The sequence below is a fragment of the Emys orbicularis genome, chromosome 12, assembly GCF_028017835.1.
Source record: "Emys orbicularis isolate rEmyOrb1 chromosome 12, rEmyOrb1.hap1, whole genome shotgun sequence".
In the NCBI taxonomy this organism is placed as follows: Eukaryota; Metazoa; Chordata; order Testudines; family Emydidae; genus Emys; species Emys orbicularis.
In genome coordinates, this window is record NC_088694.1 from 45,669,152 (window position 1) to 45,732,981 (window position 63,830).

Sequence of the window (63,830 nt, forward strand, 5' to 3'; positions counted from 1 at the left end):
CGCCACCTTAGGAGCCTACCTCTCACATTTAGGCTCATGAGATCCTGACAACTCCACCTCCCTCCCCCACTCAGCTGCCACTGAACCTGGGAGGCTCCTAACCCCTTTAGGCAGCTACGTGTAACAACCAGCAACATTCCTAAGGCACTGAAATGTCTGCCGGTGGGCGTGTGTGGAAGCATCTTGGTCCTGATGTGGCTATGGAGCCGTAGCTCACATCTTGGCCAGGGTGGGACCCTCCAGATAGGCATTGCTGTGGCTCATTCGTCTCTGCAGCCAGTCCCTGGGCGTGTTTTGTGGGGGGCTTATGGCTGGCTGTGGGGGGAGGGTGTCCCTGCTGCCCCTACTGGCGGGGTGAGCCCTGCTCTGTCTGAGTGTGTCTGTCATTATAGCTCAGAGCCCATGAGTTGAGCGCTCCCCTAGGAAATTGGACCCCCACCCCACCCCCGCAGTTCAAATTCCCCCTTTGGCTTGATTTGGGGCAATGAGTGGTAATCTGTCTGTGGGGGAATCAGGACTCCTGGGTTCCATTCCTGGGGTGCCGTGACTTTACTCCCTCGCTCCATGCCTCAGTTTCCCCATCTGGGGACAGCAGGACTGTGATGCAGGGCCAGAAAGGGATACACAACTAGCAGTCTAATTGACCCAGATTCAACCTTTAGAGACATATTAAAGAATATGTAAGTGGTAATTAGGGCCATTCCATGTTAGATAGACTAGAGCTTTGGAATGTAAACTTGTATTGTTAAAGAATTGGAAGAAGATAGTGATGGTAGCCATCTATGTTTGCCTATATCTTCTCAGTGGTTGACAATGTAACCAAACAATTCCTATCACTGTATTCTGTTAACATTAAGATGAACTGTGAATGTAGTAATATCATTGTTTGTATTTCTGTTTGAAATGTATAGTTAACAACCTGTAAATGACTGAAGATGGTGTCATGTTCCTTTCTGCTGTTATCTGGAGCGGTGATCTGCTAGGTCACCCCAAATGCTTGACTCTGGGAGCCAGCCTTACCCTGCTCTGCTGTGAGAACCCCCACTCCTGGGTGGTTCATGCACAGCTTCTGGTATGTAAGCTGCTCCTTGGATTGTGAGACCGAATGACATTAGCCAATATCTCCAGTCCCAGACACAATCCTAGGAACCTCCATCTTGCAGTGTCCAGGTATGCCCACTGGACACTGCAAGCTTATATGAGTTCGTCAAATTAACAAAGAAATTGATATGTACCAGGCTTGTTATCCCAAGGGGAGTCTCTGTCATGCTTCAAACCAAATGCACGGCTTCAGGTAGAATAAAACAAATTTATTAACTACAAAGATAGATTTTAAGTGATTATACGTCAAAGCATAACAAGTCATATTTGGTCAAATGAAATAAAAGCAAAACGCATTCTAAGCTGATTTTAACACTTTCAGTATTTTTATAAACTTTGATGCTCCTCACCACAGGCTTCAGCCAGGCTCTCCCCTCTGATCAGCGCTTCAGTCGCTTGGTGGTGATGTCTGTAGATGGAGGTGGAAGAGAGAGAGGAAGAGCATGACAAACATCTCTCCCTGTTATCATGTCCTTTCTTCCCTCTTGGCTTTGCCCTCTCCCCTCCCCCCCCCCCCATTAGGGTCAGGTGAGCATTACCTCCTCGCAGTCCAAACTGACAAAAGGAAGGGGGGTGACTCACTCAAGAGTCAAACAGATCTCTGGTTGCTGCCTAGGCCAGTGTCCTTTGTTCCTGTGAGGCTGGGCTGGGTTTGTCCCATACATGCCCTGATGAGGTGTGAACTGCCCCTCTGATCTTGGAGAGTTTTTTGGCATCTCTAAAGCTCACCATCTCTACGATGAAACTGACCTAAGGACTCTATTCATGTCTGTATGTATAATGATTATTTAACCAATACTCTCTCTCTCTCTTTTCTTTTTTAATAAAGTTTAGTTTAGTTAATAAGAATTGGCTGTAAGTGTTTATTTGGGTAAGATATTCATTAACTTGGTGGGTACTGTGTCCGATCCTTTGGGATTGGTAGAACTTTTTATATAATGAACAAGATTTTCAGAAATCTTCATCATATTTGACTTGGCTGTCTGGGTGGGAACCCAAGGCTGGGTTGCTTTAAGGGAACTTATTTCTGGCTTCTGAGTAACCAGTGAGCTATTGCAGAAGCTGATTTGTTTCTGACTTGGTGAATCTAAGTATTAGAATAACCACCAATTTTGGGGATTGTCTGCCCCATTCTTTGCAGTTTGCCCTAATTGAGCAATCTCAGCCTGGCCCCCCTGGAACCCCGGTCACAGGGACTCAGTTCCCACCTGAGCAAACATGGGGATAGTGAGAGGAACAGCGTTGCAGCCTAGCAATGTAGTTCCAGTCCCAGCTAATGAGGCCCCCTAGATGCTGAGCTATACCTGCTTCCCACTCCCCACCTCGGCCGGCTCCCAGAGCTCCCATGGGGGCCCCAGAGGGGATATAGCAGGGGGTTGTATGAGAGAATTGGGCCATGAGGCAGGCGGGGACGGAGATGGGACCTGGCCATGGGAAGCAGTGCAGGGTGAGTGTCAGTCTGTCCTCCTGTCTCCTTCTGTCCCCACCAGCCCTCCCTCTCCAGTTCTGGCTACCCATCAGGCCCGACAGAACCCCCCTCCTACACTAAACCCCCCGCATCGGCTCTGCCAGCACTCCTCAAGCCAACCCACAGCCCCTGCTAGCCCAGCCCTGGGCTCCCCACCCCAACTCTGACAGTGCCCCTCACTCCCGACCCACAGCCCCCTGCTATCCCAACCCTGCTATGACTCCTGTCAAGGCTGCTTCCCCACTCTGAACTTTAGGGTACAAATACGGGGGCCTGCATGAAAACTTCTAAGCTTAACTACCAGCTTAGATCTGGTCCGCTGCCACCACTCCCAAAGCTAATTCCCTTCCCTGGGTAGCCTTGAGAGACTCTTCACCAATTCCCTGGTGAATACAGATCCAAACCCCTTGGATCTTAAAACAAGGAGAAATTAACCATCCCCCCTCCTCCCTTCCACCAACTCCTGGTGGATCAAGATCCAACCCCCTTAGATCTAAAAACAAGGAAAATCAATCAGGTTCTTAAAAAGAAGGCTTTTGATTAAAGAAAAAGGTAAAAATTTCCCCTGTAAAATCAGGATGGAAAATAACTTTACAGAGTAATCAAACTTAAAGAGCCCAGAGGACCCCCCTCTAGCCTTAGGTTCAAAGTTACAGCAAACAGAGGTAAACACCCTAGTAAAAGGTACATTTACAAGTTGAGAAAACAAAGGTAAACTAACACGCCTTGCCTGGCTGTTTACTTACAAGTTTGAAATATGAGAGACTTGTTCAGAAAGATTTGGAGAGCCTGGATTGATGTCTGGTCCCTCTTAGTCCCAAGAGCGAACAACCCCCAAAACAAAGAGCACAAACAAAAGCCCCCACCCCCCAAGTTTTGAAAGTATCTTGTCCCCTTATTGGTCCTTTGGTCAGGTGTCAGCCAGGTTACCTGAGCTTCTTAACCCTTTACAGGTAAAAGGATTTTGGAGTCTCTGGCCAGGAGGGATTTTATAGTACTGTACACAGGAGAGCTGTTACCCTTCCCTTTATAGTTATGACACGCCCCCCAAATCACAGATAGTGTTGGACAGCCGGTTCCACACTGGCTGTGATTTCTTCCTGGAGCTCTAGGAGAAAACAGAGTTAAAAAGACACATGCACCTTTAGACATACTACTGATTATATAAAAACTAACAATATGTTCCACATTCCAAGAACAATTTTTAACCAGTTGATTCTGGGAAACTTTCCCGGGAGAGTGCATCAGCCACTTTGTTAGAAGCCCCTGAAATGTGTTGTATTTCAAAATCAAAATCTTGGAGAGCTAAACTCCACAGAAGAAGTTTTTTGTTATTCCCCTTGGTGGTATGAAGCCACTGTAGCACAGCATGGTCTGTTTGTAGTTGGAAACGCCGTCCCCAAACATATGGGCGTAGCTTTTCCAGCGCGTACACAATGGCGTAGCATTCCTTTTCGTTGATTGACCAGTGGCTTTCCCTCTCAGACAGTTTCTTGCTGAGAAACATGACAGGATGGAATTCTTGATCCGGTCCTTCCTGCATTAAAACTGCTCCCACGCCCCGCTCGGACGCATCTGTGGTTATTAGAAATGGTTTGTCAAAGTCTGGGGCCCTTAGCACAGGGTCAGACATGAGTGTCGCCTTAAGCTGGTTAAAGGTCTTTTGACACTTATCAGTCCACTGAACTGCATTTGGCTGTTTCTTGCTGGTTAGGTCTGTCAGCGGGGCGGCGATTTGGCTGTAGTGTGGTACAAATCGCCTATAATATCCGGCCAAGCCTAAGAAGGATTAGACCTGTTTCTTTGACTTTGGAACCGGCCACTTTTGGATAGCATCCACTTTGGCCTGTAGGGGATTTATAGTTTCTTGACCCACCTGGTGCCCTGCAACTGCAGATTCTCCCAATTCCGCTACGAGACCATCTACAAGTCTTTGGAAGGTGGCAGGTGCATTTCGCAACCCGAAAGGGAGTACATTGAATTCATACACCCCTGCCTGGGTGACGAAGGCTGACCTTTCCTTAGCGGGTTCATCTAGTGGTACTTGCCAGTACCCTTTGGTTAAGTCTAAGGTAGAGATGAATTGGGCATGTCCCAATTTCTCCAATAGCTCATCTGTGCGTGGCATTGGATAGTTGTCAGGACGAGTTACAGCATTTAGCTTACGGTAGTCCACGCAAAAGCATATTTCCCCATCTGGTTTGGGAACTAGAACCATTGGAGATGCCCATGCACTGTTAGAGGGGCGGATTATACCCATCTGTAGCATGTCCTGGATCTCCCTTTGTATAGCAGTTTGGGCATGAGGTGACTCCCGGTAGGGTAGGGTTCTAATTGGGTGAGCATTACCTGTGTCAATGGAGTGTTATGCCCGTTCGGTCCGTCCTGGAGTGGCTGAGAAAATTGGTGCAAAGCTTGTGCACAGCTCCTTGATCTGCTGTCGCTGCAGACGTCCAAGGGTCGCGGAGAGGTTCACCTCTTCCACGCCACCATCCCTTTTTCCTTCATAGTAGACACCTTCAGGCCACTCCGCGTCATCTGTTTCCTGGGCTGTAAACTGGCAAACGTTTAATTCTCTGGAATAAAAGGGCTTAAGAGAATTAACATGGTATACCTTAGGCTTTATGTTGGAGGTGGGGGAGGTTATGAGATAGTTAACAGCTCCTAGGCGCTCCTGGACCGTGAATGGTCCTTCCCAGGATGCTTCCATTTTATGGGCCTGGAGCGCCTTTAAGACCATGACTCGGGCTCCTACCTTGAAGGACCGTTCTCTGGAATGTTTATCATACCAGGCCTTTTGCTCTTCCTGAGCATTCTTTAGGTTTTCTTCAGCAAGGGCTAAAGAGTGTCGGAGGGTGCTTTCTAGGTTGCTTACAAAGTCTAGAATGTTAGTTCCTGGAGAAGGCGTAAACCCCTCCCATTGCTGCTTCACCAACTGTAATGGCCCCTTAACCTCGCGGCCATAGACAAGTTCAAATGGTGAAAACCCTAAACTGGGATGTGGTACAGCCCTGTAGGCAAAAAGCAACTGCTGCAATACTAGGTCCCAATCATTGGAGTGTTCATTTATGAATTTACGTATCATGGCCCCCAAAGTTCCATTAAACCTCTCCACCAGACCATTGGTTTGATGGTGGTAAGGAGTGGCAACCAAGTGATTCACCCCATGAGCTTCCCACAGGTTTTTCATGGTCCCTGCTAGGAAATTAGTTCCTGAATCTGTAAGGATGTGGGAGGGCCAACCTACCCTGGCAAAAATGTCTGCTAATGCCTGGCACACACTTTTAGCCCGGGTGTTGCTTAAGGGTACTGCTTCCGGCCATCGGGTAGCAAAATCCATGAAAGTCAGTATGTACTGCTTTCCTCTGGGTGTCTTCTTTGGGAAAGGACCCAGAATATCCACAGCTACTCGCTGAAATGGAACCTCAATTATGGGTAGTGGCTGGAGAGGGGTTTTAACCTGGTCTTGGGGCTTTCCCACTCGTTGGCACACCTCACAAGACCGGACATAATTAGCAACGTCCTTGCCCATTCCCTCCCAGTGCAAGGACTACCCCAACCGGTCTTTGGTTCTGTTCACCCCAGAATGGCCACTGGGATGATCATGGGCTAAGCTCAAGAGCTTTACCCGATACTTAGTGGGAACTACCAACTGTCTTTGAGGATGCCAGTCTTCCTGGTGCCCACCAGAAAGAGTCTCCTTGTATAAAAGTCCTTGTTCTACAACAAACCGGGATCGGTTAGAAGAGCTGAGAGGCGGTGGGGTGCTCCGTGCCGCCGCCCAAGCTTTCTGAAGGCTGTCATCTGCTTCCTGCTCGGCCTGGAACTGTTCCCTTGATGCTGGAGACATCAGTTCCTTCTTGGACTGTGGACTGGGGCTTGGTCCCTCTGGAAGCGATGCAGGTGCTGGGGCTGTTTCCATTGACTGTGACCCGCTGTCCGCTGGTGCATTATGTGGTATTTCAGGCTCTGGCTGAGCCTCTTGGGTAGGGTTATCTGCTGCTTCCACCAGTTCAGGCTCGCTGGTGCCCTCTGGCGTTGGAGTGGTAGACGGGTTTGCAAGCGCTGGACTCAGTGCTGGTAATGGTTCTGGTGCTGGTTGCGTTGCCAGTTCCGGTTCTGGGACTGGCTTTGGCTGGGTCTCTGGGATTGGATCCACTATGGCTGTTGCATTCGTTGGCAGGGGATCCGGTTCCACCACCTTTGTTTGGGTCTCTGGTAACACAGACGGGGCCCTGGTGGATGGCTCAGGAACAGGGATGGGGGTGAAAGCTTGCTTAGCCTGGCTGCGGGTGACTATTCCCACCCTATTGGCTAGCTTCACATGGTTGGCAAAGTCTTCCCCGAGCAGCATGGGGATGGGATAATTGTCATAGATTGCAAAAGTCCACATTCCTGACCAGCCCTTGTACTGAACATGCAACTTGGCTGTAGGCAAGGTTACAGACTGTGACATGAAGGGTTGAATTGTCACTGGAACCTCCGGGTTGATGAGTTTGGGGTCCACTAGGGATTGGTGGATAGTTGACACTTGTGCCCCAGTGTCCCTCCAAGCGATAACCTTCTTTCCGCCCACTCTCAAGGTTTCCCTTCGCTCCGAGGGTATGAGAGAGGCATCTGGGTCTGGGGATCTTTGGTGTGATTGTGGTGTAATGAACTGTAATCGGTTGGGGTTCTTGGGGCAGTGAGCCTTTATATGTCCCAGATCATTACATTTAAAACATCGCCCTGCTAAGGTATCACCGGGGCGATGTTGGTTGGTGGAGACTGGTGTGGTGGGGTGAGAAGGCGTCTGGGGTTTCCCTTGGGATGTGGGTGGGGCCTTGGGTTGTCCCCGGTGGTAAGGTTTTGTTTCGGCTTGCCCCTTCTGATATTCGCTCCAACTGCTACTAGTTTTTTTCTTTTCTGCCACCTCCACCCATTTGGCTCCAATCTCACCCGCCTCGGTTACAGTTTTGGGCTTCCTATCTAGGATGTACCTTTCTATTTCCTCAGGAACACCCTCTAAAAACTGCTCCATTTTTACTAGGGAAACCAGATCTTCCAAAGATTTAACATTTGCTCCTGATACCCAGGAATCCCAATTTTTGTCAATGTGGTAGGCATGTCGGGTAAATGACACGTCTGGTTTCCACCTTAGGGCTCTGAACCGCCAACGGGCATGCTCGGGTGTTAGCCCCATTCTGAGTCTGGCCTTGTTTTTAAAAAGTTCATAACTGTTCATGTGTTCCTTAGGCATTTCAGCCGCCACCTCTGCTAAGGGTCCACTGAGCTGCGGCCTCAGCTCTACCATGTACTGGTCTGTAGTGATGCTGTATCCAAGGCAGGCCCTTTCAAAATTTTCTAAGAAGGCCTCAGTATCATCGCCTGCCTTGTAGGTGGGGAATTTTCTGGGATGGGAAGTGGTACCTGGAGAGGGTTGCTAGGATTGGCTGGTATATCTGGCCTAGCCCTTGCTAATTCCAGTTCATGCTTCCTCTCTTTTTCCCTCTCCTCCATCTCTTTTTCTTTCAGCTCCATAGCTCTCTTGTTGGCCTCCTCTTTGGCTTTCTCGTCTCTTTCATGGGCCTCCTCTTTGGCTTTCTTTTCAGCTTCTTGCTCGAGTTTTTTTAATTGAAGCAGTCTCTGATGTTTTTTTTTCATTTTCTTCTGCTTCTAGTCTGGCCAGTTCTAGTTTGTTAGCTACTTCTTTGGTAGTCATTTTCCTGTTTTCTTGTGCTGGGCCACACCCCTCTGCAGTTGACTGAAACTGGGATGCACTCAGCTCAGGCTGCTGCTGAGGTAACAGAGACTTTCTAACTAGCTATCCCCGAGAGGTAGAAAGAAAAAAAAACAATTCAGTTTGTAAATTCCTTTTACCAGCTGTTTGCTCACTGACTGAACCCTTCTCTTAACAAAGACCCTTGTTAAAAAAAACTTAACACCTCTGCCTTCAGGCAAGGAGAGATAGGATATGCATCTACCTTCAGCTCTGCTTTCCGAGCAGCTAGAAAGGAGAAAAAAAAATCTTACTGGCTTTTGGTTTAAAATGATCCCACCACTCTGCCACCATGTCAATGCTGCTTCCCCACTCTGAACTTTAGGGTACAAATGTGGGGGCCTGCATGAAAACTTCTAAGCTTAACTACCAGCTTAGATCTGGTCCGCTGCCACCACTCCCAAAGCTAATTCCCTTCCCTGGGTTGCCTTGAGAGACTCTTCACCAATTCCCTGGTGAATACAGATCCAACCCCCTTGGATCTAAAAACAAGGAAAATCAATCAGGTTCTTAAAAAGAAGGCTTTTAATTAAAAAAAGGTAAAATTTTTCTCTGTAAAATCAGGATGGAAAATAACTTTACAGGGTAATCAAACTTAAAGAGCCCAGAGGACCCCCCTCTAGCCTTAGGTTCAAAGTTACAGCAAACAGAGGTAAACACCCTAGTAAAAGGTACATTTACAAGTTGAGAAAACAAAGGTAAACTAACACGCCTTGCCTGGCTGTTTACTTATGTCACTGAAATATCGGGTCCACCTAGCTGAGAGCCAATAACAGCCAGACAGGGATAAGGAGGAGTTGCTTTATTCTGCAGAAGAAAGGAGAGCTTTGCACATTGGTACAAAAACTCTTTCTTACACACATTTTACAGATCCTTTATACACATTCAGACAAAGGTCCTTGCCGTGTTAACACTTGATTGGTGGTTGTCAGACCCGTGCTTTTGCTATCTGGTCAGTGAAAACCAGCTTGGGACCAGCTCCAACTACCTTAAGGCCTTGAAGGGAAAACAGTTGAAAAGTTCAGGCTACTGTGTTCTTAAGGTGTCTGCTTCCCCCTAATGGCCGCTGGCTGACATAACAACTGCTCTATTAAGGGGGGGTCACTAGTAACTTTCACACTTACAAGTCTGAAATATGAGAGACTTGTTCAGAAAGATTTGGAGAGCCTGGATTGATGTCTGGTCCCTCTTAGTCCCAAGAGCGAACAACCCCCAAAACAAAGAGCACAAACAAAAGCCTCCCCGCCCCCCAAGATTTGAAAGTATCTTGTCCCCTTATTGGTCCTTTGGGTCAGGTGTCAGCCAGGTTACCTGAGCTTCTTAACCCTTTACAGGTAAAAGGATTTTGGAGTCTCTGGCCAGGAGGGATTTTATAGTACTGTACACAGGAGAGCTGTTACCCTTCCCTTTATAGTTATGACAACTCCAAACAGTTCTGATGGTGCCCCTCTATCCTGACCCTCAGCCCCTGCTACCACAGTCCTGGGCTCCCCATCACCACCGCAGCTCTCCTGGTGCCCCTCAATCCCAACCCGAATCCCCCCTTGCTATCCCAGTTGCTAAAAGACATGTATGCCAGGTTTCACAGTGTAAGGAACGACAGATATTGGGGTGTTTCTAGTGTCACTGTTCCCATTGCACAGCCACCGTCTGTTTGTATCAATTCAGCCAATGCAGGAAATGAATAACTGGGGAATGAATGAGCCAATAGAGGGATAAATATGTGAGGGCATTTATTAATATATGGCTAAAGCAGAAGCTAGCAAGGCTGGCTCATTGAGGGGTTAAACTAACAAAGAAGGGACGGAATAAATAAATGACTGAAGAAAGAAAGAAAGAAAGAAAGAAAGAAAGAAAGAAAGAAAGAAAGAAAGAAAGAAAGATGTTATTAAACACACGAACAGGGGGAGGTATACATTAAAGGGAGAGAAGGATTTAATTAATAAATGAAAGAATGAATCTGTGATTAAAAGAATGAATGCATGGAAGTATCCATGAACTCATGGAAGAAATGAATGAACGCCCAGCTGTCAACATTGTCGTCAGGTGTTGGCTGCATGTTTGGTCTCTCTGTGTGCTGGGCTGGCTGTGGCCAAGTCGCCCGTACAGCAGTATCCAGTCGAACTGCCCAATAACCACAGACCGGTTTAGTAGTGAAGGTTCCCGGCCAGGTTTGTTGTTAGCAAAGCACAGTCCTAACATCCTGCAGACTCTACAGGATCACTAACATAATAAAGGTTTTGTTTGTTTTACATGTCTCTTGTTTTCTGTAACCAAAATTTAATATACAGATTAACTTAGTTTGTTTACAGTGTAATGGGGGCCAAGTATTTTATAACACAAACTATATTTTTGCAATTGTTGTATAGACATTCATTTTCACTTGAGGTGCATTACTAATATTTTATACTTAATATAGTGCTTAACTGCTAAAATAGATGCTCAAAATCTTTTAGGTGTATTGCTGTCCACTGCTGAGCACTCTGTTTTAGCAAGAGTTAGCAACTGAATTTTTACCCAAGCTTTTTAGAGTTCATTTGCTTGTGATACCAATTCCACTTTTGTTAACTGTTTGGAAACACAAACTTCAGCAACTGCTGCTTCCCTTTAACATAACATAAAAGAGAATAAAAATTGAACAAAAATAAATTTTAAATGCTAGTCTATGTGAACACTTTGAGGGTATTATATTTTCATGACACTTTGTTGTCTTTGGGAGACAATGGTGGAAACCTGTTGTAATCATAAATTGTTGTTTTTAAATATTTTTGCCATGACATTCTCATATATATATTTTACACTTAACAAGGTGCAAACAAGTTTACAAAACCAAATCAAGAAATTGATGCTTTGTTCATATTACCTTTACCTCAATATTGAGGTTTCCCCTTACATTTTCTTCTTTGAATAAAAAAACCCCTGTGATTAATAAAAGAACATTTTTTTTTGTTTGCAATAGCATTATTTGTTGAGGCAGAAATATATGTATATATATTTATAATTGAGGCCTTTTTGATTTTTTTTTTAAATGGTATTCATAATATTATGATGGTTATACCCCAATCATAATATTAACATAATGTGGTACCACTTATATTTTTAAAAAAATTATAAAATTGATTCTTATTGCAACAAAATAAAAATAATAAAAAGTAGTCATGTGACACACAATACACAACATAGGACAAACTTACAACTAAAAACAAATGGCACAATAATTCTAGTTATAACTATACAAGATAAAGCCTTAAACCCTTAGTTATTAAAGCAATGTAGTTTTTAAAAAAAACAGCCAAGTAAAAAAAAAGTGTTAAACATTTAAATAACCAAGTGATTACCTTTTTATTTAAACCTTTTAATAAACATTTATAAAAATTCATATTAAGTTATTTGCCAAATGTGTTGTATTGATTTAGTAACTTAAGGCTTTTCCATTACTTTATATTAACTTTCTTTTAAAACCCTGCTATATGCAAATAAGGAAAGCCCATATTTAAAGTGTCACTCAGTGGTTGGGATTAGAAGAAGAGCCTGCATTTCTGTTGTTAGGCAACCCTATCTTCAAGAAAGTTAGGAGTAATTCCAGCTGTTGCATTCCTGAAGGGTTAAAATAATTAATTTACTGGATTTAGTTAAAGTTTTACCTTGTTTTCTCTTTGTTTGATTGCTTTTTGTTCTAGTTTCAATTACCTTATATTTTGGAGATTTCTGTAAAAACTATAACTTTTAAAACAAAGAGAGAGCTGAAGTGAGTAGAGGCAGGGAAGGAGCAGGGAAGAGCAACCTAGGAAGGTAGGGAGACCTGACCCAAGAGAGATTAACTCTATCAAGGTATCTTAAGGCAGTGGTTCTCAAACTTGGGCCACCGCTTGTTCGGGGAAAGCCCCTGGTGGGCCAGGCCAGTTTGTTTACCTGCTGCATCCACAGGTTCGGCCAATTGCGGCTCCCACTGGCCACGGGTCGCCGCTCCAGGCCAATGGGGGCTGCAGGAAGGGCGGCAAGCATGCCCCTTGGCTGCACTGCTTCCCGCAGCCCCCATTGGCTTGGAGTGGCAAACCGCAGCCAGTGGGAGCCGCGATGGGCCAAACCTGCAGATGCTGCTGGTAAACAAACCGGCCGGGCCGGCCAGGGGCTTTCCCTGAACAAGCAGTGGCCCAAGTTTGAGAACCACTGTCTTAAGGTATAGGCAGCAGCAGCAAGTTAGGAAACTGAGAAAGGATATCAAGGAAAACTTAACCAGTGTGCAAAAATGTTTGAGAAAGAAGGTTATAGTTTTAGTTCTGAATGAGTAGTGTGGCTGTGTGGGTTAAAGCAGTTGGGAACCCCCATCCCTGGTTTGTATCCTGGCTCTGGGAGGAGACTGGGGGTTGTTACTTGCTCTTGTGAAACCTGAATTTGTTCCCCCATGTCTGTTGCTTTTGTGTGCATGCCAAATGGATTGCAAGAATGCCCCTTTTTGCTGCAGTTAACTGTTTTGGGCAACTCCATGGGATAATGCCTCAATTCTAGGCGTTGACCCGCTCAATTTAGTTTTTCACTTTAATATTCTTTTTTATTTGCTCCCTGACGATAGTCACAGCTCGTCTCCTAACGTGCTCTGTGAATTGTTCCATATTTCCCTTCATCTGATTTACCAATCCAGTGACAGTATTGTTTGCTACTTCTCCCTCCTGGGCAGTCACTTCTCCCGTTCTGACAGGCACCAGTCTAAGTCTTGGTTTAGGTTTTGCCGGAACCTGGCGTTTGTTGTATGGTGGTGGTTGCACTGCCGTGGCCCCCATTACATTTTTAAATTTTGCTAAGGCCACCTTTTTTCCATGTCTGTCCCCATTCTTCAGGCACACTGTAACTACCTCAAGCCTGCTGTTCACCACCAATACGTATAACAGAGGACGGCACATCTCTTTTTGCAGATTCTTTCCAGCTGTTTCCAATGGTTTATTCTCTTGCTGTGCCTGCTGTAAGGTATAATGTCTCTGGACTGTGTGCCGCCTTGCTGGGAGAGCGGGAGTGTTCCAGGGCTCTATAACTTCCCCTGCTTCTTTTAACTCTTCCTGTTTCTGTTACTTACCCTGCCAATGTTGTGGCATGTTCTCTTAACCATTTAACAGCCGTGGCCATAGTTTGCAATATTCTACATTTCTTACTCTTATTTCTCAAGTCTCCAGTCTCTGCCCTAGCCTTACATGGTCCATTCCATGTTTTTCCCCCACTATCTTTTATAAATTCATATGGACATCTTTTGCTGGCAACCCAGCATGTCCAGACCTTATCAAATGCTGTGGGGATTTCCAGGGAGGGGCTAAGGGGTTTCCCTAGCACGTAGCTTTCTGCCGTGTTAGATCATGATTCTTAGAAAGGGCAGCTCGCTTACTTACCAGATCAGCAGTTGAGGTCACCAGTGTTGTCAGATGATGGCTGCACGTGTGTTCTCGCTGCGTGCTGCACTGGCTCTGGCCAGATCACCCGTCCAGCAAGCTCTGAACAAACTGCCCAATAAGCACAGACCCATTTATTAGCAAAGACACCCAGCCTGCTTTATCATTCATGAAACACAGTTCTAGTACCCCATAGACTCTACAGAACCACTAGCACATGTATGCCCATCACAATGGACCAGCTCAGTCAGTGGTGGGACTTTCCACTGCCCCCTAGGCCAGCCAGAGACACTCCCTCTGAGACTCCATTTTATACATCAATATAAACAAGTTATGTATTACCCCTCGGATGTAGTCAGTTACCACCCTCTGACTTGGTCCGTTACCCCCATCTGATGCGGTTAGTTACCCCCATTTGATGTGGTTACTTACCACCCTCTACCTTGTACATGTTGGTTCAATTAAAACATCTCTAGTCATCACACTGTCATCCTGACCTTATCTTTAGCAGGGGTCAGTGTGTTCTTGTTATCTTGGGGGGGTGGGGTGTTTGTACCGTATTGGGTGTCAGGATGTTCTGGTACCACACTTCTGGAATGTATTTGCATGAGTGTCTTGTGTCTAGCACTTCTTAGGAATATGTGTATTTTTGCAGTCCCAGCTCTGTTCTTGCCACAGACAGAGCCGGCCGTATGCTCACAGCCTGACTTTTGCTAACTTTGCTTTATATTAGCAAGGCTTGACCACCACTTTAGTTCAGGCTTCAAGCCTCACACCAGATCTCTGATGCAAGGGCTTATGTCTCAGGTACCCTTTCTACTACAGCCGTGACTGAAGCCAGATGTGATGGCCATCAGGGATAAATGAGAAAATAATATAAATAAATGGACAGGTAAATAAATGAAGGAATGTAGAGAGAAATAAGGGAAGGAAAAAATAAGCAAATGCACATGTACATGAATTTATAAACACATATATAATGTGACAGACCCAGATCAGTGGGGAACAGGAGTCTGGTAGAGGGCAAATATACTGGTCACTGGATGAGTAGTTTTCTGTTCCCTGAGTGACCAGAGCAGGGGCTACCCCATACCTCTCATAGATGAGCTAGTGGACCGTCTGGGTAATGCCCGGTACTTGACTACCCTAGACTTGACAAAGGGGTACTGGCAGATTCCCCTGGCAGAAGACGCAAAGGAAAAGACTGTGTTCTCTACACCAGAGGGTCTTTTTCAATATACTGTCCTCCCTTTTGGACTACATGGGGCCCCAGCTACCTTCCAGCGCCTCATGGACAAGCTATTATGCCCGCATAACAGTTATGCTGCTGCCTACTTGGACGATGTGGTCATTCATACCCCAGACTGGGAAACCCACCTGGAGAAGGTGGAGGCAGTCCTCGATACCTTCAGGTGAGCTGGCCTTACAGCAAACCCTGCCAAATGCGCTGTAGGGTTTACAGAGGCCAAATATCTTGGCTACATTGTGGGAAAAGGTCTGGTAAAACCCCAAGTGAACAAGTTAGAGGCCATCCAAAATTGGCCCCGACCTAGTCGCAAGAAACAAGTCCGGGCATTCCTAGGTGTGGTGGGGTATTACTGATGATTTATCCCCCACTTTGCCACAAGGGCAAGCCCCCTGACAGACCTAGTGAAAGCCCGTGGACCTGATCTGGTGAGATGGTCTGACGCAGCAGAGGAAGCATTCACAGAACTACGGACTGCCCTCTGCAGTAACCCCGTACTGATAGCCCCTGATTTCACCAAGGAGTTTATCCTGCAGACGGATGCATCGGAAGTAGGGTTGGGGGCCGTTCTATCACAGATGGTCAGGGAGGAGGAACACCCAATTCTATACCTCAGTCGGAAACTCCTTCCAAGGGAACAAAGATATGCAGTGGTGGAGAGAGAATGCCTCGCTGTAAAATGGGCCATGGAAACATTGCGCTACTACCTGCTCGGGCGCAGATTTGTCCTCGTGACTGACCATGCCCCTCTTCAATGGATGCAGCGGAACATGGAGAAGAACACAAGGGTGACCAGATGGTTCTTATCCCTCCAACCTTTCCAGTTCCGTGTGCAACACAGAGCAGGGAGCCGTCATGGCAATGCCGATGGCTTGTCATGTGTGCACTGTCTGGCGTCCCAAGCTGCCCAACCCCTTGGCGTTGAGCAGGGGGAAGGATATGTGACAGACCCAGACCAGTGGGGTACAGGAGTCTGGTAGAGGGCAAATATACTGGTCACTGGATGAATAGTTTTCTGTTCCCTGAGTGACCAGAGAAGGGGCTGCCCTAGAGTAATCAGGAACCTGCTAGAACCAGTTAAGGCAGGCAGGCTAATTAGGACACCTGGAGCCAATTAACAAGAAGCTGCTAGAATCAATTAAGGCAGGCTAATCAAGGCACCTGGGTTTTAAAAGGAGCTCACTTCAGTTTGTGGGGGGAGTGTGAGGAGCTGGGAGCAAGATGCGCAAGGAGCTGAGAGTGAGAGGGTGTGCTGCTGGAGGACTGAGGAGCACAAGCGTTATCAGACACCAGGAGGAAGGTCCTGTGGTGAGAATAAGGAAGGTGTTTGGAGGAGGCCATGGGGAAGTAGCCCAGGGAGTTGTAGCTGTCATGCAGCTGTTACAGGAGGCACTATAGACAGCTGCAATCCACAGGGCCCTGGGCTGGAACCCGGAGTAGAGGGCGGGCCCGGGTTCCCCCCAAACCTCCCAATTGACCTGGACTGTGGGTTCTCCCAGAGGGGAAGGTCTCTGGGCTGTTCCCCAACCCACATGGTGAATCTCTGAGGCAAGAAAATCCGCCAATAAGCGCAGGAGCCACCAAGATAGAGGAGGAACTTTGTCACAATAATAAAATGTATAAATAATTGGGGAGGCCCTAGGGTGACCAGACAGTAAATGTGAAAAGTCAGGATGGGGGTGGGGGGTAATAGGAGCCTATATAAGAAAAAGACCCCAACATTGGGACTGCCCCTATAAAATCGAGACATCTGGTCACCCTAGGAGGCCCTGATCTCAGTCTGGAACTGGCAGCACCTGGCACAATGGGGCCCTAATCTCAGTCAGGGTCTGTGCAGCACCCAGCATATTTGAAGATCTGACCTCAGTAAACCCTGGACGTTAGCTTAATTCATACATTCATAGATTCTTAGATTCATACATTTAAAGGCCAGAAACAACTGCTAGACCATCCAGTCGGACCTCCTTTATAATCCAGACCAGCAGATTTCACTCAGCTGCCCCCGTATTGAACACCATTACTTGTGTCTGACTAAAGCATCTTCCAAAAGGATCTGGATCTGAAGACACCGAAAGATGGACAATCCACCTCTTCCCCTTGGGAGTTCATTCTAATGATGAACCAAACTCACTGTTAGAAATTGGTGCCTTATTTCTATATTGAGTTTGTCTGGAGTTAGCATCCATCATTAGTTCTTGTTCTGCCTTTCTCTGCTAGACTACAGAGCCCTTTAGTGTCTGGTATTTTCTCCCTGGGAATGTCCTTTTATACCATTAGCAAGTCACCACTCAATGTGTTTTCTGAGACACTAAAAAGCTAGAGCTCTTTAAATCTCTCACTGACAGCTTTTTCTCCAGCCCTCGGATTATTTTTGCAGTTCTTTTTGCCCCCAGCAAAACAGCATTCTTTTGAAAATGTGCACCCCAGAGCTGGGCGTAGGATTCCAGTATCGCTCTCACCAGTGCCAGGTACAGTGTCGGGTTCCTGCTCACCACAGCCCTGTTTGTACATCATAGTGAGTTGCTTGTATGCTCTGAGCCATCAATCCTTCTCTGACTCTAATTGCCAGGAGATAGTCCCCCGTTCTGTAGGCATGTGTAACTTTGCATTTTGCTGTACTCAAACACATTTTGTTCGAATGGGGCCTGATTCACCAACCAATCCGGCTCACTCCGTGTGACTGCCCCAGCACTATTTACCACTCTGCCAATCGTGGTGTCAACTGCCTTCAATCACCAGTGATTTTATATTCACTTCCCTATTGCTGGTAAAGAGGTTGAATAGCCGCAGACCTAGATCCGATCCCGGCAGAACACTAGAAACACCTCACTGGATGAGGAATTACCAATGACGACTACTGGTTACAATCTCTCCATTAGCCATCAATGCATTTAACGTGGGCTATATTGATTCTGCTAGTGCTAGCTTTTGCCAGAATGTTTTGTGGTACTCAGTCAAACGCCCGCCCCCAATACAAATAATAAATTATAATGATGTTGTGGGTCAATGTCAATCTTAAATCAAGTGGGGCTATTTTTCCTCAAATTCAAACCAGCATGAATCCAGGGGACTCCCACGGCCTGTGTTATATATAGGCTCAGCAAAAGTCCATTTTTATTATCTAGATGGTCAATATCAAAGTTTATTTTAAGCACCTTTTTGGATTTTTAGCAATATACATTTTCACACAGGAAATTAGGGGGGAATCAAACAATGGGGACAATAATTATTTCATGATAGGAGATGCTGAGATTCAAAACATTCAAGCTGTATAACCACTTAAATAAAAACGGTCAACATCACATGTCAAAATATACAAAGTAAATGTCCTTAAGACAAACACTAATAAGTTCTTAAGCAGCATTTTTCTTACTTTGCCTTTGTAAATTTGGATAATTATGCATGGAAATAGTCTGTCATCCGATTGTGTGTGTGCTTGGTGAAATCGACCTCAACCAACATTGCTGGCTTGCACCGACATCTACATGCTGGAGTTCTTCATGTTCTTCAACAGCGGCCTGTCCATCATGATGTGCTTCCTCCTCTTGCTCATCTCCTATGGGGCCCTGCTGGTCCGGCTGCATGTGGGCGACCCCTCAAAGGGGACGAGCAAGGCAACCTCCACCTGTGTCATCCATGTCATCATCGTCTTCATCATGTTCAGCCCAGCCATCTACATCTACTGCCAGCCCTTCCGCAGCTTCCCCCTGGACAAGGTGGTGTACGTGTTCCACACCGTGGTCTTCCCGCTCATGAACCCTATCATCTACACGCTCAGGAACAAGGAGATCATCAGTGCCATGAAGAGGCTGCTGGGCAGACACAGGCTCTGCCAAAGGAAATAGAAGGAAGTAAAAATAAAAAAGTGCAGGATTTGGAATTATTTCAGATAATTTATCTGACTTGTGTTTGACTAGATTATCACTATGGTCCCCTCTGCCCTCTGAACTGGTGAATTTATACATGTTTATCAATTTGAGAGGCCAGAATCTGCATTCAATTACACCAGAGTAATGCTGGAGTAATGTGGTAGGATCAATGGAGTTACAATGGAGCACATATGAAGTATCTATAGAGTAATTGTGGAATAATTAAGCAGTATCTGCGGAGTAACTCTGTGATATCTACAGAGCAATTTTGAGGTAACGCTTTAATGTCTATGTGCTAATACAGTGATACCTATAAACTAAATTTCCATGTCAAAGGAGTAACTTTTTAGTAACAGTGTGGTATATGTAAACTAATATTGTAGTAATTCTGTTGTACAAATGGAGTAACTCTACTGTGTCTGTGGAGAACCTCAGTAGTAAGCCCATAGTATCTATGGAGTAACTATAGAGTAACTCTGAATGAGCTATGGAGTAATTCTGCAGTAAATGTTGAATAAGTCTACAATATTTGTCGGATAACTGTAGTATCTACAGAGTAATTCTGGAGTATCTATATAGAAATACAGTAATATTTAAGGATTTATTCTTTCATATCCATGGAGTAAACCTGCAATATTCATGGAGTAACATTGTAATGACTCTGTCACGTCTATGTAGATAATACTGATTTGCTATACAGTTCTTAAACAGACTTTATAAATTCACTACATAGATTCTACACAGGCATTACACAGGTTTTTTCCTAAGGTACTACTTATTTACTATAGGATTGTTCCACCGATATAAAAGAATTACTCCATGTGTCCTATAAGGTTAGTATATATTTATTCCATAGACATTACACGGTTACTACTGACTTGCTCCATACATAATATAGAGTTATCTACACAGTAATTTTGTTGTAACTCTGTAGTATCTATAGAGTAATAACAATATAATAATTTTGTCATAACTGGGGAGTAGCTCTGCAGTATTTATAAGGGAACTGTGTACTGATTGTTTATTATATGGGAGATGCTCTAGATTATTTCTGGAGTATCTTCTGAGTAATTACAGAGTTTACATCAGTTGTGAAGGTTGGTACATGAGAATTTCATCAAAAGTGTAGTGTGGGCTGAGAGAGGTGAGCAAAGAACTGTCAATATGGAACTATTTATAAGCAAATAAAACTTATCCCTTCAAATGTAACCTTTCCTCTGCCTCATGTGCCAATTTCTAGCAAGGTTTCAAAGCCCCAGAGAGCAAAGTTGCTTCTTTTTATTCTTTTCCTTCTCAAGTATCCCTGCTTAAAACATAGGACACTCCATCCCACAACTGGCATTAAGAGAACATGAAGGCTGCACAATTAAAGACTCACAATTCAGGAAAATGTTGCACTAACAGTCTTAACTCTGCCCCCATGAGTCAGATTTTCAAAGCCACCTAGGAATGTGGCTGCCCAGTTCCCAGTAATTTTAATGAGATCGGGCCATCCAGCTCCTTTACATGTCTTTCACTTTACCATTCACAGATATGATATATCACTGGTTTTCAACCTGTGGTCCACGGACCCCCGGAGGTCAGCAGCCCATGTCTCAGATTTCCAAAGGGGTCTGCACCACCATAATTTTCTACAAATGAAAAAAGGTTGCAAACCACTGTGATAGATACAGGATCAGATACTCAGCTGGAGTAAACTGCCCAAGTTCCATTAAAATCATTCTTTCTTTTAGAATACCAGCTAAAGAAGCAACTAAAGATCAGCACCACCATTGTGCCAGGCGCTGCATAGCCTCTGACTGAGATCAGGGCCCCCATCATGCCAGGTGCTGCCCGTACCAAACCAATATTATGTTGGGTTTTGTGCTGGGCACTTTGCATGCATGGAGGTCGACTGGCATCAGCTTGACCGGTGGCTACTTGAACTGGATGAATGGCTGATTTTTCAGTTCACAGGCAGTCTGGAAAAAGCTGGAGGGGAAAGAATTGGGTCAACCCAAATCGAGTTGAAAAATTTCAGAAAAAAGGAAGTTAATTGGAAAAGTTGGGGTGCGAAAAAACCCACCTGCGGGGGGAGGGTAGGTGGAAATATTTCATTCAACCCGAACCAAAATGTGAAAGTCCCAGGTTCAAGTCCCCCATCTCCATGGTGTGAAGAAGGAATAGGAAGTTGAGTCTCTTGCTTTGTAGCAGCACAGCTACACCACTGGGCTATGGGATAACCTGGTGTGGGAATGTCTCCTGTTGAAGCCATTGCGTTATGGCCGTTCCAGCAGGGATCAATAATTGGAGTGGGGGGACTGGACCTACTAATTCCCATCTCCAAAGCAGGATACCAGGATGACCAGAGGAGACACACAGGGGCCAGTGGCTTTCTCCTAACAGGTATCTTCTCCTTCGCTGCTCAGAGCCATCAGCTTTTGCAACAAGGGATTTGAACACCTAATTCCCGCAGGAACATCCTTGGGTTCTTCTGCAGCTCCCGGTGTCTCATCTACCATGCTGAGCATCCCACCTATCTTTAGTCCTCCTTCTCAGTGCTGGATATTGTGCCTCATGTATCACACCCGGATGACTCTGACCAGGGGGTTTGTGGGTGGCCAGGACATTTCGGGGTCTCCTGACCAGCTGGTAGAAGCTCCCTTGTTAGAGATTTTTTTGGCTGAGTTATGTCAGGCCCGGCTGCGAGGAGACGGAGCCTCAATTCCCATGGGGATATCACCACAAACATCACCCAGCCGCCACCTTAAAAGCCTACATCTCACATTTAGGCATCGTGAGATCCTAAAAAACCCCTGCTCATCTGGCACCTAACCCCCTTAGGCAGCTATGTGTAACAACATTCCCAAAGCACTGAAATATCTGCTGGTGGGCGAGTGTGGACGCGTCTTGGTCCTGATGCTACTACGGTGCTGTAGCTCACATCTCGGCCAGGGTGGGACCCTCCAGCTCAGTGTTGCTGTGGCTAGTTCGTCTCTGTGGCCAGTCCCTGGCCGTGCTCTGGGGGGGCAGAATTTTGTGGCTGGCTGCGGGGGGAGGGTGTCCCTGCTGCCCCTATTGGCGGGGTGAGCCCTGATCTGTCCGAGTGTGTCTGTCATTATAGCTCAAAGCCCCATGGGTTAAGCGCTCCTCTGGGAAGTTGGACCTCCCCAGTTGAAATTCCCCCTTCGGCTTCATTTGGGGCAATGACTTGTATTTAGTTGAGTGCCCTGGTTAACGGTTATAATGGGGTGGGGTGATCTCTCTGTGGGGTAATTAGGACTTCTGGGTTCCATTCCTGGGGCACCGTGACTTACCTCCCTTTCTCCGTGCCACAGTTTCCCCACCTAAGGACAGCGGGACTGTGACACAGGGCCAGAAAGGGATACACAGCTAGCAGGCTAATTGACCTAGATTCAACCTTTATAGACGTATTAAAAGATATGTAAATGGTAATTAGAGCCATTCCATGTTACATGGACTAAAGCTTTGGAATGCAAACTTGCATTGTTAAAGAAGTGGAAGAAGATAGTGACGGTAGCAGTCTATGTTTGCCTATATCTTATTAGAGGTTGACAATGTAACCAAATGGTTCCTATCGCTGTATTCTGTTAACATTTAGATGAACTGTGAATGTAGTAATATCATTGTTCTTGTTTTTCTTTGACGTATGTACTTAACAACCAGTAAATGGCTGAAGATTGGTAATTACCTTATGTTAATCCAGTGATGCTTAGGAATTAGAGGTTACTTTAAAGCCACTATTGTTCACCCAAGGACTGCACAATAGCGATAGCCTGCCAGAGAAGTATAAAAAGGACTCTTGGGCCCTGATCCTTGCATCTAGGATCTGCTTAAGCTTCATCAGGAGAAGTTTGAGCCAAAAGACAGAGGTCTCCAGTCCCATCTGGATCACCTTGATATTGGACATTGGACTGTAACCTATGGACTAATTCTGAAATAACTCTTGGCATCTCTAAACCTCACCATCTCTACGATGAAACTGACCTAAGGACTCTACTCATGTCTGTATGTATAACAATCTTTTAGCCAATACTCTCTCTCTTTTCTTTTTTAATAAAGTTTAGTTTAGTTAATAAGAATTGGCTGTAAAAGTGTATTTGGGTAAGATCTGAAATATTCATTAACTTGGTGGGTACTGTGTCCGATCCTTTGGGATTGGTAGAACATCTTGTATGATGAACAAGATTTTCAGTAATCTTCATATTTGACTTGGCTGTCTGGGTGGGAACCCAAGGCTGGGTTGCCAGGGGAGCTGTGTTTTGGATTCTGGGTAACCAGTGATCTATTGTAGAAGCTGATTTGTTTCTGACTTGGGGAATCTAAGTATTAGAATAACCAGCAATTTGGGGGATTGTCTGCCCCATTCTTTGCAGTTTGCCCTAATTGAGCAATCTCAGCCTGGCCCCCCGGTACCCCGGTCACAGGGACCCACCTGACCGAACATGGGGATCGTGAGAGGAACAGCTCTGCAGCCTAGCAATGTAGTTCCAGTCCCAGCTAATGAGGGCCCTAGGTGCTGAGCTACACCTGCTTCCCCCTCCCCACCTCTGCCGGCTCCCAGAGCTCCCATGGGGGCCCCAGAGGGGATATAGCAGGGGGTTGTGTGAGGGGAGAGGGACCGTGAGGCAGGCGGGGACAGAGATGGGACCTGGCCGTGGGAGGCAGCGCAGGGTGAGTGTCTGTCTGTCCTCCCGTCTCCTTCTGTCCCCACCAGCCCTCCCTCTCCAGTTCTGGCTACCCGTCAGGCCCGACAGAACCCCCCTCCTACACTAAACCTCCCGCATCGGCTCTGCCAGTGCCCCTCAGTCCTGACCCACAGCCTCTGCTATCACAGTCCTGGGCTCCCCCCCAGCTCTGACGGTGCCCCCCACTCCTGATGCACAGCCCCCTGCTAGCCCAGCCCTGGGCTCCCCAGCTCCCCTCTCCTGCAGCTGCACTGGTGCCCCTCAATCCCAACCAAAATCCCCCCTTGCTATTCCAGTTGCTAACAGACTTGTATGCTGCTTCAGGAGGACAGATTTCAGGTTTCACAGCATATGCAACGGCAGATACCAGGGTGTTTCAAGTGTTGCTGTTCCCATTGCACGGCCAACGTGTGTTTGTATTGATTCAGTCAAACCAGGAAATGGATAACTAGGGAATGAATGAGCCAATGGAGGGATGACTATGTGAGGGCATTTATTAATACATGGCTAAAGCAGAAGCTAGCAAGTCTAGTGTGATGCCTGGCTGTATGTGTGCTGAACTTCTCCTCATTGAGTGGGAGAAAGAAAGAAAGAAAGAAAGAACAAGTTATTAAACACATGAACAGGGGGAGATATAAATTACAGGGACAGAAGGATTTAAATAATAATCAAACGAATGAATCCGTGATTAAAAGAATGAATGCAAGCTGGAATCTATGAATGCATGGAAGAAAAAATGAAGGAATGTTTTGCTACTGACATGTCGGAAGCCAGACATGGTGGCCGTCAGGAATAAATGAGAGAGAGAAAAAATAAATGGACAGGTAAATAAATGAAGGAATGTAGAGAGAAATAAGGGAAGCAACAAGTACACAGATACATAAATTAATTTATAAATACATGAATAATAGAATGTATAAATAATTTGGGGGGGTCTGATCTTGGTCGGGGTCTGTACAGTGCCCAGCACAGTGGGGGCCATGATCTCAGTCAGTGTCTGTGCAGCACCAGGCATATCTGGAGGTCTGACCTCAGTAACCGCTAGACGTTACCATAATTCATACATTCATTGATTCTTAGATTCATAAATTTACAAGCCAGAAACAACTGCTAGACCACCCAGTCTGAGCTCCTGTATAATCCAGACCAGCGGATTTCACCCAGCTACCCCTATATTGAGCCCCATCACTTGTGTTTGACTAAAGCATCTTCCGGAAAGGCTGCATTTGAAGACACCAAAAGATGGACAATCCACTACTTCCCCTTGGGAGTATTTTCCAATGATTAAACAACCTCACTGTTAGAAATTGGTGCCTTATTTCTAAATCGAGCTTACCTGGTATTAAGTTCCAGCCATTAGTTCTTGTTCTGGCTTTCTCTGCTAGATTAATGAGCCCTTTAGTGGCTGGTATTTTTCTCCCTGGGAACATTTTTATATAGTGTAAGTAAGTCACCTCTCAATCTTCTGTTTGAGATGCTAAAAAGATCGAGCCCTTTAAAGCTCTCACTGCCAGGCATTTTCTCCAGCCCTCGGATCATTTTTCCAGCTCTTTCTGCCCCTGGCACCTCCAATTTGCCAGCATCCTTTTTAAAACACGCACCCCAGAACTGAATGTAGGATTCCAATATCACTCTCACCAGTGCCGGTACAGAGGGAAGGACCCCTGCCTGCTCCTGCTCACCGCCGCCCTCATTATACTTCACAGTGAGTTGCTTCTCTGCTCTGAGCAGTCAATCCTTTTCTGTCCCTAACTGCCAGGCAGAGCTGGCTCCAGGCACCAGGCAACCAAGCACATGCTTGGGGCGGCACCTGGTAAGGGGCGGCCAATCTTGCGGTGGCGGGGGGGCAGCGCGGCGTGGCGCGGCATTCCGCGGGGGGGGGCGCTCCGGCGGCGTGGCATTCCGCGGGGGGGGGGCGCTCCGGCGGCACGGCGCTCGGCGGTGGGGGCGGGCTCCGGCGGCGCGGCGCTCGGCGGGGGGGTGGCATGGGGCGCGGTGCTCGGGGGGGTTCCGGCGGCGCGGCGCTCGGCGGGGGGGCTCGGGGGGGCGGCGCTTTTTTTTGCTGCTTGGGGCAGCAAAAAAGTTAGAGCCAGCCCTGCTGCCAGGACCCAGTCCCCCATTCTGTAGGCATGTGTAACTTTGCATTTTGGCTGTATTCAAATACATTTTGTGCAAATGAAGCCTGTTTCAGCAGCCTCAGCATTATTTACCGCTCTGTACATCTGCTGTAATAATTAAGTTTATTTTTAAGCAACTTTTTGGATGTTTAGCAATATACATTTTCACACAGAAAATTAGGGCGGAATCAAACAATGGAGACTATAATTATTGCATGACAGCAGATGTTGAGATTCAAAATGTTAAAGCTTTATAACTGTTAAAAGACAAATTGTCAACATCACATGTCAAAATATACAAAGTAAATAAGCTTACGTCAAACTCAAATACGTTCTTCTACAGCATTTTTTTTACTTTGCCTTTGTAAATTTTGATTGTTTTTGATGGAAATATTTTTCATCGGGTTGTGTGTGTTCGGTGAAAGCAGCGTCGACTGACATTGGCCGATAAAAATCTCACCCTTCCAAGCCTGATACAGGGGATCCGACTACCACAGGATCCCTTCTGGCTTTGGGCTCTGGGAATCGATGGGTGGGACATAACTGCTGCCCCTCGTTTAAGATACATTGGAGAGACAAAACAAAGGCAAATGTGAGTCCATCCAGGAATGGGAATTATGTGGGTGGATGGCTTTGCTGGGTTTATTTTGGGTAAGGGGGGTTGTAAGGAGCAGGACAGAGAGATTGAAGGTGAAAGAAGCTGAGAGACTGAAAGAAGTTTCAGGCTGAGCTGCCGGCTGAAAGAGGACTGGAGCGGTGATCAAAGACACTCTCTCCCATTGTTTGGTTCCTCCAGTTTTCAGGGAAATAGGACTTTGCATCTTTTCTGTATATATGCAGGATTGCATCAAAGAAATTCCTGATTCGGTCCCCTAATTCCCCTCCTAACTGAAACTGCCTCCTAGACCCTGAATATTTGGCGAACTGCTTGGGTCCTCAATCGTAGCAGTGACAATGTACCATGTTGGTTTGTTACAGGGATGGAGCATGATAATGTCACAGGGGTGACGGAGTTTGTGCTGCTGGGGCTATCTCAGACCCGGGAGATCCAGCTCTTCCTCTTTGTCTTGTTCCTCGTCTTCTACTCCGTGATCCTCCCAGCCAACATCCTCATCATCCTCACCATCCAGGGTGACCCTCACCTAGGTTCCCCCATGTATTTCTTCCTGGCCAACCTGGCCTTTCTGGACATCTGCTACTGCTCCGTCACCCCCCCAAAGATGCTGGCTGACTTCTTCTCCCGCCACAAAACGATCTCCTATGGGGGCTGCATGGCCCAGATCTTCTTCATCCACTTCCTGGGGGCAGCTGAGGTCTTCCTGCTCATGGGCATGGCCTTTGATAGGTACGTGGCCATCTGCCATCCCCTGCGCTATGCCAGCATGATGAGCAGGGAGGTCTGCTGTGCCCTGGTTGGGGCTGCTTGGGCCGGAGGCTTCATGCACTCTATCCTGCAGGTGGTGTTGATCATCCGGCTTCCATTCTGTGGCCCCAATGAGCTGGACAATTTCTTCTGTGACATCACCCAGGTGATCAAGCTGGCCTGTACCGATGTCTATGTGCTGGAGTTCCTCATGTTCTTCAGCAGCGGCTTTTCCACCGTGATGTGCTTCCTCATCTTGCTCATCTCCTATGCGGTGCTGCTGGTCCGGCTTCGGGCAGGTGACCCTTCAAAGGGGACAAGCAAAGTGGCTTCCACCTGTGTCACCCATGTCATCATTGTTTTCATCATGTTTAGCCCGGCCATCTACATCTACTGCCATCCCTTCCACACCTTCTTCCTGGACAAGGTGGTGTCCGTGTTCCACACCGTGGTCTTCCCACTCATGAACCCTATCATCTACACGCTCAGGAACAAAGAGATCATCAGTGCCATGAAGAGGCTGCCGGGCAGACACAGGCTCTGCAGGGGGAAATAGAACAAAGGCAGGGTAAAGAAGTGCAGGGTTTGGAATTTTTTCAGGGCATTTCTCTGTCTTGTGTTATACAGGAAGTCAGACTACATTATCACAATGGTCCCCTCTGACCTCTTAACTGATTAATCTAAATAGGTTTATCAATGTGTGGGGCCAGAATCTGCATTGATTTACACCAGAGTAACACTGGAGTAATGCAGTAGAATTTATGAAGTAATGAAGGAGCAAGTTTCATGTGTCTATGGAGTAATTGTGGAGCAATTCTGTAGTACCTGCTGAGTAACTCTGTAATATCTATGGAGCAATTTTGAGGTAATTCTTTAATGTCTATGTACTAATGCTGTAATACCTATGAACTAATTTTCCATGTCAGTGGAGTAACTTTCAAGTAAGTGTGTAGTATATGTGAACTAACATTGTACTAACTTTGTTATACATATGGAGTAACTCTACTGTGTCTGGAGAAACTTAGTAGGAAATCTGTAGTATCTATGGAGTAACTATATAGTAACTCTGTATAAGCCATGGAGTAATTCTGCAATAAATGTGGAATACGTCTACAGTATTTTCGGGGTAACTGTAATATCTACAGAGTAATTCTGTAGTATCTATATAGAAATACAGTAGTACCTATCGATTTATTCTTTCATATCCATGGAGTAACATTGTAATGATTCTGTCACATCAATGGAGGAACTCTGTGTTATGTGTGGAGCAACACCGTTGTAACTGTAATGTCTATGGAATAAATATATACTAACCCTGTAGGATACATGGAATAATTCTTTTGTATCTGTGAAGCAATTCTTTAGTAAATAAGTAGTATCTCGAGGAAAAACTGTGTAATTACTGTAAAGTATCTATTTAGCAAATTTATGAAGTCTGTTTAAGAACTTTGTAGCAAATCAGTATTATCTCCATAGTAACTTTGTTGTAACTCTGTAGTATCTATAGAATAATAACAAGGTAGTTATTTTGTCAGATCCATGTAATAACTCTGTAGTATCTATAGAGTAACTGTGTACTGTTTGTTTATTCTATATGGGGTAACTCTAGATTATCTCTGGAGTATCTTGTGAATAATTACAGAGTTTACATCAGTTGTGAAGGTTGGTGCATGAGAATTTCATCAAGAGAGTGGTGAGGGCTGAGAGAGGTTACCAAAGAACTGTCAATGTGTACCTATTTTTATGAAAATAAAAAATCCCTTCAAATGTAACCTTTCCTCTGTCCCATGTGCCAACTTCTAGCAAGGTTTCAAAGCCCCAGAGAACAAAGCTGCTTCTTTTTTTATTTTTCCTTCTCCAATCTCCCTGCTTAAAAACATAGGACACTCCATCCCACAACTGGCATTAAGAGAACATGAAGGCTGCACAATTAACGACTCACAATTCAGGAAAATGTTGCACTAACAGCCTTAACTCTGCCCCTATGAGTTAGATTTTCAAAGCCACCTAGGAATGTGGCTGCCTAGTTACCAGTATTTTTAATGAGATCGGGTCATCCGTCTCCTTTAGATGCCTTTCACTATGCCACTCACAGATATGATATATCAGTGGTTTTTGGCCTGTAGTACACAGACCCCTCAAGGTCTGCAAACTATGTCTAAGATTTCCAGTGGGGTCTGCACCTCCATTTTAAATATTTTAGAGGTCCACAAATGAAAAAAGGTTGAAAACCACTATGATAGATACAGGATCAGATACTCAGCTGTATCAAACTTCCCAAGTTCCATTGAAATCATTCTTTCTATTTGAGTACCGGATAAATAAGCAACCAAAGATCAGAGCCCCCATTGTGTCAGGCACTGCACAGACTCCATTTGAGATCATGTCCTATTGTACCAGGGGATGCACAGGCCCCAACCAAGATCAGGGCCCCCATTGTGCCGGGTGCTGCCTGTACCCAAACCAATATTGGGTTGTTCTTTGTGGTGGGCACTATGCGTGCATGGAGAGCGAATGACATCAGCTTGCCTGGTGGCTACTACATCTGGGTGAATCACTGAGTTTTCAGATCTCTGGCAGTTTGGAAAAAGCAGAGGGGGGAAGAAATTGCATCAACCTGAACCGAGTTGAGAAAATCCAGAAAAAATTAAGGGAATTAGAAAATTGTGGGTAGGGTAGATGGAAATATTTCATTCAACTCAAAATGAAAAGTGAAAGCCCCAGGTTCAAGTCCCCCGTCTTAATGGTGTGAAGAAGGATCAGGAAGTTGGGTCTCTTGCTTTATAGCAGCACAGCTACACCACTGGGCTATGGGATAAGATGGTGTGGGAATGTCTCCTGTTGAAGCCATTGCGTTATGGATTAATAATGGGATTGGAAGGGAGTGGGCCTTCTAATTCCCACCTTCAAGGCACGTGCCTTGACAAATCAGGCTCTAGAGTGAGGCTGGCGCTGTTGCTTTCTTCCTTTAGCCCAAGGGCTTCATATCAAGTGAGATCATTTCCACAGGAGCCACTGAAGGGCTTCTGTGCCAGAATATCCCAATAGCTTTTAATAGCAGAGACCCAAGTTCAAATCCTATCTTCCCATCAGCAAGGGGCGGACTTGAACTGTGGCTCCCACAACCCAAGTGTGTTAATCTTTGGGCTAACAGATAAAAAGGAGACAACAGCCCTTCTCCCTCTGGGCATTTGGGTGAATTCATGGTAAATCCATGGATAGCTTTGGGTCACTGGAAACTGCATTTTTTGGCTCCAGTGTCTCCAGGACTTCAATTCAGGGATCCTGGGTTCTGTCCACAGCTCAACTGGTGGTGGGGTCCAGTGGTTAGAACAGAATAATGGGGTGCGGTGAATTAGGCCTGGTCTACACTAGGAGTTTATGTCGAATTTAGCACCGTTACATCGAATTAACTCTGCACCCGTCCACACCACGAAGTTATTTACTTCGACATAGAGGTCTCTTAAATTTGACTTCTGTACTCCTCCCCAACGAGGGGAGTAGCGCTAAATTCAACATGGCCATGTCGAATTAGGCTAGGTGTGGATGGAAATCGACGGTAATAGCTCCGGGAGCTATCCCACAGTGCACCACTCTGTTGACGCTCTGGACAGCAGTCCGAGCTCGGATGCTCTGACCAGCCACACAGGAAAAGCCCCGGGAAAATTTGAATTCCTTTTCCTGTCTGGGCAGTTTGAATCTCATTTCCTGTTTGGACATCGTGGCGAGCTCAGCAGCACTGGCAACGATGCAGAGCTCTCCAGCAGAGATGGCCATGCAATCTCAGAATAGAAAGAGAGCCCCAGCATGGACTGATTGGGAAGTCTTGGATCTGATCGCTGTGTGGGGCGATGAGTCCATGCTTTCCGAGCTGCGATCGAAAAGACGGAATGCAAAGAACTACGAGAAGATCTCTAAAGCCATGGCAGAGAGAGGATACAGCCAGGATGCAACGCAGTGCCGCGTGAAAATCAAGGAGCTGAGACAAGGCTACCAGAAGACCAAAGAGGCAAACGGACGCTCCGGATCCCAGCCACAGACATCCCGTTTCTACGAGGCACTGCATTCCATCCTAGGTGCGGCCGCCACCACTACCCCACCACTGACCGTGGACTCTGAGGATGGGATATTGTCGACGGCCAGTTCCTCAGACATGTTAGCGGATGGGGAAGATGAGGAAGGAGATGAGGAGGACGAGGCAGTCGACAGCGCTTACAACGCTGATTTCCCCGACAGCCAGGATCTCTTCATCACCCTTACAGAGATCCCCTACCAACCGTCCCCAGGCGTTAACCCGGACACAGAATCAGGGGAAGGATCAGTCAGTAAGTGTTTTAAACATGTAAACATTTATTTTTAACAGAACAGGAATATTAACAATATTAACAATGGGTTTTTCATGATTACTTTGCCCTAGGCGCTTAACGTTTCAGTCCTTGGCAGTGCAACTACTGAAAAAAAATCTAACAATGTCCAGTTTAGCATGATTGTTTTGCCCTAGGTGCTCTACTGTTTAGTCCCTGCCAGTGCAGCTACAGTAAAATCCGGTCTATATGTCCGGGGATAGAGCAGAAATCCTCCTGGGACATCTCCACGAAGCTCTCCTGGAGGTAATTGGAAAGCCTTTGCATCAGGTTCCTGGGGAGAGCGGCCTTATTGGGTCCTCCGTGGTACGAAACGTTTCCGCGCCAGGAGACAATCAAGTACTCGGGTATCATTGCCTTGCAGAGCATGGCAGCATACGGCCCTGGTCTTTGCAGGCTTTCCCAAAGCATCCGTTCTTTCTCCGTCTCTGAAATCCTCATCAGAGTGATGTCGCTCATGGTGACCTCCTTTGAATTAGGTAGGGGAATGTTAGTATTGGGACTGCTTGCCTTTTCCTTTACAGAACTGTAACCGGCGGTTTAGAGCCACGCGGTGGAGGCGGGAGAGGAGCAGCATACAGGGATCTTTCCCTGGGACAGCCGCGAGGGGGTGGGACAGGGGCAGAGTTCATGCTTGCCGGATTGCTGGCAGCAGGGACTGGCATTGCTTTGAACGTGAAAGGAGGCCAGTGCTATTATTAAAGTTTTAAGCAGCCACAAGTCTACGGTTTACCATGTCAGCCTGTTACCCAAATTCCGCTGTCCTGTCCCGCTTGTCTGATCTACACTGCAAGACCCCAGGCACTGAATGCGAAGGCCAAAAATTCGACCTTGTCCTGAGTGCGCATGTGATAGGTGCTGTGCATGGTCTTGTTCACAGAGAAAGACTATGTTCTTTGTTCAACCAAAAATTTATCTTTCTGAGGAATTCACTCCCTTTTTCCCATCCCACAGCTGCGACTGTCTCCCGAACTACCCTGGCATCACACTCCCAGAGGCTAGCGCAGATTAGGCGTAGGAAGAAGAGGACACGGGAGGACATGTTCTCGGAACTTATGGGCTGCTCCCGATCCCAGGCAGCCCAGCAGACCCAGTGGAGGGAGAACTTGTCCCAAATGCACCGATCACACATGGAATGGGAGGAGAGGTGGCGGCAGGAAGACCAGCAGGCGACTCAAATGCTGCTTGGACTAATGAGGGAGCAAACGGACATGCTCCGGCGCCTTGTGGATGTTCTGCAGGACCGGAGGCAGGAGGACAGAGCCCCGCTGCAGTCTATCTCTAACCGCCCTCCCCCGCCACAAAGTCCCATACCCCCCTCACCCAAAGTCCCAAGAAGGAGGGGTGGCAGAGTCCATGAAAACTCTCACTCCACCCCTGCAGACTGCTCAAGTACCAGAAGGCTCTCATTCCCCAAAATTTGATAAGTTATTTCCTTCCCGCCTCACCCAAGCCCCCATCCCAGTTTCATCCCCCAGTTTCATGTGTGGTTGCTAATAAAAAATATGTTTCTGTTAATTACTGTTTCCATCATGTTCTTTTAGAGGAGAGTCTGTTTGAAGGGGGGGAAGGGGGTTGGTAATTGGACAGGACAGTCACCTTTACCAGGGTACAGACGTGGGGGCAGGTTCGGGGGCAGGTTCAGCAATAGGGCACACACACATTGCATTCACTAGTTACCCTGGTCAGTCTGGGAGGTGGTTTTCATGTTCTGTGGGGGGGGGGGGCTATGTGACTTTGTGGTGAGGGAGGGCGGTTAGAGATCTTATGCAGCGGTCCTTATCCTGGATCACAGAGCCACGCAGCAGGGGATCTGTAACCGTCCTCCCCCTGCCACAAAGTCACATAGCCCCCACACACAGAGTCCCGAACAGGAGGGGTGGCAGGCTCCGTTGAAACAACCAGTCCACCAGTGCGGAGTCGGTCATTCCTGGAGTTTAGAAGCGTCCTTTGCATCACTACACTACACCCGCTCCCCACCACAGTCTGCGTCCCAGGTTCAACACTTTCCCGCGAAAACAGTAATAAAGAAAACAGTGTTCATTAACAAATTTCAAGTGATTTTATTTTTAAACGTGTGTTGGAAGGGGGGAACGGGGTCAACGGGGTATGTAACTGGAGAGGATAGTGAACATTTACTGGGTAAAGAAACGGGGGCAGGTTCAGCTTCTCTGTAAACAAACTTAATAGTCACAGGTTACCCTGCTCACTCAGGAACCTAGCTTTCAAAGCCTCCCGGATGCACAGCGCGTCCCGCTGGGTTCTTCTAATCGCTCGGCTGTCTGGCTGGGCGTAATCAGCAGCCAGGCTATTTGCCTCAACCTCCCACCCCGCCATATGATGACCTCCACGTTTCCCAGGGTCACTACCTTTGAGAGCAGTAGCTCAACAATTGCGTTGGCTACTTGCATCACAACAACCCCCATGGTAGATTTGCCCACGCCAAAGTGGTTCGCGACTGACCGGTAGCTGTCCGGCATTGCAAGCTTCCAGAGGGCTATGGCCACTCGCTTCTGGACAGTCAGGTCTGCTCGCATCCGGGTGTCCTTGTGCTTCAGGGCAGGGGACAGCAACTCACAAAGTTCCAGGAAAGTCCCCTTCCGCATGCGAAAGTTTCGCAGCCACTGGGATTCATCCCAGACCTGCAGCACTATGCGGTCCCACCAGTCCGTGCTTGTTTCCCGGGCCCAGAATCGCCGTTCCACAACATCAACATGACCCATTGCCACCATGATGTCCTCGGCGCTGGGTCCCATGCTTTGTGACAGGTCTGTGCCACTCTCAGACTTCAGGTCCTCACCGCGCTGCCGTAGCCTCCTTGCCCGATTTCTCAGCATCTGCCTCTGGGAAAGGTGGATGATAAGGTGCGAGGTGTTGACAACGGCCATAACTGCAGCTATGGTCGCAGCGGGCTCCATGCTCGCAGTGCTGTGGCGTCCGCGCTGTCACTGACCAGAAAAGTGCGCGAACTGATTTCCCGCCGGCGCTTTCAGGGAGGGAGGGCGGGAGTGACGGTTGGATGATGACAGTTACCCAAAACCACCCTCTACACATTTTTTTCCCCAGAAGGCATTGGGGGCTCGACCCAGAATTCCAATGGGCAGTGGGGACTGCGGGAACTGTGGGATAGCTGCCCACAGTGCACCGCTTCCAATGTCGACGCTTGCCCCGTTAGTGTGGACTCACAAAGTCGAATTACTGTCCTTAGTGTGGACACACACGTTCGACTTTGTAATATCGATTCCACATATTCGATTTAAGTAAAATCGAACTACTCTCGTAGTGTAGACATACCCTTAGAAAGGGCAGTTTGGGAGCCAGGACTCCTGGGTTCTATCCTGTCTCTGGGAGGGGAGTGGGGTCTAGTGGGTTAAAGTGGTTGGGGCTGAGATCCAGAAATCCTGGGTTCCATCCCCAGCTCTGGGAGGGCATGGGGATCTAGTGGGTCAGAGCAGTGGGGTCTGGGAGCAGTGGCGGATTAGTGACTGGTTCGACTTGGCCCATTCCCAGTGGCCCCAGCCAACTGGGGGCCCCAGAAAAAATCCACTGGGTGGTGGAAGCCCAGAGCCCTGGTCACGGGATGGGGGAAGCCCCCACACCCGACCCCACTCCCCAGCAGCAGCACCGGGCAGGGCAGTTGAAGCAGGGAAACCCTAGTGCCCCAACCCCATTGTCAGCACAAGCCGAGGAGCGGGGGAAGCCCCAGCCTAGCGTGCCCCAACCCTGTCCCCAGCAGAAGCCGGGAGGGGCAGGGGAAGCCCCCACTGCCCCATCCCCGGCAGAAGCTACAGGGTGGCAGGGGAAGACCCCGCACCCAACCCCACTCTCTGGCCTAAGCGCCTGGCGGATGGGGCGGGAGACACCCCAGGGCCCTGACCCTGGTCCCCTGCAGAAGTGCTGGGGGTGGCGGAGGAAGCCCCAACATCAGGACCCCTGCTTTGGCCCTGGGACTTGAGGAGCTCTCGCTATCGACCGCAGTCTCAGGGCTGGGGAAGTTCTCACTCCCTGCTGCGGCCCTGGGACCATGGCGGGAGGACAGAGCTTCTCTGGTCTTGAGGTCGCAGTGGGGGGGGGGGGACAGAGAGGAGCAAACGCGTTGTGGGGCCACAGTGGGAGGACCCTGGGTGGAACAGGGTGGGGCCCCAGGGAAGGGGCAGAAAGATGTGGGGCCATGGGTGGGGACACAGGAGGAAGGGGTGAAATGGGCACGGGACTGTCACTGCAGGTGCATTTGCTCTGGCCCAGGACCCCATAAACCTTAATCTGCCTCTGGCTGGGAGCCAGGACACCTGGGTTCCATCCCCAGCCCTGAAAAGGGAGTGGGGTCTAGTAGTTAGAGCAGAGGAAGTGGGAGGCCAGGCATCAAGTTGTATTAAGCACTGGCAGTGTGACTTGGTTCATCTCCCTTTTCTCCCCTGTCCCCATGTTTCATTCCCAGTCCCCCCACAGAAGGGGATCCTGCAGCACCCCCTGCTGGGGGGACACTGTCTTGCTGGAGCCCCGCTGGCCTGTCCATTTTCCGTCCCCCTCCCCCCACCCTTCCTGGCAGCTGAGATCCCTGCTCCCCCCGGAGTTAGTAAGTTTGCTCAGTGCTGAATTAAGCGAGCAGCAGCTGCACACACTGCCCCCCCCCGCTCCGCAGTGGGGATTGGTGACGCCCATCCCAGCCAGCGGGGATATAGCCGGGGGCCGTGTGGCTGCAGGGGATGAAGATGGCACTCGGCTGAGCGCCTCTCACTCTACCGAAGGCAACTCAGGGTGAGTCTCCACCACTCGCCCTCTTTCTCTTTTATTCCTCCTTTGCTCTCTCTCCGTCTGGCATGGTGCCCTTCATTGCCACCTGCGGGTGCAGCTTCCCTACTCCTGGCCTCCTGCCAGCCAGGCATGGGCTGGGGATAGTGCCAGCCCGCAGGATCCTGACAGGCCTGTAGTTCCAGTGCAAAGATGTGCTGCCCGGGCATGGCTGGGCATGAATTCACCAGTGCCCCCTGCACAGCCCCTACCACAGCCTGGGATCCAGCTGCTTCTCCTTCCTCCTCCCCAAAACTCCCATACAACCACATCCCAATGGCAGTGCCTCCTGCACCAGCCCCCTGCCCGCCGGCCATTACAGCACAGCTGCTCTGTGTCCCCCTGGCTCTGCCGGTGCACCTCACTCCCAACCCGCAGCCCCTGCTACTCCAGCCCTGGCCTCCCCCCACCCACAGCCCTGCTGATGCCTCAGTCCCAACCAGCAGCTCTCTGCCCACCTAGATTCGCACCTGGGCTGCTCTGCGGCTTTGCCGAGTCCTGTCAGGACCATGCATGGGCAGAGGGGCTGCATGGGGAGCCCAGCACCCCATCAGTCGCATGGAGATGTTGTCCGTCTCTGAGCCCTGATGTTATTCCGGCTCCTCTCTGCCGGAGCATCAGGTGCAGCCAGGACATGGGGCCAGCTGAGGGGACATGATGGCAGAGAAGGAGCTGAGTGTGGGGGGGAGGCACCGAAGTGGGGACCTGGCTAGCTGCCACCTGACTCCCTCTGCTCCACACACCCCTCCACCCACTGGTACCCATGGGTGTGACCCCCGGTTCCCCTCCCCAACTCCGCTCATACTTTCCCCTCCTGACAAGCTGCCTCCGTTCAATGGCTGAGAAGCTGCGGTCCAGATTTCCAAAGGTACTTAGGGGCATTCAGATGCATTGGGATTTTTCAGAAGCAGTTCAGGCGCCGAACTCCCATTGGGCGCACCTGGATTAGGTGTCTAAATCCCTTTGGTGTTCTGCCCCCAAAACGACACAGCAAGTCTGTGGTAGAATAGGGAGTTGAACCCACAACCTAGGCTAGTGGCCTCACTACAAGGCTACCCTTAGACTTGGGGGGCTGGTTACCGAGCTGCAGCTTTGCTTCCTGTGCATGTGTGTGTCCAGTACGATGGGACAAGAGAACTGGACAATGGTGACCACATTCGTTCTCCTGGGCTTGTCCCCTGCCCATGAAGTCCAGCTCATCCTCTTCTTCCTCTTCCTGATCTTCTACACCGTCGTCCTCCCGGGCAACGTCCTCATCATCCTCACTGTCTGGGGTGACCCCCGCCTGGGCTCCCCCATGTATTTCCTGTTGGCCAACCTGGCCTTCCTGGACATCTGCTACTGTTCTGTCACCCCCCCAAAGATGCTGGCTGACTTCTTCTCTCGCCGCAAGACCATCTCCTACATGGGCTGCATGGCCCAGATCTTCTTCCTCCACCTCCTGGGGGCGGCCGAAGCCTTCCTCCTTCTCACCATGGCTTATGACCGCTACGTGGCTGTCTGCCAGCCCCTGCGCTACACCAGCATGGTAAGCAGGGGGGTCTGCTGGGCCCTGGTGGGGGCATCTTGGGCAGGGGGCTTTATTCACGCCATCATCCTGGTAGGGTTGATTGCCCAGCTCCCGTTCTGTGGCCCCAACGTTCTGGACAACTTCTTCTGCGATGTGCCCCAGGTGATCAAGCTGGCCTGCACCGACACTGCCCTGGTGGAGATCCTGACCTTCTCCAACAATGGGCTGGTCATACTGCTGTGCTTCCTTCTCCTCCTGGTCTCCTATTCCCTCCTCCTGCTCAAGCTCCGGGCATGCTCTCCCCGGGGCCAGAGCAAAGTGGCCTCCACCTGCATCACCCACATCATCGTCGTCTTTGTCATGTTCGTGCCGGCCATCTACATCTACTGCCATCCCTTCCGCGCTGTCCCCCTGGAGAAGGTGGTAGCCGTGCTGCACACCGTGGTCTTCCCCCTCACCAACCCCATGATCTACACCCTCAGGAACAAGGAGGTGAAGTCGGCCATGAGGAGGATGGTTGGCAGATATGGGTCTTGGGGAAGGGAACTGAGCAAGTAATCATAGAAAATTGCAGACTTTGGGAATGTTTTTCATACGTGCATGGCCAGAGTCTTATTTCAGTTACACCAGAGCATATTTGTACTATCTAAGGAGTAAATCTGTAGTAGTAATAAAGTTATCGTGGAGTAAATCACTAGTATCTCTGGATTAACTGTCTAATAATTTTGTTCAAACTATTGAGTCATTCTGAAGAACCTCTGGAGCAATTCTGTACTAATTTTGCAGGATATATACAGTGTAGCCCAGATCCTCAAAGCTATTTAGGTCCCTAACTCCCATTGATTTCAACAGCAGTAAGGAGCCTGGAGTTATTTGAAGATCTGTGCCTAAGAGTGCAGTGTTTCTGTAGTATCTACCGAGTAACTCGTTACTAATTTTGTAAGTATAGGGTCTGTAATGTTGTTTTCTATGTGTAAACTCAGGTTCTGGTCTCATTTACTTTGGTGTAACTCTTCAGTATTTGCTGAGTAACTCTAGATGGAGATAGATGGAGTACCTCCATAGTATCTGTGGAGTAGCGCTGTAGCAGTTACAGCATATCTGAAGAGCAACTCTCTTGTACTTTCCTAATTGCAATGAAATAATTGTGTAGTATTTACAGAGTAACTCTATAGTATCCATGGAGATGACCTGTATGATTTATGGTATACCTCTGGTGTCATTCCAGAGCTAAGCCAGCTCTGAGATGATTATTTATTGGCACGTTTCAGTTAATAGTAACAAGGTTTATGTTACTTTGACTACTCATGACAACACACAGCAGGAAATGTGGCATAGAGGGCATGTGTCAAGGACTAAGTATGTTTTTTCTGGAGTTTCTACCACCCGTAGACTCCCCAGAATGTCCGTGCCCTTGAATACCATGTTTCGCTCTTAGTGCATGTGTTGGAATCTTTCTATTTGCTCCACCCATTCAGCCATAGTCAGCTGAAGGAGGAAAAGATTTGTCTAAATGTGGCTTTTCTTGCTTAGGACCAAACAGAGTTTTGCTGGCAGGTTCATGGGGTACAAACAAATTCCGGCTTAGGTCGAATAAATTCAGTATGGCTAACTCAGCTTCTGTAGCCAGCATGGATTCTGTATTGCAGGAATATGAGCAGTTTGATTTCATGACAAAATGCTTCCATGGGATTTATCAGCCAAAGATCTCAAAGCACTTCATGGATACTGATGTACTGAGCATTTAAAACCCTCCAGGAGGTAAGGAAGTGTCATTAGCTCCTTTATAAATGGGGAAACTGAGGCAAAGAGAGGGGATAGAGCTGTCAAAACATCACACAGAGGGTCTGTGACAAAGCTAGGATTAGAATCCTGGAGTCCAGGCTTCCAGCCCCATCATGCTTGAACTACTAGACCCCACTCCCCTCCCAGAACCAGTGATAGAACCCAGGAGTCCTAGCTCATGGCCTCCATGCTAACAGCTATAGCTCTCTCCCTATTGGCTATTTTAATTTCAATTATGAGGTACATAAATACGTTGTATTATTGTACAATTTATAATTGTATTATTATTACTAAGAGCTGGGAGCTGATTTTTTTTTCAGATGGGCTCCAAAATATCCCCTAGATCAGTGATTTTCAGACTTTTGTCCTGGTGACCCCTCTCACACAGCAAGCCTCTGAGTGCGACCACCCCTAATAAATTAAACACACTTTATAATATATTTAACACCATTATAAATGCTGGAGGCAAAGCAGGATTTTGGGTGGAGGATGACAGCTCGCGACCCCCTCACATAATAACCTCACGACCCTCTGAGGGGTCCTGAGCCCCAGTTTGAGAACCCCTGTCCTAGATCTTCTAAACGCTCCTAGTCCTGAAGTTTGGCCCCTGAGTCTAGCATAAATCAAGCATTTCAAACCAAGAAAGGGGCTGGTTTTGTTCGACCAGAAGGAAAAAGGGAAAGGGTGGTTGGCAGCGCCTCAGGCCGCCACTAGAGGGCAATAAACTACTGAGAAAAAACCTCAGCTGCTTCCACCCAGAGCGGCTAGTGACCGGTGCGTTTTGCAATCGGTCCTGAAACCGGCCTGGCCTCGGGGCTGGGAAACACGGATCGGGACATTCCCCAGCAAGAGAGGGCGTCTTTCTGTCTGTCTTTCCAATTTCCAGCCCAAAGGAAGGAAAAGACACAGCTCCATAATGATTTCTTTCAAACTCGCATCTATCTGTCCTTTGTGGAATTCTCTCTGAGGCTAGGTCTACACTACCCGCCTGAATCGTTGGGTAGAAATCGACCTCTCGGGGATCGATTTATCGCGTCCCGTCGGGACGCGACAATCGATCCCCGAATCGACGGTCTTACTCCACCAGCGAAGGTGGGAGTAAGCGCCGTCGACAGGAAGCCGCAGAGGTCAATTTTGCCACCGTCCCTACGGCGGGGTAAGTCGGCTGCGATACGTCGAATTCAGCTATGCTATTCGCGTAGCTGAATTTGCGTATCTTAAATCGACCCCCCCCCTGTAGTGAAGATGTAGCCTGAGTGACCCGGTTGGTGAGGTGATAAGTTTTCTTGGACCAACATCTGTCGGTGAGAGAGACACATAGGTTGGGCCAATAAAAGATATCACCTCACCCACCTTGTCTCTCTAATATCTTGGGGCCAACACTGGAACAACAACACTACAATCTGTCTAGCTATCTGCCCATACATCCCATGCATACCTCACTATCTGTCCCATATCTACTTATTTATCTATCGATATTGCACGTACCCCTCCTTTTCTCTCTCTCTCTCATATATACTTTATAGATCTATCTGTCCATCCATTCATCCTTCCTAGGTGGAATTAGCTCTCTCTCTCTCTCTCTCTCTGTCCCTCTGTCTCTCTCTCTGTATCCATCCATCTATCCATCCATCTATTGCTCTATGTGGTGTTATCTGTCTCTCTCACCTATCTGTACTTATTTATCTATCCAATTCACACATATCTCTCCCTCTCACATATGTACTTTATCTACCTGTCTATCATCTTACTCTTATATTGTAGTATTTGAAGGAATACTTACCTTGGAAAGTTCCTGGTGCTAATACAATTAATTGAAATCCCATATCACTTTTTATTAATTTTGATCCTATTCCTGTTGGTTTCATTTAAAGCTTTCTTTTGATGCAGAGAGCTGTATAATAATTTTAAAATGTTTGTACTCAGCTCCAAATCATAAAAAAAATTGTTACATATATTTTAAGTGACCTCAGCAATAAAAATATACAGCTCTTTTAAATAAATATGCATTAATAATAACCATATGTATAAAGTAATCTAATTGAATATCAATATATTTGATAATATGTATTAATAATCATGACTATAAAAATCTAAATAATAATGTTAATCTTTTGCAATCGTGTTTCGATTACAATAATATTTATAAATCATTCAAATACTGTTCCAATTCCTTATAAATATTTATTAATAGCAAATGCATTGTTTACAGCTCAATCTACTGTTATTTCAAACTGTTTATATACATTTATTTAAAGCAATCAATGTGTTTATAAAGCAGTCTGACAACACTTCAATCAGTTTCCAAGTGTTTATTAGAAGCAATCATATTATCAGTCAAAGAGCATTTCATTCAGTTCACACACACCCACTAAGAGCAATCAGGGTGTTTAAGACAATCTATTCTCATTTTTTCCTACTTCTACACATTAATTAAGAGCAAACATAATGTTGAAAAGAAATCTAATGATGCAGATCTTTATAAGCATTTATTATTGATAAGAAGAGGAAATGCAAATCTTTATTCTTCTTCTTCTTCTTCTTCTTCTTCTTCTTCTCCCTAGCCCCAACTATATGTGGCTGGCTCTTTTCAGCTTGGAAAAGAGATGACTAAGGGGGATATGATAGAGGTCTAGACAATCATGACTGGTGTGGAGAAAATAAATAAGGAAGTATTATTTACTCCTTCTCTGTACAGAATGTGTGAGAAAAACGAGTTCTCACTCTGAGGTTGGTTGCAACATGCCAGAGGCAGCTTTATTTTCTTTAACACTTCCAAGGGGAGAGTACTCATGGGCAGGTGTTCCCCTCCCGAGGCAGGTCTCCATTAGATAAACAATTAAGGCAAGTATTTATACCTTTTGTGACATACAGTAATGATCAACAACTGCATTTTGTTTATACATATTCCTTCCTGATATTTTACTGTTTTCAGCAGTTCTTGCTACAGTCTGCGTTCCATTCTTATCTAACACAAGGTCAAAACAACTTCTCTTATAGTTCTTTTCCACTCACCCAGGCCCTGCATTAAAGTCTCGCATTATTAAATAGAAGAGTTAGCCTGACGCTTGCTCTTCCTGGAAGACTAAGATGTGTGCACTTTTCCCAACTTTCACAAGAAAAACTAAGGGTCACCAAATGAAATTAATAGGCAGCAAGTTTAAAACAAACAAAAGGAAGTATTTCTTCAACAACAACACACAGTTAACCTGTGGAACTCCTTGCCAGAAGATGTTGGAAAGACCAAGACTATAAGAGGGTTCAAAAAAGAACTAAATTCACGGAGGGTAGGTCCATCAATGGCTATTAGCCAGGATGGGCAGGGAGGTGTCCCTAGCATCTGTTTGCCAGAAGCTGGGAATGGGCAACAGGGGATGGATCACTTGATGATTACCTATTCTGTTCATTCCCTCTGGGGCACCTGGCACTGGCCACTGTTGGAAGACAGGATACTGGGCTAGATGGATCTTTGGTCTGACCAAGTATGGCCATTCTTATGTTCTTATGTTCTAATAACCTGTGTGTTCTGTTATAAACACATATTGGTAATGCTAGTATATTTACAGCCCAATCTAATGTGCCTTCATCTGTTTATACACATTCATTAACAGTATTCTCACTTTTATAGCTCATTAGAAATAAACCTGGATCTCTTCATAAATATAAATCAAGAATTAGGTTGGCATAGCAATCTCATTGAATTTAGATCTCTATGTCAATAAACATGAATTATATGAATTAATAGGTGCAGAGATATCTTAATAACAGCATTTTATTAAATAAATAAATGAATTAAAACAAATTTAAACTAGTACAATTTAGAGCTCATTATTACTGCTTAGATTTCTACATAAATGCATACTTCTCCTTATTATTTGATCTTTACAAACTATAACATCAGATGACAAAGAACATAGACATTAGTACTTGTGCAATTAATAATAATAAATAATTTCTTTTGTGATAGCAAAAAGGACTCAATTGTTATTATTTCAAAGCTAGCTCTGTCTAATTTTCATTCAAGCCAGTTGGGATTATACTAGAAAAGAGCTTTTATTTTTACAGCATCCAAATTGTACTATTTATTTGCTAAATCAAATGCTTTCCAGATGAAAGATTGTTACCAAGTTCAATAAAAAGCAGCCACCAACTCTGATCATTTATATAGAGCAAAAGCTCAGAGAAAAATGAACTTTTAACATTTATATTTCCCATCCACCATGTGGGATAACTGGTCCCTGCAGAGTCACAGATCTCTGTTAATGTTGTTTTATTAATGATCTTTTATTAATAATGGCTAGTTATGAATGTTAATCATTAACTACTAGCTCCTGATGAATGAATTATAACAAATGGCAACAAATCAATTGATAACTGATATTCATTCATTATTTGATAATGGATGGATGGTCATTAACTGATCATTAATCATTAATCCAGAACAATTGGTATTCATGCTGAATAATATGATTGCAACATATTGATGTGATCATTCCCCTCTATTCAGCATTGGTGAGGCCTCGTCTGGAGTACTGTGTCCAGTTTTGGACCCCACACTACAAGGACGTGGAAAAATTGGAAAGAGTCCAGCAGAGGGCAACAAAAATGATTAGGGGGCTGGAGCACATGACTTATGAGGAGAGGCTGAGGCATAGGTGCTGACTCCGTGGGTGCTCCGGGGCTGGAGCACCCAGGGGAAAAAAATGGTGGGTGCTGAACACCCACCGGCAGCCCCCCTATCAGCGCTTCTCCCTCCCTCCCTGCACATCCCTCCCACCACAATCAGCTGTTTGCGGCATGCAGTAGGCTGGGGGGAAAGGGGGAGGGGCGAAGATGTGGCACGTTTGGGGGAGGGGCCAGAACGGGGCGGGAAGATGTGTAGCGGAGGTGGGAAGAGGTGGGGTGGAGGCAGGGTAGGGGTGTGGCCTTGAGGGAAGGGGTGGAGTTGGGGCGGGGCCTGGGGCATAGTTGGTGCTGGTCGAGCACCTCCCGGCACAATGGAAAGTCTGCGCCTGTGGGCTGAGGAAACTGGGATTATTTAGTCTACAGAAGAGAAGAGTGAGGGGGGATTTGATAGCTGCCTTCAACTAACCAAAAGGGGGTTCCAAAGAGGATGGATCTAGACTGTTCTCAGTGGTGGCAGATGACAGAACAAGGAGTAAAGGTCTCAAGTTGCAGTGGGGGAGGTTTAGGTTGGATATTAGGAAAAACTTTTTCACTAGGAGGGTGGTGAAGCATTGGAATGGGTTCCCTAGGGAGGTGGTGGAATCTCCTTCCTTAGAGGTTTTTAAGGTCAGGCTTGACAAAGCCCTGGCTGGAATGATTTAGTTGGGAATTAGGTCCTGCTCTGAGCAGGGAGGGGGGTGGACTAGATGATCTCCTGAGGTCCCTTCGAACCCTGATATTCTATGTTTCTATGATATCTTTCATGTAGGATGCAGAGTTAATTCCAGATTCAGAACGCATCCCTCATAGTAACTTATCCACCCTAATCATTTATAATGTGCAGTTAGTAATTAGCAGCTGGTCGTTAATTATTAGTGAGTAATAATTTTGAAACTTACTGGTCATTAATGATTAGTTTTCTGCTCTCAAGGGTGGTGTGTTGCTAAGCATTGTTTATTATAGTCTTACAAGTATATATTAGAATGATAAGACTCATTAACAAGGATTCACTTTCATTTATTGGTATTAATAGGGGTGGTTAAGGGCATCAGTGTCACAGAGCCGGAAAAGTCCCCGAGGCAAAAATCTCATAAACTCACAAGTCCACAGAGGTTGCACCTGGGATCCAAATTCATCTACTGCTACCAAGGGAGAGAATGTTACCCTCGCTTAGTAGAAGTGACGTTCACATTAATCTGGCTCATCCCAGGGGACAATGCCTAGGAAACCGTCTTCTGTTTAAGACTGAAAAATGTGGAGAGCTCAAATTGTAGGCGATTGCTTCATTTGCTCAATGTATCTGGCACAAATGGCTCCAAATTCAGGCTGGCTGCCTTTCTGGAGCATGCGTGAGTCAAACACAAGTTATCGGGCTCAGTATATGGGGAAATGGGTGAAATTCGCCAGCCCGTGCTATAGAGTGGGTCCAACTGGATGATCTAATGATCCCCTCTCCCCTTAGACTGATGAATCTATGTGAGCAGGGAAATTCAAATCTCAAGATGCCATATTGTCTCAAAGGACTTCATAATAGCTGTGGTAACAATCATTTATAGGAATACATAAAGCGCCAGATCCCCAGATGGTGTCAACTGGTCGTAGCTCCATTGGAGTCAACAAGCCAGTTCCCCGGCTGGTGTCAACCAGGTGTAGTTCCATTGGAGTCAATGGGCCAGATCCCTGCTGGTGTCAATCGGCCGTAGCTCCATTGGAGTCAATGGGCCAGATCCCGGCTGGTGTCAATCGGCCATAGTTCCATTGGAGTCAATAGGCCAGATCCCCAGCTGGAGTCAACCGAAGCTCCGTTGAGATACAGGAGCTCAAGAATTTGGCAGAGGAGTTTTATACAATTTGTCACACAAAGAACACAAACATTTTACCACTGGGGAAAGAGACACAAAAGAAGTTACGAGACTTGCTCAAGGCTGCATTGGAATAGAACCCAGGAATTCTGCTTCTAGCCCCCCTCCGTTCTTTAATCACTAGACCCCACTCCCCTCCTGAAGCCACCCCTTCTCTAACCAGTACCTAATTTCACAGCAAGTCATCTATGACGCCCATTCCTCCTTCTATGCCACTCTCCAGATCCCAGCGCAGAACCTTGAGGATCTCCTAAGTCCCAAGTCCTCAGTTGAGATGGATACCCCAGGTGATTATCGCTCCCCACCCTCTTGGATGCAATCTTACCCCAGATTCACCCGATGGCAAACGTCCCACCCATGTCCCAGTGTCCATTGGTTTGCCGTTACACCAGGGACATGGCCAAACCAATGAGGAGCCTCCACCTTTCCCACCAGTGGCCAGATTTGAATAGACATCCTCATAAGACGTAGCTTCTCCCTGGATCATCTCAGTTCTGCCCTAGAAACAGTGGGACGGTCGGCCATCCATCCACTCCAGGGACTCCTCCTCAGATGCTTCTGTTCCTCCCCATGCCCAGAAAAGGCTGTGGATTCTGGGGCCAAGGACAGCCCAGATAAACAGACTGAATGGATGATGAAATCTATCTATCTATCCCCATACACCCCATCTATCTATCTATCTATCTATCTATCTATCTATCTATCTATCTATCTATCTATCTATCTATTTTCAAAATCTCTAGTTATCTACTGATCCTACAATCTGTGATATCTCCACATCTAAGGCCTGGTCTACACTACGACTTTAATTCGGATTTAGCTGCTTTAAATCGAATTAACGCTGGACCCGTCCACACAACGAAGCCATTTAATTCGAATTAAAGAGCCCTTTAATTCGATTTCTGTACTCCTCCTCGACGAGCGGAGTAGCGTCAAAATCGGTATTGTCAATCCGAATTAAGGTTAGTGTGGCCGCAATTCGATGTTATTGGCCTCCAGGAGCTATCCCACAGTGCACCATTGTGACCGCTCTGGACAGCAATCTGAACTCAGATGCGCTGGCCAGGTGGACAGGAAAAGCCCCGGGAACATTTGAATTTCATTTCCTGTTTGCACAGCGTGGAGAGCACAGGTGACCACAGAGAGCTCATCAGCACAGGTAACCATGCAGGTTGATAATCGAAAAAGAGCACCAGCATGGACCGTACAGGAGGTACTGGATTTGATCGCTATATGGGGAGAGGATTCAGTGCTAGCAGAACTTCGTTCGAAAAGACGAAATGCCAAAACTTTTGAAAAAATTTCCAAGGGCATGATGGAGAGAGGCCACAATAGGGACTCAGATCAGTGCCGCGTGAAAGTCAAGGAGCTCAGACAAGCCTATCAAAAAGCAAAGGAGGCAAACGGTCGCTCCGGGTCAGAGCCGCGGACATGCCGCTTCTACGCCGAGCTAAATGCATTTCTAGGGGGGGCCGCCACCACTACCCCACCTCTGACTGTGGATTCCGAGATGGGGATAATCTCATCAGGTACACCTGATGATTCCGCGGAAGGGGAAGAGGAGGAGGAGGAGGACGAGCTGGCAGAGAGCACCCAGCTCTCCGTTCTCCTCAACAGCCAGGATCTGTTTCTCACCCTGACTGAAGTACCCTCCCAAGCCTCCCAAGCCAGTACCCAAGACCATGACCCCATGGAAGGGACCTCAGGTGAGTTTACCTTTTAAAATATAAAACATGGTTTAAAAGCAAGCATTTTTAATGATTAATTTGCCCTGAGCACTTGGGATGCATTCGCAGCCAGTACAGCTACTGGAAAAGTCTGTTAACATGTCTGGGGATGGAGCGGAAATCCTCCAGGGACATCTCCATGAAGCTCTCCTGGAGGTACTCCAAAAGCCTTGCCACAAGGTTTCTGGGCAGTGCAGCCTTATTCCGTCCTCCATGGTAGGACACTTGACCACGCCATGCTAGTAGCAAGTAATCTGGTATCATTGCATGACAAAGCCTGGCAGCGTATGGTCCCGGTGTTTGCTGGCATTCAAGCAACATCCGTTCTTTATCTTGCTGTGTAATCCTCAGGAGAGTGATATCGCTTAGGGTAACCTGGTTGAAATACGGGAATTTAATTAAGGGGACAGAGGTGGCCGTTCCTACTGGGCTGTTTGCCTGTGGCTGAAAAGAAATCCTTCCCTGCATTTAGCCAAGTGCAAAGGGGGGGGGGAGGATTGGCCCAGAGCTTTTCGCGTTTTGCTAGCAGGGATCTTCCCTGATACCAGCCACCCGGTGGGGGGAGGGATAAAGCACTCATCCCAGAGAATTCATGGCGGGTTGGGGGGGCGGTTAGTTTGGTTCCTGCAGGGATCTTCCCTGATACCAGCCACACGGTGGGGGGAGGGATAAAGCACTCATCCCAGAGAATTCATGGCGGGTTGGGGGGTGTGTGTTAGTTTGGTTCCTGCAGGGATCTTCCCTGATACCAGCCACGCGGTGGGGGGAGGGATAAAGCACTCATCCCAGAGAATTGGATGGTGGGGGGGTGTTAGCTTGTTTTCTGCTGCTGAAGGTTAACAGGAAAACTGCAGCACAACGGGCTTTGCTTGGTATGTGGGAAAGCAGGGCGCAGAAGCCTAAAGACAGTGGCTTACCATGGCAGCATGCAAGCTGAATTCTGTTGCCCGGACCTGCGTCTGTGATCTCTAGCAGCAAAGCCACAGGCACTCAATATTAAGAGGCAAAATGCGACCTTGCACAGAAATCACATGTGCTATGTAATGTGAATAGTATTTGTCACCGTGAAAGAGTATAAGCATTGTTCTGAAAAATGTATCTTTTAAAAAAATTCTCTCCTTTTTTCACTCCCTCCAGCAGCTGCAAATGTTTCAAGCCTCCCTCCTCCTTCCCGAAGGCTATCCCAGATAAGGCGTCGGAAAAAGAAGACGCGAGACGAGATGTTCGCAGAAATGCATACACCAGGAGTGAAAGAGCTCATCTGAATGAGTGGAAGGACACGGTTTGCAAGTATAGGAAAGAAGCCAGTGAACGTGAGGACAGGAGGGACCAACATGAGGACATGAGGGACCAACGTGAGGACAGAAGGGACCAACGTGAGGAGAGGAGAGACGCTCGAGATGAGAGGTGGCGTCAGGAAGATCAGAGGAGGCAGGATGCAACGCTGGGGCTGCTGCGTGAGCAAACAGACATGCTCCGGCGTCTGGTGGAGCTTCAGGAACGGCTGCTGGAGAACAGAGTGCCGCTACAGCCCCTGTATAACCCCCCTACCTCCTCACCATGTTCCATAGCCTCCTCACCCAGACGTGTAAGAACACGGGGGGGAGGCTCCGTACGCCCTCCCATTCCACCCCAGTGGACAACCCAAGCAAAAGGCTGCCATTTTTTTAACCTTTTTTTAGTGGGCTTTTCCTTCCCGCTGATCCTCCTCCCAAACCCCACTCAGGTTCTCTCCCTCTTTTTATAATCAATTAATAAAGAATAAATGATTTTTAAACAATAGTGACTTTATTTCCTTTGAAAGCAAGCTGGGGGAAGGGGGAGGGTGGGTTCCTTACAGAGAATGAGTCAATAAAGGGGGCGGGTTTTCATGAAGGATAAACAAACAGAATTTTCACACTGTAGCCTGGCCAGTCATGAAACTGGTTTTCAAAGCTTCCCTAATGCACAGCGCTTCCTGGTGTGCTCTTCTAATCGCCCTGGTGTCTGGCTGCGCGTAATCAGCAGCCAGGCGATTTGCCTCAGCCTCCCACCCTGCCATAAAGGTCTCCCCCTTGCTCTCACAGAGATTGTGGAGCACACAGCAAACAGTAATAACAATGGGGATATTGGTTTGGCTGAGGTCTGAGCGAGTCAGTAAGGATCGCCAGCGACCTTTTAAACGGCCAAATGCACATTCTACCACCATTCTGCACTTGCTCAGCCTGTAGTTGAACAATTCCTGACTCCTGTCCAGGCTGCCTGTGTATGGCTTCATGAGCCATGGCATTAAGGGGTAGGCTGGGTCCCCAAGAATAACAATTGGCATTTCAACATCCCCAACGGTTATTTTCTGGTCCGGAAAGTAAGTCCCTTGCTGCAGCCGTTTAAACAGATTGGTGTTCCTGAAGACGCGAGCGTCATGAACCCTTCCCGGCCAGCCCACATGGATGTTGGTGAAATGTCCCTTGTGATCCACAAGTGCTTGCAGCACCATTGAAAAGTACCCCTTGCGGTTTATGTAGTGGGTACCCTGGTGCTCCGGTGCCAAGATAGGAATATGGGTTCCATCTATCGCCCCACCACAGTTAGGGAATCCCATTGCAGCAAAGCCATCCACTATGACCTGCACATTTCCCAGAGTCACTACCTTTCGTAGCAGCACCTCCGTGATTGCTTTGACTACTTGCATCACAGCAGCCCCCACAGTAGATTTGCCCACTCCAAATTGATTCCCGACTGACCGGTAGCTGTCTGGCGTTGCAAGCTTCCACAGGGCTATCGCCACTCGCTTCTCAACTGTGAGGGCTGCTCTCATCTTGGTATTCTGGAGCTTCAGGGCAGGGGAAAGCAAGTCACAAAGTTCCATGAAAGTGCCCTTACGCATGAGAAAGTTTCTCAGCCACTGGGAATCGTCCCACACCTGCAACACTATGCGGTCCCACCAGTCTGTGCTTGTTTCCCGGGCCCAGAATCGGCGTTCCAAGCCTATAACCTGGCCCATTAACATCATAATCTCCAAAGCACCGGGGCCCGCGGTCTGAGAGAATTCACGGTCCATGTCCATGTCCTCTTCACACTTGTCGCTGCGCTGCAGTCGCCGCCTCCTCCTCCTCGCCTCTTTTTTCTGGTCCTGGGTAAGCATAAACTCCACGAGAACGCGCGAGGTGTTTACAATGTTCATGACTGCGTTCTGGAGCTGAGCGGGATCCATGCTTGCTGCGGTATGGAGTCTGCAGAGTTCACTCAGGAAAAAAGGCGCGAAATGGTTGTCTGCCGTTGCTTTCAGGGAGGGAGGGGGAGGCTGTACCCAGAACCACCTGCGACAATGTTTTTTGCCCCATCATGCACTGGGGTCTCAACCCAGAATTGCAAGGGGGGTGGAGACTGCGGGAACTATGGGATAGCTATGGGAAAGCTACCCACAATGCAACGCTCTGGAAATCGATGCTAGTACGGTAGCTTGGACGCACACCACCGAATTAATGTGCCTAGTGTGGCCGAATACATTCGAATTTATAAAATCGGTTTCCTAAATTCGAATTATATAAATTCGGATTAATCCCGTAGTGTAGACATACCCTTAATCTGTCTATCAATCCATCTGTGATATCTCCCTTTCTCTCTCTGTCAATCCACCAATATACTGCTTTGTGCTGGGCAAAAGGAGTACAGATAACGTTCTGGTGTATTCTGTGCACTTAGATGGTGCCAAAACATCTCCTTCAAGGACAGCTATAATGAATAAAGGGCATTAGGGGGCAGCAGAGGGTGAGGAGGAGGAAAGGGGCTGTTATACTGTATAATGAGCACTAGGAGCAGCAGAGGGTGGGGTGGGGAAGGGGCGGCTATACTGTATAATGGGCACTAGGGGCAGCAGAGGGTGGGGGCGGGGAAGGGGTGGCTATACTGCATAATGGGCACTAGGGGCAGCAGAGGGTGGGGTAGGGAAGGGGCGGCTATACTGTATAATGGGCACTAGGGGCAGCAGAGGGTGAGGAGCAGGAAAGGGGCGGTTATACTGTATCATGGGCACTAGGGGCAGCAGAAGGTGGGGAAGGGCTGGCTATACTGTATAATGGGCACTAGGGGCAGCAGAGGGTGGGGTGGTGAAGGGGCGGCTATACTGTATAATGGGCACTAGGGGCAGCAGAGGGTAGGGGTGGGGGAGGGCGGCTATACTGTATAATGGGCACTAGGAGCAGCAGAGGGTGGGGTGGGGAAGGGGCGGCTATACTGTATAATGGGCACTAGGGGCAGCAGAGGGTGGGGGTGGGGAAGGGGCAGCTATACTGTATAATGGGCACTAGGGGCAGTAGAGGGTGGGGGTAGGGAAGGGGCAGCTATACTCTAGGGGGGAGGGATAGCTCAGTGGTTTGAGCATTGGCCTGCTAAAGCCAGGGTTGTGAGTTCAATCCTTGAGGGGGCCACTTAGGAATCTGGGGCAAAAATCAGTACTTGGTCCTGCTAGTGAAGGCAGGGGGCTGGACTCAATGACCTTTCAAGGTCCCTTTCAGTTCTAGGAGATAGGATATCTCCATTAATTTATTTAAAATGGGCACTGGGCACAGCAGGGCCAGGACTAAATACAGCTACATATTTTCAAACCAGTCCCAGACCCAAGCAAACCAGGCCGTAGATTTCCATCCCAGGCCCGTGAGTCCCAAGGCAGTACAGTGCCTGACAGCCCATGCGCAAGGGCAGAGACATGGGGTTGACCCACCTGGCCCAGCCCGCCCCACCCTGCAGCTCACTTGTCAGCCCTGAGATCTGGTCTCTCGGCTGAACGACCAAGCGCTCCAAGGCCCACCTGGTGTTTGTTTTCTGGGTGTTTTTCTCCTCTCCTCTCAGCCCTCAGTTTATTTTCTGCCCCTCTCGGTGTTGTTCTGATGCGCGGGGACTTCCTGATGGACACCTGCTTCTCCGGAGCAGGGCCGAGGGGACGCCCCGGCACTACAAATAGACCCTGTTTTCTTCCGGGAACTGACATCGGGAGGGGGCCGGAAGGCAGAGATGAGACCAGCCGAGATACCACAGTGACCGCAGGCAATACTCAGTGGCCAGCTGCTCTCTCATGATGGGGCTCGTGTCCTTTGCTTGTCAGGGCCACGGCCCTTTGCTGTCAGCACACCAGGGTCAGCGTCACATTCCCATGGGATCCTTGTTTCCAGATACCCTGGGAAATCTCAGCTCAAGCGGCCGTGCGTCTTCTCATCTTTCCCAGGGCTTGGGAGCACTTTGCCCCTTTTTCTGTGGGTTCTCCATGGGTTTTGGGGTCCTGACTCCCAGAGACTTCCTTGGAACTCCCAGCCACTGACTCTGACCTTCACCCACGGCTTGGAGCCACCCCACTGGAGTGATCAGAGCATAGCATCTGCTAAGCCCAGCATGCGAACTGGACTGCGAGGTCTGAGTGGAAGGGGCAGAGCCACCCGGTGGATTTTCACAAGGCACCAGAGCAGCATTCAGAATTGAGATACTATGAGATCATTCCCCGGCGCGTGTAAGGCAACGAGTGGGGAATTCCTGCTTCCCCCGTGACATCTGCCATCAGCTCTGATAGTGTCAATGAAAACCCATGGGATGTGGCCTGCTATCCAACCAGGCCTAGATCATGGGCTGGGGACTACAGACCATAGGGACACGTCACTGCAGCAGAATTTCAGTTCATTTTCATATATAAAGCAGTTTCCAGCCCTCGTAGCTGGGGAGGAAAGATTGAAGATGTGGCCTGATTTATCTGACACATCCCTGAGTGTGCAGAGAGCCTGAACCCATCACTGTGGGGGGTGGGGAACTGCCCCAGCTATGCTAGTGTGTTTAATGCAGGATTTTCTCCTTGTTTTGATTATTTGGATTTTAAATGGGATGGGGGCAGTAAGGGAGGAGGGAACTGGGTTGTCATTCCTCTACATGGTTTGGATTCAGGACTCCTGGGTTCCATTGAAGCGGGGAGGACCTGGGGGCCAGGACTCCTGGGTTCTATTCCCAGCTCTGGGAGGGGTTAGAGCAGGGGGGCCTGGAAGCCAGGACTCCTGGGTTCATCCCCAGCATTGAGAGGCGAGTTTTGGCTAGTGGTTAGACCAGGGGGCAGTCGCTGGGCACTGCCATTTCTCTGTGTGACCTGCTGCCCCTTCCCTGTCCTGTTTGTGCCTCACTCTCACCATTTTTATTTCCCCATCCCACACAGAGGGGGTCCTGCAGCACCCCTTGGGGCTCAGATCCTGGCTCCCCCCCTCCTGGGAGTCCCACTCATAGCTCCCTGGACTCTGTGCTGACCCCCTCACACCCGCCGGCACTGAGCTGTAGCTTTGCTCCCCACCCTCTGTGCCCCACAGCTCCACCCTCACCCACCCCCAGCCACAGGGACACCAGCCCCAGCCCAGCCAGAGGGGACCCAGCTGGGTGCAGGAGCAGATCTGCATGAGGACACACACACACACACACATGCTCCAGCCATGACACCAAGGATCAGGTCGCTCCTAACTCCCCTTCCCCAGCCCTCTTTCCTTCTGCCCGATGGCTCCGTCCCACCAGATGCGGTCGTCCTTATGGGGTAGATTTGGAGCCATGTGTCACAGTCTCGGTTCAGGGACCAACATGGCTGAAGGATCCCGATCTGTCCCGACACTGAGCAGTGGGGAGATGAGAAGAGTTCCCAAGTCTCAGAGGGGCCCGGACCCATGGAGGGGCAGAGGGATAGTCCAGGGGGAACAACCCGTCAGGATAACCCCGAGCATTGACGGGTCTGTGAGCTAGGGACCCCTTCCCCCATGGGAAAACACAGGTGACCTCCTGCTCCATTGGCATCCATTGGAGTTTAGCCATTGCCTGCAGTGGGGCCAGGACTGGCCCCCCTGTATCTGATCCCAGTGGCTCTGCAGACACCCCCGTCTGAGGGGCTGGGGGGAGAATGTTCCCTGGGCCACAGATGGGTCTGAAACAACAACAGCCCAGAGGAAGGAGGAGACGCGGCTCAATACACCCCGGGGTGATTAGCAATAACAGCACTGAGCGCTCACCCCACCTGGTGCCCCTCCCCATAGCACCAGGACTGAGCAGTTAGCCAGCACAGCACCTGGCAGCCAGATACAGGACAGCTAATATCCATCTGTCCGTTCTCTCTGGAATTATCTGTCTCTCTAGCTCTCTGGCTGTGTATCTGTGAATCTATCCATCTGTCCGTCCTATATGGAATTATCTAACGGTCCCCATAAACACACATCTATTTATCTATCTGTCCATACTATATGTAATTACATCTATCTATCTATCTATCTATCTATCTATCTAATGTGGAATTATCTCTGTCCATCTGACCATGCTATGCAGAAATATCAATCCATCTATCTGTGCTATGTATAATTATCTATCTGTCCATGTTCCTATACTTGTATTTTTAGTATCTGAGTGAACATTTGCCTTAAAAAGTTCCTGGTGCTAGTCCAATTAATTGAAACCCCCATCTCGCTTATTGTTCTTTTAATCCAATTGCTTTGTGTTGGATTTAGAGCTTTCTTTCGTGTAGAGATTCGTGTAACACATCACAAGTGTTTGTAGAGAGATTTCAGTCCAAATATTTCACTTAGGTATTTTTAAAATGAGGTAAAGGATGGTACATGTTATGCAGTTCTTGTAAATAAATATTTATTAATAATGACTATGTTTATAAAGCAATCCTGTTCATATCAATAGCTTTGAAATCATGTCTTAATAGTTATAACAGTTATGAAGGAAGCTATAGGTCTACATATTGATCTCTTGTAATCATACAAGATAACATAACATCATGTTATAAACCAGTAACATCACATATATTATAAACCAGTAAAATAACATCATATTATAAACCAGTCAGATAATATTCATTTTCTTTATAAATAAGTTTCAGTAGAAACTGTATTGTTTATAAACCTAATACTATACCTTTATTAAAAATATCATTATCATTGAAACAATCTACTATTATTTCAATCTCTTTCTACACTAATAATAAATAACATTTGATCTTTTATAAACACACGCTGATAATAGAAATATATTTACAGAGTAATCTGATCTGACTTTCACCTTCTTCTACGTAGCCACTAAGATTACTCTATTTTTCCTATATCTCTTCTGAAGTAAATATGGATCTCTCTATAAGTATTTATTAATAATTATCATGTTGTATATGTGGTACATATGCTTATACATAAATCTCATTTTCCTTAGTTCTCTATATGTTAACATGAATTCTCTTACAATTAATATGTATAAAGAGATCCTAATCACATTCAATGAAATACAAAATACATTCAAATTAGAAAACTAAAATTCCAAGTTAACCTAATAAAATTTAGATCTCTTTTTAATCTTACCACTTAGATTTCTTTACGCAGATACCTTTCTCATTAATGTTTAATGGTTATAACATTGTAAAATCAGGAGAAAAAAGAAAAAGAGAAAATAAAATTATTATTATTATTATTATTATTATTAAATAATGAAGAAATCGCATAATAGCAAGAAGTAGATCATGCTTTTTTCCAACCTAGCTCTTTCTAAATCACTTCAGAACAATAAAGATTCTATTAGAAAACAGATTTGACCGTTATTGTCTCAGCATCTAGCCGATACTATTTATTTTCAAAATCAAACTCTTTCCTGAGAGATTGGGACGAAGAGAGATGCAATGTGATCATTTTCACACAGCAGCATTTCAGATTGAAATGCTCTTCAATCATTTATATTTCTCTTACACATGATGGAGTCAAACTAACACATAGGGTCACCGATCTCTGTTAAAATTATTTTATCTGTGATTAGTTAATACTAATTGTTAATCATGATCTTTAACCACTAATTACTAGTTTATTAAAGAAAGATAAGGCATTTCCCATCATGAATTTAAAATTCATATGCAATAATTATTCAATAATCAAACTTAGTAATTCATTAAAATACATTTGGCATTTATATTCATACTTCGTAGTAAGATTGTAGCATATATCTGGCCCAATAATTCTATCTCCTATTCTTGGTGTGTCCCTCATATAAGGGACTGAAGGGGATTAATTAATAATGATAAAATTATTATTAATAACTAACAAGTAATGAAGCATTCATAATTTTGTTGTACTTTAATTAAAACATGTTGGTCATTTATTATTATTTCCTGTTCTCAGTGATATACACATAAAAACATTATTATTATTTTAATTCACGTTGATATGATATGTATATTATGTATTAGCTATTAATGAGGAGCTAATATTACCAATTATGATTAGTTATTCATTTATTAGCTATTAATGGTATTAGCCATTTTGGGTCTCACCCCAAGTGCAAGAGACAAGCAAGTTATGAACCAACACAAGGATCTTACACTCTTGGGACCTTACATACATCCCCAGTTTGACACCAGTTTAACTGGTAACTGTTTCAGCTAGTTCAAAGGGAGGGAATTCCACCCTTGCCCAGAGAGGGATTTTGGCATTAAGCTGTGTCTCAAATGCCTTGAAGAGCGAGAAGACAATCCCTGGTTTGACGTTGAAACACACCGAGGGGTTACAAACAGTGAGAAGAATTTCTTCATTTCTTCACTCTATCTGGTACCAATGTGCAGGGCTGATTAAAATCCCAGCTACAGCACCATCCCTATGGGCCGCCACACAACGGTGCTAGCTGCTCTTTACTATGATAACAAAAACATTCATTGGGCTGGATGCCCAGCTGGCGTGAATTGGCCGCAGCTGCGTTGGAGTCAGTGGACCAGATCCCCAGCTGGTGTCAAGCAAAGCTCGGCTGAGTGACACCGCTTGAGGAGTTGACCCTATATTTTATACAGCACTTCTCGCCCCATGAACATCAACGCGTTCCCGACAGGGACATGGAGACTCCAAAGAAGTTACGTGATCTGCTCAAAGCTGCATCGGAATAGAGCCCAGAGAACCTGTCTCTCAATGTCCCCTTCTCTAATGCATAGCCCCCCGCTCCTTTCCTGGGGGTGGGCATAGAACCCAGGCGTCCTGAGTCCCAGCCTCCCTGCTCCACCCAGGAGCTAATTTCTCAGCTCATTGTCTGGTATCATGAAGCCTGTTCTCTGCTCTCCAGCTCCCGGGGCAGTACCTTCAGGATCTCCTAATTCCCAAGTCCTCAGGCTGATAACCCAGGTGACTATGGCTCCTCAACTGGAGGGATACAATCTAAGTTCAAATACACCCAACGGCAGCAGCGGGTCGTCTGTGGACATGACAGACACAGACCGTCCAGCCCAGCCTGGGGGAACCCATAGGCAAATCTCCCACCCATGCCCCGAAGCCCATTGGTTTGGCTGCTGCACTGGAGTTGCGGCCGAGCCAATGAGGCGCTTCCTCGTTTCCCATCGGCAGCTGGATTTGAATACGCGGCCTCATAAGACACGGCTTCTCCCTGGACCGTCTCAGCTCTGCCCTGGGGACAGCGTGAAGGTCGGCCATGCATCCACTCCAGGGACTCATCCTGCTGCTCTCACTGGCCTGTGAGTAACCCCCATGGATGCTCCTGCTCCTTCCCCTGCCTCGAGGAGACTCTGGATCATATGGTCCAGAGCACCCAAGGAAATCTATCTAACTGCTAATCAATTTATCTATCTATCCCCATGCATATCTCTCCCCCATCCATCCATCCATCCATCCTGATGCATATCTATCTATCTATCTATCTATCTATCTATCTATCTATCTATCTATCTATCTATCTATGTGCAGTATTTATTTTCCATTCTCTCTATCTCCAGAATCTCTAGCTATCCATTCCAACTCTCATTGGTGATATCTCTACATTGCCATCTATCCTTCCACCCATCTACAGTTTCTCTGTCTGTCTACCAACCTACTGCTCTGTGCATGAGCAAAAAGGAGTCAAGATGACGTTCCGGTTTCTCTCGTGCAGGTGGACGGTGCCAATATGCCTCCTTCAGCCAAAGCCCTTCCGAGACCTCGGTGTCTCCCGGACAGACGGTGGCTCTGGAATGCGCCGTGGCAAACGTCGCAGCGGACAAGGTCAATATGAACTGGATCCGGCAGAGCCCTGGACAGAAACCTGAAGGGGTGCTGCTCTTCAAAACGGATCTGTCCATTTATCGAGCTCCGGGGATCCCGGAGCGATACGTCCCCTCCAGAGACGCCTCCAACAAGAAGTTCCTGCTCACCATCCGTGACGTCTAGGAAGGAGATGACTCCATCTATTTCTGCTTCGCCTATTATGGTTCAGCTGGAGTCCAGACGTGGGGAGAGGGGACCCGCGTGCGTGTGCTGAGTGAGTATGGAGCTGCTTGCTGTCGTTAGAATAGAAGGATGATCCAGGGGTCAGGATCTGGCTTTGGGAGATCTGAATTTGATGCTGCTTTTGCCACGGCCTCCGTATCTAACCTTGGGCCAGCGACTCTGCACCTCAGTTCCCCCTCTCAGCAACAGAGAACCAGCCCTTCTCTACCTCCCAGAGGTCGCGTGGCTCAGTGAATTGGAGCATGTCCGATATTAGGGTGATGGTGGCCAGACAGGGACCTGTCCCTTAGATGAGCACACTGAGATTGGTGAAGGAGGCCCAGGGGTAACAGAGGCATTCTCCATAGCGCCCACGGAAACCAGACCAGGAGTTTCTGTTATGGACAGTGTTTCTCTTGCACCCCTCCTCCCCCAAGAAGATGGGCGAGGGAGCCAGACTGGGTCGCAGTGGGAGAGGGTGGTGTGTGGCGCGCCATTGGTTCTTCCTACGTGTATTTCATCTCCAGCCTATGTCACATGCTCGTCAGGGAACTGCTGGGTTTGTTTATTTCATAGAGATATTTTCAAAAGATGCCAGTGGGGCCGGCTGGGGGGTCTCATCTATTGTAATGTAGCCAAATCTAAATAAACTACACAAGTTAATTAATTGGAGCAACGATAACGAACCCATAACTAAGGGGGGAGATATTGGTCTTGTCATGGAGACAAAGCAGTGAGAGGCAAGACATTTGAGTCTGGGAGGAAGGAGGGGTCTAGTGCATTAGAACAGAAAAGGGCGGGGAGCCAGGACTCCTAGGTTCTATCCCCGGCTTTGGGGGGGGAGTGGGGTCTAGTGGTTAGAGCAGGCAGGCTGGGAGCCAGGACTTCTGGGTTCTAGCCTTGGCTTTGGGAGGGGAGTGGGGTCTAGTGGTTAGAACGGGCAGGCTGGGAGCCAGGACTCTATCCTGGCTCTGGGAGAGCAGTGAGGTTGAGGGGTGTGAGCCAGGGATGCTAGCTGCTGTCTCCAATGTCCTCTCTGTGTGTTTGCAGGGAGCAATCTGCCCCAGCCCCGAATCCAGCTGTTCCCACCAGCCCAGGAGGAAATCGCCACCGGCTTCGCCACCCTGACCTGCCTGGTGAGCAGCTTCTTCCCCGGCTACATTGACGTGCTGTGGAGGCGAGACTCCCAGGCCCAGGCCCAGGGGGTGAGAACAGGGCTGGTGGCACTGGGAGAGGACAAGACCTACTCAGTGAGCAGCTACCTGACGGTGCCGGCCAGCGAGTGGGGCTCGGGTGCCAGCTACAGCTGTGTGGTCAAGCACGAATCACTGGTGTCTGCACTGGAAAAGAGCATCAGTGCCAACGACTGCAGAAGACAGTAGCCCAGCGGGGAGCCTCTGCTCCCAGATCCCAGAGGCCCTGCCAGGTTCAACCTCCCCCATGCCCATCTGCCAGACTGGGAAACCCCCCTCGGCTTGGAGGAATACGGTCCCTCGTCCGGAGCAACCTCCCCCCGCGACCTGACACTCCCTGAGATCCCACCCAGCAGCACCCCTTCAACAGCAGCGGCTCCACTTCTGTTTTTGGGGGGGGGCAAGGATCCGGCCTGGGCTGGGGGCAGAGCTGAACCCAAGATGCAAAGCTTCAGTCCTGGTTCTCCAGACCATACCTGGTTCCTTCTGCAACTCTGTCTATCCTACTGTCCCTTCTCCTACCCTGCCGTCTGTCTGTCTGGCCCCTCTGTTTCTTTTCACACACACTCATCCATACACAGCCCCCCTCTCTCTCCCTCCATCCATGTACACCCCTCTCCCTATGGTTTTACGGATCTACATATCAATGCTGCTTGTTTCCTCTCTACCTGTTCATCTCGCCCCACTATCGACCCAATGTACACGTCTATTTACCTACCAATCCGTCCATCCATCTAATCTCCACGCATGCTCCCTTCTCAGCAGCAGTTTAGTAATCCAGCATTTATAAAGTGGCAGAAAAAGCAAAGACAATAAAAGAAAACTTGATACCAAATTTATTGCTTTGTACTTTTTTTAAAGCAAGACAAACATATCTTCAAATGGATTATAATAAAATATTCATTTAAAGCATATCTGTGGGTTGGCCATGCTGTATAATGGGCACTAGGGGGCAGCAGAGGGTGGGGGCGGGGAAGGGGCGGTTGTACTGTATAATGGGCACTAGAGGACAGCAGTGAACAGGACAATATTCAACTAAATAGCTGCCACCCCTTGTCCAGACCCTTTAAAAGAGGGGTTCTCAGACTTTTGTACTGGTGACCCCTTTCACACAGCAAGCCTCTGAGTGCGACCCCCCCCCTATAAATTAAAAACACTTGTTTATATATTTAACACCATTATAAATGCTGGAGGCAAAGCGGGGTTTGGGGTGGAGGCTGACAGCTCGCGACCCCCCATGTAATAACCCCATGACCCCCTGAGGGGTCCCGACCCCCAGTTTGAGAACCCCTGCTTTAAAATAACCCTGTATGCTCCCATCCACCCTCAAACCTCCCTTGCCTAGGTCAGGATGGGCCCTTCCCCCAGGCAGTGCCATGACACATACACACACACCCCTGCCCTGCGTAGCCCCATCCCCTAGGGCAGGACCAGCCCCAACGGGCAAATCCATCCTTTCCTAGGGAGACCCCTTGGCCCTGTTGGGGCCAGTCCCTGCTCTCCTTCTGCCAGCCCTATCCTCGTTCCTGTCCCACCACAAACTGCCCACGGGAGTTCCCACCCCTCTGACTCCCACGCTGCCCTCCCCCTGCCCATCACTTTGCCACCCCGCCTGTTAATTACCTGACAGAATTAGCTCCCTGGCTTGGGCCCCATCGGGGCGTGGTACTGGCTGGGGGCCCTGGCTGGCGCCTCCGGGGCTGGGTGCTGGCACCAGCGAGAGGCCGGTCTGACAGCATAGCAGGGAGGGCCTGCCCAGCTCCCTGGGAACAGGTCGGGCCAGGTGCCTCTGCACAGCGCAACAGCTGCCACTAATGCAACCGCCCTTTGTTCTCCTGGCTGGGCCTGCCTGACCCCTCGGTCCATACAGCGTCCGTCTGTCTGGCTAACCGCTGCATCCGACCTCTATCTATCGATCTGTCCCTCATTCCAGCGCCATATCTCCCAGCTCTGTCTGGCTAGACGCTGCGTATCCATCTGTCTGAGCTCCATCCATCTGTCCATCCGAGCTGTGCCTAGCTCAGCGCCGTCCGTCAATCCATCCATCCCCATATCCCATTCTCCAGCCCGTCCCCCCGCCTGGGGCTGGATTGGAGCTGGGTCTCCTGTAGCCTATTCCCTGCCCCCTGGACCCAGCCAGTCCCTCTATCCTGGGGCTGGATTTGAACCAGGACTCCTGGGCTCTATCCACAGGACTGGGAGGGCAGCTGGGTCTGGTGGGTTACAGAAGGGGGTGCTGGGGTCAGAACTCCTGGGTTCTGTTCCCAGCTCTGGGGGAGGTGTGGGGTCTAGTGGTTAGAGCAGCAGGGACGGGACTGGGATCCAGGACTCCGGGGTTCTATCCCAGCTCTGTGAGGGGAGTGGGGTCTAGTGGTTGGAGCAGGGGCGCTGAGAGGCAGGACTCCTGGGTTCTATCCCAACTCTGGGAGGGCAATGGGGTCTGAAGGGTTAGAGCGGGGGGTGGGGAGCCAGGTCCTGGGTCCTACAGAGGATACTGAATGACTCCAGCCTGGGCCCTGTGCAGGGTGCACGTTCCCAGGACTTTCCAAGATCTGGTTTTCACCCCAGGCTGGCGACGGCTGCGTAATAATTCCCCCTCCCCACCCGCTGTGTAAACCTCCCCTAGCCTCAGTGCCATGCACCTGTTCCCAGCACAGCTTCCAGCTAAATATAATCAGGCCAAGATAAAGACAGAGCAGAGTGTGCCTGGCCCCAGAATCCAGCCCAGCCAGGAACCAAGGACGTCCCAGCATGGGGCCTCTGCTCAGATAGCACCCGCCTCTCGCCCTGCACATGGGGGGCTGGGAGGGTGAAGAGCACAGCCAGGGACACCAGCAGACACCCGGCTGGGGTCAATCAGCTGGTGGGTGCTTGTTGGAATTGTAACCATCCAAACCTGCTTCCTGGAGGGGGTGGGGTCTAGTGGTTAGTGCAGGGTGGGCTGGGAGCCAGGACTCCTGGGTTCTACTCTTAACTCTGACCCTGACTCACCGGGTCACCCTGGTCCAGCCCGCTCTGTGCCCCAGTTTCCCCACATGTAATAGGGGAGAAAATCTACCCACTCACAGAGGGGTGCTCTCTCTTTAGGGCTGGCTGGAAGGTTGGGGCTGCATGGAGAGACCCATGGGGGGGGTGGGGGGTGAGGGGTGTTTATTCTGAGCAGACCAGATCAACCGGATAAACCAGTTTGGGATCAAGACAGAGTTTGTGACATCACAGGCCTCTGGGGCAACAGATGCTCTCCAAGCACCACTGGCTGCCACTGGGGAAGCTGGGGGGGAAGCACTGTGATCTGATCACTAGACCACACTCCACTCCCAGGGCCCAAGGGAGAACCCCGGAGTCCTGACCCTCAGCCCCCTTCACTAAACCCCACTCAGGACTCCTGGGTCCCATCCCTAGCTGTGGAAGGAAAGTGGGGGGCTAGTGGTTAGAGCAGAGGTGGGGGTGGGGGAGGTCTCCTGGGTTCTATCCCCAGCTCTGGGAGGGGCATCCGCAGAGCTGTGGAAGGTGGGGGCAGGGCTGGGATAGCAGGGGGCTGCGGGGCGGGAGTCAGGGGCACCGGCAGAGTTTGGGGCCCAGGGCTGGGCTAGCAGGGGGCTGGGGGTGGGGAGTGAGGGGCACCTGCAGGGATGGAGGGGGGGACTGGAGGCAGGAGAAGGAGAGAGGCAAGGAGGGGAAGAGCGAGTGCGGGAGGAGGGGAGGGATAAAACAGACTCTCCGGGTCTCGCCCCTTGC

At 48.1% G+C, this 63,830-nt stretch overlaps 2 protein-coding genes and 1 pseudogene across 2 annotated transcripts; all 3 read left to right on the forward strand.

The window, feature by feature from the left end:
* The first annotated feature begins 26,605 nt into the window (after positions 1 to 26,605).
* LOC135886572 (olfactory receptor 4M1-like) lies at positions 26,606 to 27,544 on the forward strand. Its single transcript, XM_065414325.1, has one exon. The coding sequence runs from the start codon at positions 26,606 to 26,608 to the stop codon at positions 27,542 to 27,544; it is 939 nt and encodes a 312-aa protein (XP_065270397.1).
* A 9,722-nt stretch (positions 27,545 to 37,266) lies between these two features.
* LOC135886554 (olfactory receptor 4N5-like) lies at positions 37,267 to 38,211 on the forward strand. Its single transcript, XM_065414303.1, has one exon. It carries the CDS (start codon positions 37,267 to 37,269, stop codon positions 38,209 to 38,211), a length of 945 nt encoding a protein of 314 aa, XP_065270375.1.
* Positions 38,212 to 58,129: 19,918 nt separating this feature from the next.
* On the forward strand, positions 58,130 to 60,281 carry LOC135886469 (immunoglobulin lambda-1 light chain-like; annotated as a pseudogene).
* The last annotated feature ends 3,549 nt before the right edge of the window (positions 60,282 to 63,830 follow it).

Excerpts from the sequence above, each read along its gene's own strand:
- LOC135886572 (XM_065414325.1), top strand. The coding sequence starts at position 26,606 with ATGGAGCATGATAATGTCACAGGGGTGACGGAGTTTGTGCTGCTGGGG.
- LOC135886554 (XM_065414303.1), top strand. The coding sequence starts at position 37,267 with ATGGGACAAGAGAACTGGACAATGGTGACCACATTCGTTCTCCTGGGC.